We start from the raw sequence: 72,089 nt of genomic DNA, 5'->3' as shown, positions 1-72,089 counted from the left end.
AAATGAATTTAGATATTTTAAACCTCAATTTTATAAATTTGAAACTCCAAAACATTTTTTTTAAATGCTTTTGCAAAGGCCATGTATCATTTGTATTTATTTTTATTTTTTTCTTTATTTTTTTTGGCATAAAATGCTAATTTTAGATCTTTTCTTTAATTTTCCAATAATTAAAGAAAATCCATAAAATCCTACATTTATTTCTAACAAGTTTGCTCATTTTTCAGGCATTTTTATTTTTGTCTTTCAATTTATTGTAATTAATTCAAGGGTTATAATAGTTCAATTAATGAGAATTTTATTTTATGTTTCATTTAGAATGAATGAGCATATAGTTTAATTTTTCATAATTAATTATTGCATTTTTATCTTTCTATTTCAAATACACTAATGTGAAAAATGAATGACACATGCATCATTTAATAGAGGATGAATAAAACTACGTAAAGTTCATATTTATGGCCCTAGTCAGAATATGAATAATACTTAGAGTTATTATTCTTTAATAAATAAAATTTGACCTACACTTTTACGTCGTTTTTCAAAAATCATCAATTTTTCAAAGTCAATTTCTCTTTTCTTCCTTTATTAGAATTTAAACAAAGATTAATTCAAAATATATTTGTGGTCGTAGTCATGAATATCTGAAAATTAATCTTATTTTAATTCTATAAAGGCACAAAATTTATTTTCTTTCTTTATTAGAATTCAAATAAAGATTAATTCAAAGTATATTTATAGCCATAGTCATGAGTATATAGAAATTTAATCTTCTTTTAATTCTATAAAAGCTCGAAATTCTCTTTTAATATAAACTTTAAATAAATCTCAATCAAATTCCTTCAAAACTTTTTATAAAATAATTCATTCATCATTTAGGATAGAATTGCATCATTATTTTCTATTTTCAAAGTCATTCAAAATATTTTAAATTTCAAAGTATTTTCCAAGTTATTTTCAAAATTTACTTTCCATTTTGTTTTATTTTCAAAAATAAAGTTCAAAACTATTTTCGAAAATGAATTTCAAATTCAAATTTAAAATCATTTGCAAATTCAAATTATTTTCAAAATCATTTTCAAAAATCCAAAACAATTTTAATTTTGACTTTAATATCCATTTCAAGTTCAAATTCAATTTTTAATTTGAAATTTCAAAACAAAGTCAAATTTCTAAATTTCAATTCTGATTCTGATTTTTAATTTCAACTTCAAAATTCCAGATTTAATTTCAAATCAATTCTGATTTCAAAATTCAATTCCAAATTTCAAAATCAATTTCAAATTTGATTTTGATTTTCAATTTCAAATTTTGAATCAATTTCCAATTCTAAATTTTAATTTTAAATTCCAACCTTTTCTTCTAATTCAACTTTAAATTTCAAATTCAATTCAAAATTCAATTCTAATTTCAATTTCAAGGTTTAATTTCAAATTCTGATTCAATTTCCAATTTAAATATCAATTCTAAACTTCAATTTGAACTTTCAATTCCAAATTCTAATTTCAAGTAAGATTTCAATTTTCAATTTTCGAATTTTAATTTAAACTCTTGATTTCAAAATTTGATTTCCACTTTCAATTTCATTTCTAATTTCAATATTTTTTTTCAAATTTTAAGTTCGAATTCCTAATTTCATTTTCAATCTCAAAATCAAATCAATTTCAAGTTTAATAATTCTAAGTGATTTTTGAAATCATTTCAAGTCTATTTTCAAACAATTTTTTCAAACATATTCTCAAATCAAGTTTCTAAATCACTTGGAAATTTAGTTCTTGAAATATCTCTAAGTATTGTTTTTCAAATCAAAGCAACTTATTCAAAAACATGCATCGTATCTTCCTCAAAAACCATAGCACAAGCATGATTGCCTGTGCATTTTAGGACTTAGAATAATTCCTTAGATGAATTTGAGCAAAGCAAAAGGTATAAATTTGATCCTTGGTTCAATTACCTATGGTAAAAGTGCTAGGAACGGTTGAACCTCATACCGACGAGCGAGCCTTGTCTTCCCATTTTCCCACATTTTAAAAAACAGAGGCGAGTTATTTCTAAAATCTCTTTTCAAAAAGTCAAGTGTACCTTATGAGAGTTTTTCTCTTCCTAAAAAAAAAGAAAAAAAATTTCAACGATCACAAGTTGTCATCTGGTAAGACAATGTTTTTAAGCTCATAAGGATATTGTATAATACATGATTGTATGGTAACATATGTGGCCCAAGTGGGAGATTGTTAGATATTTCATGTGGGTCTACATATGTAATTGATCACACATTATAAATTGTCTAAGGTGAAGGCCCATATAAAGTGATCTTATACGGTTGGGCCATATGACATCTTATAAAGTATAGTTACAATAATGTATAGATACCTTATGTGCCCTCATATGTCAAATTTTGATTTTATAATAGGTTAAATTAGAAAAAAGACTATAGGGTGGTTACAATTAAGTTATGGTCTCCAAAACCATATATAGTGGATGTTCTCTTTTGCCTCCCCATGAAGAAAGAAAATTGTCCCTCTCTCATTAGGTTTAGAGAATAAGGAAAGGCCACCTATAGAGGTTTCGGAAGATCTACCAGTGCAATAATAGATTTTGGTACGCTTCCACATTATATTTTATTTATTTGTTTCTGATCTTTTTAATGATTTAGCATAAATAAATTTAAGGATTAAGAAATATGATTTCCCTAATAAGAAATGCAACAAAAGCTAGTTTTGCCTCTCCTGCTCTCATGCTTGAACCTTTAGGTATCATCATAGGCTTTACGAGCAAAGCCATCATTGAGGACCTCATAAGAGGCCTGCATTGCCATGAACAGTAGTGTTGCTGTGATCGGGTCATCATGCCTCTTGTTTGGGTGGCATAGTAAGGCTTTCCCTAAATATGCTTTTCGAATTTCAGCGTCTGAATGCTTTGTTCCCTCAATGCCAGAGGATAGACACAAGGCCGCATAGTGATCAACCTCATACATCCCTGCAAATTCAGCCCCACAAAGAAACAAAAATAGTTACTAATCACAAAATCTCAAAATGCCAACTAGAACAACACTCTGAATCAATAGTTGCACCATTAATTATATCATAGTTTGTTGTTATCATTGCAAAATTTTACTTTTGCAAGTCAAATTGACCTTTGAAAAAGATTTTGAAAATAACTCGCCTCCCTTTTAAAATGTAGGATAGTTCTAAAGAATGAGACTCGTCTGTCGGTACTTGGTTCAATCGTTCCTGGCACCATAATCAGGGGTAATCGAACCAAGGATCAATCTGGTGCTTTGCTTTGCTCAACTTGTCTAAACCGATGTTCTATTTCCTAAATGCACAAAAAATCAGGCATGTGCTATGAATTTCAGAAAATACAGATTGAAATCATGATGTTTGCTTAGAATATTGAAAATATTTGGAAAAGGGGACTCCTTGAAAATCATGAACCATGGTAAGAGAACATTTCTGAAGAAAAGAAAATCGATTTCTAAAGAAATCCTGAGGTTTTTAAAAAATCGAGTTCTGAGGAAATACAAATGATTTTTGAGAAAATTGATTTTATGAGATGGAATTGGAAAATACATCAAAAAGATGGTCATGTGGCATTGTGAAAACTTTTCATGATGAAAACTAACCTAAATGAATGAATGCGATTTGCAAAAGTATTTTCTGAAGAATTTTAAGAAAAATCTTTGAAAAAAAGAATTTTTATGCCTTATAGAACTTAGATGAAATAAATTCTTTACATATCCCTGACTATGGACACGAATACGTATTGAATCTAGTTCATTTGATTCTAAAAGAAAAAAAATATTTAGAAAACTTTGAAATATACAATGGTTTTTGAAGATTGCCTAAGAGTGTAGGCTGATTATGGCTTAGAAAAGATGATAAATATGGGTTTCGTTCGTATTCTCACTATGGTCACAAATATAAAACCCACCAAGTTTATCAACTTCTTAGAAGCTAGTGCACGTGTTATTCGTGTAGACCATGGTGAATTCGAATATGCATGAATCATCATCCATCACACATTAACATTATTGAAAAATAAAACTATATGCAATGCAATCCTATTCTAAGCAGGAAAAATAAATTCTTATTCCAAATTTACAATTACAATTTATATAAAAAGGAAAAAAAATAAAATACAATACAGTCTTGAATGTCCCTGCAAAACTAGCAAACTTGTTAGTGAAGATATGTCGGCTTTTCTAGATTTATCTAATAATATCTAGAAATTACTGGATTTATTCGGATATAAGCCTTTTTCATGTTTTCTTGAGATAAACATAATAAAATATGATGTAAAATTGAATAAATAATAAAGATAAATAATTTTAAAATTCAGAATTTTGGGGAAAATAACAAAAATACCCCTAAAACAAGACTATGGCCATGAAATCAGGGTTTTCAGAAAAGATTTTTGTAAAACTTTGGATTTGGGGTTCAAATGAATTCAAATAAACACCAAATTGGGTGTGAAGCACACTAGCATGATTATAAATATAACCAAACATTAAAAACATGAAACATTTTATAAAAGAATTGAAATATCACAAAAACAGTGATTTTTGTCAATGTTTTACTCGAACCGAGACTCCGTGGGCACCCTGTTTTCATGATTTAATCAAATAATATATCAAATGAATTCAAAAAACTGTAAAAATTGACATGAATAGTTATGATAATCCTAAAATTATACTTCAATCAAAAAAATATATTTTTGACATAATTTTAATATGAAAATTGAATAAAACCCTAAAATACGCAATTTTGCCCATGGGCACATATCTGTCACAGTGTCAAACCCGAATTAGGTATCAAATCACTATTAAAATTTACAGAGAAATATTAGATAGAAAAATAGCGATTTCTCTTTTTACATATCAGAAAAATCATCTTTGGTTAGGGAGATATTTTTCTAGAAATATACGCTCGAATATGGCAAATATGTAACGAGTTGAAATAAATACATCTGATTTCGGTTACAGCGAAATATAATAAATCATATTAAAAAAATATAAAATTATATAAGATGATAGTAGATATATAGATAAAAACACTCCTTTTTATATATCATCGATCAAATCTTCAGTTAGAGAGATAAAATCTGCCCAAGTTTATCTAGGGTTTAAACAAGGTATAACAGCTCTGTAAAACCGATTCTACTTTCTGACAGAGGAAAAATAGAAAACAGATGCATAAAGATTCAAAAAATTTACAATAAATACTAGATAAAATAACGAAGACACTGCAACTTACGGATCATCGATCGGGTCTTTGAAGAGGGATATATTGCCTCGACAAGTCGTTCTCGAATCCACATAGTGTTTTCACGGTTAAAAAAATAGTGTTTGGTTTTCTATTTTTTTGACAGAGTTTCAGAACCCAAAATAATTCTATTTTTTTTATAAAAAATCACTGACATGTTTACAGTTTAACCCTGAACAAATCATATTTTTTTACAGAAACTTAAACAAAAAATAACGTGATTCTCACGTGCCCAAAATCAAAATATGTATATGACAATAAAGCACATGAATAAACCTAATTTAAATATACAAAAACCATAAAAAATATAAAATATGCAAAAAATCGTATTTTGATGCTTGAACATGTAAAATAAACATTAATATGATGAATAAAATAAAATAAAAAAATAAGGAAAGCATGGTTGGAATTTGATTTGGCCGCTAAAAGAGGGATTCAACCATCGAACGGTCGAATCTCGATCTTTTTCGGGCATTTGATATAATAAACTCATAACCAACGATTTCAATGGATTAGAAACATGCAATCAGCCATAGATGATCTGTAGATCATCATATTGAATCATTTTAGGGCACCCTAAACAAAAAAAATAAGGAAGAAACTCATGCATAGGGGCAACAATGGCTAAAAACCCTAAAAAAATAAGAAAAACTAATAAAATAGCAAAGAAATCTAGAACAACTCTTACCTTGGAGGCTGCTGCAATGGAGGAGAGCTTGGGAGGAGGAAGCCATGAATTTTAAGAGAGAGAAAGAGGTGAGAAAAGCCCCCTTGCCCCCCCCCCCCCTCTAGAGTCCCTATTTATAGGTTTTCAAGCATTAATTAGGGGGAGTCCTAATTGTTTTGAATTTTTCTTAATTAACTTAATTAGGGGTGCAGTTTTTTCAGCTGAGAATCCTATCCTAACTAACCTCTAATTAGTCAACCCTAACTAAGACTCCTAATCAAACCTTAAAACCAACCCAAATGTGGCGCCACCCCTATGGGCCTCACATTAGGGTTTTGAAAAATAAAAAATAATAAACTTATAACCAATGATTTCAATGGATTAGAAACATTAATATGATGAATAAAATAAAATAAAAAATCAGGGAAAGCATGGCTGAAATTTGATTTGGCCGCTAAAAGAGGGATCCGACCATCGAACGGTCGAATCTCGATCTTTTTTGGGCATTTGATATAAAAAACTCATAACCAACGATTTCAATGGATTAGAAACATGTAATCATCCATAGATGATCATCATATTGAATTGTTTTAGGGCTCTCAAAACAAAAAAAAATAAGGAAGAAACTCATGCATAGTGGCGACAATGGCTAAAAACCCTAAAAAAATAAGAAAAACTAATAAAATAGCAAAGAAAACTAGAAGAACTCTTACCTTGGAGGCTGCTGCAATGGAGGAGAGATTGGGAGGAGGAAGCCATGAATTTTAAGAGAGAGAAAGAGGTGAGAAAAGCCTCCTTGCCCCCCCCCCTCCCCTAGAGTCCCTATTTATAGGTTTTCAAGCATTAATTAGGGGGAGTCCTAATTGTTTTGAATTTTTCTTAATTAACTTAATTAGGGGTGCAGTTTTTTCAGTTGAGAATCCTATCCTAACTAACCTCTAATTAGTCAACCCTAATTAAGACTCCTAATCAAACCTTAAAACCAACCCAAATGTGGCGCCACCCTTATGGGCCCCACATTAGGGTTTTGAAAAATAAAAAATAATAAACTCATAACCAACGATTTCAATGGATTAGAAACATTAATATGATGAATAAAATAAAATAAAAAATCAGGGAAAGCATGGCTGAAATTTGATTTGGCCGCTAAAAGAGGGATCCGACCATCGAACGGTCGAATCTCGATCTTTTTTGGGCATTTGATATAAAAAACTCATAACCAACGATTTCAATGGATTAGAAACATGTAATCATCCATAGATGATCATCATATTGAATTGTTTTTGGGCTCTCAAAACAAAAAAAAATAAGGAAGAAACTCATGCATAGTGGCGACAATGGCTAAAAACCCTAAAAAATAAGAGAAACTAATAAAATAGCAAAGAAAACTAGAAGAACTCTTACCTTGGAGGCTGCTGCAATGGAGGAGAGCTTGGGAGAAGGAAGCCACAAATTTTGGGAGAGAGAAAGATGTGAGAAAAGCCCCCTTGACCCCCCCCCCTAGAGTCCCTATTTATAGGTTTTCAAGCATTAATTAGGGTGAGTCCTAATTGTTTTGAAATTTTCTTAATTAACTTAATTAGGGGGGCGGTTTTTCCAGCTGAGAATCCTATCCTAACTAACCTCTAATTAGTCAACCCTAACTAAGATTCCTAATCAGACCTTAAAACCAACCCAAATATGGTGCCACCCCTGTGGGTCCCACATTAGGGTTTTGAAAAAGTTAAAATAAAGACTGAAAATGGTTTTAAAACAGAGTCAAAATCACCGAATAAAAATCAGAAGTTTTAAAAATAGAGTCCTAAGTGAACTAAAACTCTAGACTAGAGTCCTAAACCAACTAAAACTCTAAAATTTAGGTTTTTGAAAACCAAATGAAGAGGTTTTTTGAAAGATTTTCTCAAAATAAGTAAAAAAAAGCAGTCAGGGTTAGAGTCCTAAATCAATCAAAACTCTGAAATAGAGTTCTGAACCAACTCAAACTCTGCAAATAGACTAATTTTTAAAGAACGAATGAAAAAAAATTCAAAACAAATGGAATTAAAAGTGGAAATAAGATTCAGAATGGAGTCCTGTCACAATTAGGACTCTGGGACAAAGTCCTGAGATTTTGAAACTCTTTATTTTTTTGGTTTTTTGAAAGAAAATGAAGAGGTTTTGAAAGATCTTTTCAGAAATTGGTAAAAATGAACAAAATACGAGACCGGGATTAGAGTCCTGATCCTAGTGACTCTCTAAAAATCTAGCAATTTTCAAAGATAAATAAAAGAATTTTAAAAGGTTTTCTCAGAATTTGATAAAATGAGCTGAAAAATGAAGTTAGGATCAGAGTCCTGATCAAACTAGGACCCTGGGACATAGTCTTAATTTGACTAAAACTCTCAGAATTTTGAACAAATAAGGAGGTTTTAGAAGTTTTTTCACAAAATAGATGAAAACAAGGTGAAAACTGAAATCAGAATTAGAGTCCTGATCCAACTTAGACTCTGGGACAGAGTCCTGATCCAACTAGGCCTCTGGGAAAGAGTCCTAATTCGACTAGAACTCGAAGAAATTTTGGTTTTCTAAGAAGCAAATGATGAGATTTTAAAATAGACTTTGAAAACAAGTAAAAATGAAATAAAAAAATGAAATCAGGATAGAGTTCTGATTCGATTAGGACTCTGGAGCAGAGTCCTAGTCTAACCAAAACTCTAAAATTTTGGCCAAAATGAAGAGTTTTGAAAGGTTTTCTCGAAAAGAGATAAAAATAGAGGTGAAAAGTAAAGTCCTGATCCGACTGAAACTCTGGAAAAGAGTCCTAGTCTGACTGAAACTCTGAGATTTTGGCCAAAATAATGGAAATATACAAGGGATAAGACTACCTCTGATTTAAAACCTAAAATGGAATTTTGAAAAAGGTTTAAAAAGTAAAAAGATAGAGTCCTGATCCGACTAAGACTCTGAAAATTTGATAAATTTGAGGAATGAAGGAATTCAGAAGCGACACCACCTTGATGGGTCTCATCTGATAACTGAGATCAGTTAAAAATTGATTTTAAAATGAATCCAGATCGTTTTGTAAAGAAAATATTTTGAAATAAAAGAATATAGGATCCTGAGGGTTAACAAATGGCAAAATATTGATTTAAAACCCAGGTTTTGAAATTGATTTTGAGAGAAAAGTTTTAAAACTCGAATCTGGATTGAATATTTTAAAAAACAGGAGTACTGAATCTCGAAAATGACATGCAATGCGATGCAATGACATGAAATGGTATGAAATCATACAAAATGATATGAAATGAGATGCAAAAGGCAAACCCTGGATGAGGAATTTGAAATCCCAGACCCTTGGCAAAGATTAGAATTTGAACATTTCTATTCGAAGGCAAGAATTGATGATTGAAATTGAGCCAAAATAGATATTAAATCTTGATTGCAAGATGAAGTATTGGAATTTAGTGCAATGTTTGGGCACTTAATAGCCCTGGCTCGGGTGTCAACCAGCTGGTTCTCTGAAGGCTGCAGAGAGTGGGTCTCAGTGGCAGGAGGAAAGGGTTTACGAGTGAAGGTTGAAAATTTGGAGTGATACAAAAAAGAAAAAACTGCTAAAAAAGAAGAATATCAACCTAAAATAAACCAAACGAGATTTCAAAATAAAAAGAGAAAGATAAACTAAAATAAAAATCAATACAACAAAGATAAATTTCTCCAGGAAAATAAAATAATGAATTAATCAACCAAAAAACAATATAAGGTTCTTTCCCGTTATAATAAAGGAACCAAAACACTAAATCTGCCCAACTGATTCTGCAACCAAAGCCGCTATAAACTTTGATGTTCAAGACTACATGAAATTGGCCAAGCAAAGCCCACAAAAGAACAACACGTTTCGCGTTGGCGCTATATGAATACGAACCTAATCTAACGAAAATCACCATCAAATTTTCACCAACTTTCCCAATGACAAATCAAATAACAAAAAGAGTATCAAATAACTCTGTAGAAAGACATTAAAGAGCAACGGTTAGCATGAAGCCTAATCACCCATTCGACAACTCCATCAAAAGAAACCCATAGATGGAAAGAATTTCAATAAAACAAAATGAAGATAGGAATCTTTTTCCAAGAAGACGTGAGACGAGAGAGAGAGAGAGAGGTGTCTGGGTTCAATACGTGAAAGAGAATTTTAACATTGTTAAAAAAAAGATCCTTAATATTATAATCTTTTTTTAAGGAAAACACTTTTTTTAGTTTTATAACCCAAAGAAACCGCGTTGGGTGTGGAGACATAGTGGTTGTTCTACTGGCGTAAAACTCAAGGCTGGAACCCCCACCCCTAAGGCCTATATTGAGCATCGGTTTACGCAAGAGGTAGCACTCATACGAATAGAACTCTGACCGGTCGTATGGCAGTAGAGGCTTGCACCAACTACGCTAACCCCTTTAGGGCCTTAGTACTTACTTTTAAGGTTTTCTTCTTATGAAATGCCTCATGCGTCTATTTTCTTATTCTACCCCCCATTTACCCTATTGTGGAATTGCTTTCTTAAAGTATGGATATCTGACCATGTTAATCGTGGGTAAGTATGGATTTTTCATGTTATACCATGCATCTAAAACACAGAATGGATCAGGTATTGGCAGATCTAATGGGAAACACCTTCCAGAATCAATGTGCACTTTTATTTATTTATTCATTTATTTATTTTTAAGAAACTACTCTTTTTTTTATTCTACTACATTGACCGTGACCCTTTTTTGGTCTTTGCGGTGTAAAACTTCATGCCTCCCCAGTTCACTGGGGATAGTTTTTTTTTCTTGCAACAAAAAATGAGTACCCCAGCCTATCAAACACTACAAGGACGAGGGTCAACAGCGTCATTTCTCATTGCTATTGGCCTATTCATCACAGCTATACGTCTATAACAACGACAAATAATGGCCATCAATTTTTGGTCTTAGTTGAGTAATAATGATAATATTTATAGGTCATTGTTAATGTGTGACCCAACACCAATGATAAATCTCATTGGAATTGGGAACACTACTAGCGGTGGCCAACCCTGTAATGTCGACTTATCTATAACAGTAATATTTTTGTGCTATTGTTATAGCCTGTAACAGAGAGCATTAACTCACTCTTATAGTTTATAATGGCGAGAAGTAAGTCACTGTTTTAAGATATGATGATGATAATTACGTCGCTGTTATAAGTTGTAACAATGACATAGTGTAAGGCCTATAACAATGACACAAAAATGTCACTATTATAGGTCTTAAACCTGTAAAAAGAAAAATTTTAAATTAGTTTTAATTTTTTTACATATATTAAATAAAATGGAAAATACAATTCAAGTATACATTTCAAACATACATCCATTCAAATATAAACATGCATTTCTCCAACCTCCTCAAGCATTCAACTTCAAATATACATTAAAAATAAATATATACTTCAAAAAACAAACTCATTTCTCCAGCCTTTTCAAACATTCATCCTCTCCAACCCGATCAAACATACATTCAAATATATACCTTTCAAAAAATAAACACACTTCTATAACCTTCTCAAATATTCATCATCTCCAACCCCCTCAAAGATTCAACTTTAAACATATATTCAAATATAAACATACAATTCAAAAAGCAAACACACTTCTCCAACCTCCTCAAACATTCATTCTCTCCAACCCCCTTAAACATTCAATTTCACACATACATTCAAATATAAACATAGACTTCAAAAAGCAAACACAGTTCTCCAACCTCCTTAAACCTTTATCCTCTCCAACCTCCTTAAACATTCAAATTCAAACATACATCCAAATATAAACATACACTTTAAAAAACAAGCATGCATCATCTTCAAATTCCTCTCTTATATCCTTTACGAACCTATAAGAAACACACTTCAAGAATGACCACGATCTGACAATTCAATTATGATAACGTTAATGATAATGATAGCAGTATAAGAATTTTGTTTGATAACTTACAAATATTTTAATTACATTATGATTGAAGGCTCAATAATGCTTTCGCCTTTTTCTTCACTTACATGAGAATCTGAAAAAGCATAAAACATATTTTCACATTCAAAAGGATATCAACTTCAATTCAATATATATATATATATATATATATATATATATATATATATATATATATATATATATATATATATATATATATATATATATATAATCAGTTTCACACTAACTATAACAAAAAAAGATTTAATACAGGCCAAATAGAAAAAAAACTATAAACAAACATGTGTCCTTAAAACATAATATAACATAAAAAACTATGACATGTTCGTCCAACAGATATATATCTGACAGTCTTATCTACGAGAAAATAAGAGAGATCTATGATTGGGGGTCCTGTCTGAGAGAATTTATAAAAGTTTGTATCTGGTTTATGAACTTTTTATTTTCTTCTCTGCCATGCCCCCTGTCTTCTTTCTCTCACTCCATTTATTCTCTTCATTATTGGAGCTCCGACTGTGTCTCCTTCAGTTGAGAAGATAGCTCTAAAATACAAAATGACAAATGTACCCATCCCTCTCATATGTCCAGACTGCTCCCCTAGGACTTTGGCAAAGACTCTTGCTGAAACATCGACAGACCTCCATATGAAGAACATGTTTCATCACGTTCAATCTTCATAGAGTGAAGCTTATTCTACACGACATTAATATTTGGTTATAAGTAACTAATGCTATTGTACACAATAGAATGAATAATTATAGATTCGGTTTCATTCCTACAAAGTGTGAGTTATTTACAAAAATGTTGCTTCACTGCAGATGGATGTCGTATGATCTGAATGAGTGTGTATCTCTTTGTAGAATGCACTTATCCTCAGTTTTTTCTCATCTATTTCAGTCTGCAAATAACAAATTTAGAATCTATTAAATCAAACATATTTAATATTGTACTACTATATAAAAAGAATAAAGTTAGAGAATAAAAAACTTACCCTTATATGAAACCTATGGATGTACGAAGACGATCCACTGGTATGTTGAACCGGTTGTTTTACTCTATTTGCAAAAAAAATCTCTGATATCCATTGTTAACCAAAAGAAGATCATTAGTTTATAAAAATCTAAAAAATTTAACATTTATTTACTTACAAATATATTTCCAATATTTATTGTCCAATAGTCTCTGATAAAAAAGTTGCAAATCCCTTTCTACACTTCAGAGTTGACTCCCCTGAGAGGATGTTTAGCTTCTTCATAATGGTTTTTAAACCTCTTGTAATGCATACAAAAACTTTATCACACCCTTGAGTATGATAGCTAAAGTTGTTTATCCATGCTAGCACGATGTTCAATTATATCATTGTCTAAATCAAACTATGTCGACACCAAATTATCATAATATAGTTAGTAACACTGTTTTTATGGATTAATTTATTTATCAAAACATAGTTACGCAATATAGTTACATAAATTGCATCATGTGACATAATCTTCTTGTCCTCTAGGACCTTTATCTATGACTTGTGAGTCATGTTAGCTTGTTTCTTAATGATGCATGAAAGTCTCATAGAGAATACAGAGGTGCCCTAGCCCATGACTCCTTGCATCCTAGGCTTAATACTTACTGAACTAAAGCCTTTTGTTGTTTGATTTGCTTTTGGTGTGTTACATATTTGTTCTTCCCGCGTTTGTGTTGAAAAGATAATATAGTTATTGATTTGTTGTGATAAACAAATATATATTTATAGGAATGAAAATAATAAAATTTTAATTATAAAAAAATACTGGATTAATATTTATCTAAGGTTGTCGTAGATGACTCTAGAGCTACAGTGGCCTATGGTGTTTGGGGGAGGCATCTCTTCCTCCCTTGAAGTATCACCCACATGTGATATGAGGTGGATCTGGTCTAGGTATTCACCTTGGCTAGCAGGTGGTAAACTGTTCTACAGGGAGGAAGAACATGCACGTCCTTATCGTAAATGACTATATCAACATATGTTAATTTTATGTAAACAATATTAGATCAGACTACACTGAACAAAATTGAAACATATAAAAATAGTTACTATCATCCAAGAACAACATTATATTTGATATGTATTACAAATAACCAAAATACATTTTTGATCTCATTTTCAATAGAAGAAATAACACAAAGGCATAAGACAGAGCAATAAGGCGTGCACTTACAATACACTTTCTTTATGACCCTAGATGCTTTGTCAACGCTTCAATAGGTAGATGTTCAACTGCACTTTTATCAAATTATGTGTCTAGCCATGAGTCCACCAACCAATTATGACTTTTTGGCAACACAAAGTCTTCTTTGTCTGCATGTAATGCAGACATGCTACAGTAACCAATATACATTTATGTGGTCAAAGTTTCATTCTTACATACATTTTATTTTTATTCAAATTTATTCTAAATTATAATTCTTCATGTTGTTCTTAACAACCATTTATCTTATATAAAGTTAAATTAATTACATAAAAAACATTAAAAATATGACAAATTAATATAATCATTGCATATATTTCATGTGATTAATTGATTTATTTTGAAAATAAAATACTTTTATTTAAATCTATCACTTTTACCTTTTATAAATTGATTTATGTTTATTGTGTGTTATTTTATTGATATTCATTATAATAGTACATATGACATATTCCACCTTGTGTAATTTATAATCGTATGACCTCAAATCACTTATAATTATATGACCTCAAAAGCAAGAGAGAGAGAGAAGGTTGGAGGATTGGTTGAATCTTTGTGTCTTCAACTCCCTTGCATGCAAAACACTTTAACATACTTTGTCTCTTTTTAACTTACATTTCATGTTTTCGTAGTCGCTTTATTTATAGAATTATTGTCATAGAATTTAGACCTTGTAATTTATATCACAAATTTAGACAGCTTTCTCCTTTTGGATAGTGATTGGGTTTTTTATGAACCAGTTCATATGAAACAACAAAATAAATTGATTTGATTGCTTAATATAATTTTATGAAAGAAAATTTTAATTATTGGATGACGAACTCCAGTACTTATCAAGAAAATTTAGCATGTGTTATTTAGTTATTTGTACATTATGACAATTTTAATTATACAGTTTCATATTATGATAAAGTTGGTTGTTGGATACTACTTTGAAAGACTTCTTTCTTTAATGTTTTCTATTTTTTAGTCTATGTTGCAATATTATGTTCACGCAAGTTGTGTAGCAATAAAAATTTGTTCTAACTAAGTTGATCACATTTGTAGGTACTATATTACGAGAGTATGGCCATGGAAGCATGAATACAAACACAAACATTTAAAATGAGAAAGCAACATCTCTTTGTTTCACAACATTCAATAACACTATATCACTATAAAGTGAAAGAAAAATACCACTATTAGTTTAAAAGCTCCAAATAAGTAAAACTAAATAGGTCTTATATCAGCAAGGTAGCATCATAATCAACATTCATATCATCAAATCTCATCTCATCTGATAACATGGAGCTATCATGGTGCCCTAAATTCACAAAAATGAAAATCTAACTAATAACTAACAAATCAACCATACCAATGCAATAAAAACTAGCTTACCTATAAGTAGATAATTTGAAACCTTGATCAAATCAACTAAGGATCAAAGAATTACAAAGAAATAAAAAAAAGAATGCTAATCGAGAAGAAGAGAAAAGAGAGATGTAATACACATCATTACCATACTAAATCCTAAAATATAAATATTCATGATCAAATCAAACTTAATTTTAAAAATATTTAGCAAAAATCTAGTTAAAAATCATAATGATATACCTCAGATGCATCAAACAACCTGCCAACTCCCTCTTACAAATCCGAACCTAGCTGGGGTTGGGTTTGACACATGTGACAATGAGAAGAAGAAGAAGAGAAGAGGAGGAGGAATAAGAAAAAGAGAGATACCTTCAAGAGGAAGAACTGGATTTGGCGGCATCACCCGAGCAGGGAGGAGGGAGGTCGGGGTCTGGCAGAATCACCCAAGCAGGGAGGAGGGAGGTTAGGGTCTGGTGGCATCACCCAAGCAGGGAGAAGGGAGGTCGGTGTCCGGCGGCATCACTCGAGCAGGGAGGAGGGAGGTCAGGGTCCGACGGCATCACCCAAGTAGGGAGGAGGGAGGTCGAGGTCCGACAGCATCACCCGAGCAGGGAGGAGGGGGGCCTGAGAGAGAAAAAGAACGAAAAAAAATCAAAAGGGCCCTAATTATAAAGTCAATAATGGTAACATTTATGTCGCCATTGTAGAGTAATCTATAATAATGACATAAATGTCACCATTATAGAGTCTATAAGTATACCATATAATGGTGATATACAAGGTCACTGTTATAGATTAAAACCTTATAATTGTGGCATTTATATGTTATCGTTATTGATCTTTAAGTGCAAGATTATCAGCCGTTAAATATCGCTGTTAAAGTTTTTTAATGGTAATATTTAATGACCAAATAATATCGCCATTAAAGACGAATCTTGAATGGGATATATAAAGTCATTGTCATAGGTATATTTATAATGGCTGCATGTGTACTATAGTTGATAAATCGTGGTGACTTTTATTATCGTTGTTAAAGCATCGCCGCTATTGACCCTCATCTTCGTAGTGGCTATATAATGTCGTCATTATAAACATACCTCTTACAACGATAGCTAAGGTCATCGGTATAAGTATGTTTATAACAATGACATAATTAACGACCATATAATATTGTCATTATAAACATACCTATAACGACAATATCTTAAGGTGTCATTATAGACATGTCCATAATGGCAACATTTGTTCAGGGCCAAGGTATTCATGGAGATATCTAAAGTCGCGGTTATTGCTTAGTCATTAGTGACGACTTTTTATGTCGTTGTTAAAGAGTCGCCACTATTGGCCCTCATCCTTGTAATGAAAAAAAAGAAAAAAAAGGGTGCACCTCAAGTATTGAACTCTTGAAGTCCTTCAATTTGAGTGTCTCAATTAAGTTGATCCAACTAGCCAAATGTGCAGAACTCTTGTGGATAGGGATGTTCATGAGGTCGGTCCGACCCATTTATTAATTGGTCGGGTTTTGGCCCGATTTTTATCGAGCTCGGGTCTGAAGAGCAGCCCATGACCTGACCCATTGGCCGCCAATGTTCATCGGATCAGTCTAGCCTGACCCAAACTCATTTATAGATTATTTTCAAATAGAGTTCATAAATTAATTCCAATAATACCAAAAACAATGAATTAAATAAGTGATTAATGCATTCAACTAATTATCTTTTTATTTCTCATATAATCGATGTAACTAATTAGGTAAATAGTAATAATTATCAATTATTATGCAACCAGATATTAAAAAAATAGTTAGGTAGCTTTGCTCCATTGGGTCAGCCTGATAATCCTGGGCCGACCTCAACCCGAACCATGTATATGACGGATCGGGTTTGGGCTGGATAGCTAACAGGTCAATGCCTAAAACCTTGCGTGAACATGGCCCACTGCCCACCTTTACTTGGGGGCAGATATCCAACCCTCTTATGTTATCCATATTCAAGCTCTACTCCATCTTTTTAGATATATGTTGATGAACAATCTTGACATGACTACACATACAAACCCCTTTTAACGTGTGATATTATAACCATAGTTGGCAAAACTCTTTTTCAAAACACCTTCCTTTCAACAAAACTTTGAAAATGAAAAAAAACTGAATATTTTTGTCTAAAAATCAGCAAAAAAGCATGTTCTTCTGAATGAAGCATTCAGAACACAAAAAATCATATGTAAACAAAATATTTAAAAAAAAAAATCAACTTTGGATATAATTGGTTCAAAACTTGGATTCAGATCAAAATGATTCTTGAACATAAATCTCACTATTCCAATATTCTCACATGTTTTTCATATAAAAATGTCATGTATGTGTTTGTTTGTTTTATCAAATTAAACTATCCTTATTGTTTGACTTTTTTTGTGACTTCGTTTTTTATGATGTTCTTTTCAGCCATCTTTTCGAGTATGAAACCTTTCAGACAATGTATTCAATATTTAATGATTTTTTGTCATTTCACGTATTATGGGTAATGATGTTTGTAAAGCTATTATTAAGTTTTTCAAAACTGGTAAATTATTGAGAGAGATTAATGCTACTCACATTATCCTTATTCTTAAAATTCCTGAGATGATGAAGTTGTAAGATTTTAAACCTATTAGTCTCTGTAATTTTGTATACAAGATTATTGCAAAAATAATTATTAATGGTATGAGACATTTTGCAGAGATTAATCTCTCGCAACCAAAGTGCTTTCATGAAAGGCATGAACATTCAATAGAGTATCATGATTTTTTTAATGGCAAGAGAGTTGCTCATGAGCTCGTCGATCGATACTATAAGAAAAAGTAAAAAAAAAAAAAAGTCATTTTCTCTTGAAAATTGATAAAATTATGATCTGTATTGAGATTGGGTTTATGACGGGGTAGATTGGGATTTTTTTTTTACGATCTCGTTGCATTGGTTTGGCTTCTGAATTGAGAAAATTATGAATTGTGTGACGTTTTCTATGCTCATCAATGGCAAACCAAAGCTGATTTTTTATAGCTCCAGGGTGACACTATGTCATCTTATCTATTTTTTTATTGTTATGAAGAGGCTCTAGACAACAATATTTGGCTGATTTTGTTGTGCAGGTCCAAAACATGGTCATCCAAGCCTCAAATTCATGGGGGAAAGCAAGTGAAGATCGGTGGTGAGTTCAACTCGAAGGTAGTGTGGGAGATCACTAGAGTGGAAGGTGAGGAATCTTATTTGCACAATTCAGTCACGGGCCAAGAGCAATAATCATGCTGAGGTTTGCTTTGGAGGAGCGGCTTCTCGTCCAAGACAGGATGCAACGAATCGGTTTTTACTAGGGGTGTCAACGGGTTGAATTTATCCAACCAAACTCTATCGGGTCCGGGTATGGTGATAAATATTATGACTCAGGTGTCTAATTAATACATAGATCCGGGCATAGTTTATGAAAATTTATGTCAGACCCGGGTCCGACCTGAGTTTCAATTAAGACTCACAATTTTTCAATGTAAAAATAATAAAAAATATTATTTTTATTAGATATGGTCCAGGTCTGGTTCATGTAATTCTTATCGGGTCCAAGTATGATTTATCTTATAGTGGACCTGATTAGACTTGGGTTCGAACCCGATACCAGACACAAAAATTGGTTCAAGTCTGGTTTCACCTGAGTTTGAACCAAACCCGACCCATTGATACCCCTAATCAGGGATCAAATCCCTCCTTCTCTAGGGATGGCAGTGGACCGGGGCGGGGGATAAGGTCTCCACCCCCGCCCCGTCTCTAAAATGTAACCTTCATCCCCAGTCCACACCCGTGGCGGGGGAGACTTTGGACCTACACCCCCGCCCCATCTCAAAATACTAATCCCCGTCCCCGTCCTCTTGAAAAGAATCCAGGTTGTGATAAATGCAGAATGGACATAGGGATTATGGAGTCCTTAAACACTTCCAAATTAAACCACAATGCAATCTTCAGATAGAAATGATTCAACCAAGCAACAGAACACACAAAAACAGCATCCAAAAAGCTGTTTTGTGATAAGCAGCGCTATTGTATATCTAATTTCCCTAGTTGATGTGAATCAATGAAAATGACAACAATCAATTAGAAAATCCAATTATCCAAAACAAAATATGCCTGTAATTGCTAACTGCTAGCAAAGGTTACTCATAACTATCCCTATAAAGAAACCAAATACAGATACTAGGCATCATGCTGCTAGGGCTGCCACAGGGTTGGAAGGCGCTTCATGATCCAAATAAAAAAGCATGCAACTTGTGTACAACAAACACAAAATCACTCTGTTACCACTAAACAGCCATAATTCAGAAATGCAACAAACACACAACCCCCCCCCCCCCCCCTCTTTCCTTGGGGAAAACCAGCCTCAGTGATCCAAAACCGTTGATACATGAAATCAGTTGCTAATAGCTATAAAGAAAATATTACAAGTTTCATTATAACTATGGTTGCATTTTGATTTAGCAGAGAGATCAACTAGCTAATTGTGAATTCTCACTAGAAATGACTGCATAAGAAAAGATAAAATTAATGACATCTGAAGCTTCAAAAAATACAAATGCCACATTTACAAATGGTAAATTAAATTATAATGGTGAAGGCTTACTTCTGCCCTTGGTTTGGGGAGTTCATGAGAAAATGGTGGAATTGGGATTCTTCTGAGTTCCCAAACAAAATAAAATTGTGGGGGCCAGTGAGATTCTCATTTACAAGAATTCTCATCTCAAAATCCAAATGCACCCGGCGAAAAATCCATATGAGGATTTCTTTCCCCAACAATTCATCAAGCAAAGCTCTGTTATCACAAACTTTTCAACATTAATTGGCAATCTCACCAGTGTCATTCATCATGTTCATTGAATTTACTAATCATTTACCATTCAAGTGCTCCTAAGTCTACGGCAACCTGCACTTCTTAACAAGAATAGTAAGTGTAAAGCCAATTATCACTTCTTGTTCAAACTCACAGGTTGTTGATATAGCCACATACAGGAATGAATAGGATTTCACTTAGTCGGAGCTAAGCCAATATCATTCCACAGCCAAAAGGTTTGGTCTGATAATATCCATGTCCAAACGCATTACAAAAGTTACACAAAGCAAGTTGAACATTCAGACACACACATTTTGTTGAGCTCTAAGCTTTCAACACAAATCACAGACCTAACCTGCCAATAAGGCCCAGCTTGCCAAGAGTACTGGGCTATCAATGCAAGTTTGACACCTCCTACAATGCAGAACAACAAAGACAGTAATTATAGTCAGTGATTACAGGTATTAGAATGAATATTCCATGACAACAAAGACAACCTACAGTCAGTCATCTCTGCTATCACCATAAAGGCCTTGGATAGAGGAGAGGGCTAAATCAGAACAAACCTCATCGAGCATCCTACCAAAGACCCGAGCTATGAATGACTCCTTGTTAATTAGTAAAAGAATCTCTATTTTCATACAATGGCATGTCTGAACTTTCCGGCAAAGATATAGACAAATTATCCCCATATTCAGGGCTAAGATCCAAATACCACTTTATAATGTCATTATAATACCCGTCCACATGCATATCCACAAGGTTTTCATCTTCCCCACTTATAGATAAATCATGCCTAACATCCAAATCTGGAACTTTACAAATCTTAACATCATCCCCAAGAAGAATAGCTTTGTCATCATTGAACTGTTCACCAGGCTCCCAATCCCTCAACTTCAGCCTACTGGTGCAATCAGCACCATTCACTTCCTCAACAATGGTTCTCGAGGGGCTACTCACCCCCTCAACAATTATTTAATGCACATATCACAATATAGAAGTAAAAAATGATGAATTTAATAATTTGCTAAATGAGCTTGCAAATAAAGAATTACCATTAGCTCATTAAACTCTAAATATTATCAGCATTGATAGCATTTGTATCTTCTACTTCACTTTCCTATGAACCAAACAAAATAAATTTTGTCAACAAGTAATAGTAGCAGATAAAAGAGCGAGTAAAAGAACAAAATTTACCACATCCATGTCTTCTAAGAATGTGTAACATTATGGATCCTTCGATGATGATGAACCTATAAATGAAAAAACAATGCATTAGTTATACATTATAACATAAGCATTCACTAATTATAAAAAATGAACTTTCATTACCTCGTGCTTCAACCCACAACCAATTTTGAGAGAACATCAAAGCCTCTACTGTAGTTGGAAGAAGTCTGCTACGATGTGGACTCACCACCCTTCCGCCTGTATTAAAAGCAGACTCTGAAGCAACTGAGGAGACAGGAATAACAAATATATCCTTTGCAATCATTTGTAAAAGAGGATACTTGGGACCACTTGATTTCCAAAAAGATAGTATATCAAAATCTAGAGTTCTTGGCATCATCCCATCTTCTAAGTAATGTTCTAATTCTGATCTCCCATATGCTTTTTCAATATCTTTAGATTGTATAAACTTATCGAAGTCAGAAAGATATTCAATTAGTGGATATTTGGATCCAATACTTGATTGAGGAGGAGAAGGAGGGAAAAGTTGAGGTTCATTGGAGTTGTTTTCTTGTTTTTCATATTCACTAATCAACTCCAAACAAAGATTCTTAATCCTCGTAATTTCATTTAAAGCCTCATTATCCCCATAAATCTTCTTGTAATAATATTCCAACATGCTCAACTTGTATCTTGGATCTAAAAGATGTGGCCACTCCCATAATACCATGGATCACACTCCAATACTTATTAAAATTTTCTAGCATTCTAAGCGCCATGTTTTTCACCACATCTTTTGGATCACTAAACCACTTAGTCATCTCAACTCTAATCCCACAAATAGTTGGAAAGTAGGCATTTGTTGCAGGATACTTTGTACCTAAAAATAATTTTGTTGCATGATAAAATAACTCTAATTTCTCACAATTATCTTGTGCCACCTCTCAATCTTCTTCTGTCGGACAACGCTTGTAGTGGAGATCTCGATATGTCAAACGAGTAAAAACATCTTTATAAAGCAAAGCAGTTTGAAGCATGAAAAAAAGTTGAGTTTCATCAAGTTTTAACATCAAGAGCAAGTTTTTTGGTAATTGAAATATGCATTTGATGAGCAGACTCTTCAAATCTTTGTATTTTCATGGGAGATGATGTTCAATAAGCAACATTGTTATGAATTCTTTCAATTCTTTCTCCAATCACAGTCAAACCATCTTGGACAATCAAGTTGAGAATATGTGCACAACAATGCATATGAAACAACCGTCCATGTAATATTAATGAACCAAATGAAAGTTTATCCAATAAAATGTCTACAACTGCATCATTAGTGGTGCAATTATCCATCGTCAAACTTATCAACTTTCTATCAAGGTTCCACTCAAACAAACAATCCATCAAACACTCAGCAAGAACTTCTTTGGTATATTGATAAAGTACATATAAAAACCTGAACATAATTTAATGAAGGTGATTAAATATTGATATTGAAAAAACATGTCAGTAAGAATTGAAAAAAAAAGATTGACATTTGACAAGTACATTATGATTCGACTTTGCAAGCTCCAAGAATTATCAATGAAGTGTGCAGTGATAGCCATGTATCCCTTCTTTTGATTGAAAGATGTCCACATGTCTGTACTGATGGCAACTCTACTCTTAGTTTTTTCCAACAACTTTATTGTCTTGTCTCGTTCCACATTATAAATTTTATGAATATTTTTCTTTACAGTGTTTCGAACAATCATTTTGAATAAGGGTTGAAGAATATTAGAATATTTTCTAAACCCATAATGATCAACCATACTAAGAGAATATTCATGTAGAATAATCATCATAGCAAGATCTCTTCTTCCACCATCTTGAACAAATTGCCAATTCTCTATTGTTTTTTCGGTATTCACTGTAGCTTTGTTTGTAGCCAAAATATATTGCTTAATATTATTATGCTTAAGCCTAGGACAAATCTTAATATGATCATGCAAATGAGTAGTTCTAGCCTTGGCACCACCAATAAGACATTTATGACAATGATTTCACTCCGACTTATTCTTTCCGCCAATCTTTTTCCTAGTGAAATATTTCCATACAACTGATTTATGCCTACTTGTCCGTTCAAGTGCAAATCTACCCAAATTAGTTGATTGATCTTCATTATCTTTCATTGAAACATGGTTGCTATCAACTGGTGTTACTAGAGCTTGAGACATGCTATGTGAACTTTAAGGTTGAGAAATTAATTTATTGGTTATTGGTTATTCCTCTTCCATATCAAATTACTGCTCACCAACTTATAGATCTACAAAACATTCATAAAAAAGGGACTACCAACAAATTTTCAGACTGCTTATTAGATGTGAACATTAATTAATTTCTCCACAAACATACACACAAATTTACATCCACCACAACACAATTATGCTGCAAAGGTGATAGAGAGATAGTCCAACAAATCCAGTTAGAGGTTGAAAAAATGTCTATCAGATGATGGTAGTTATGATTATGATGGTGATTGTAGACGAGGGCAAATTGGGCGCATGCACACACACATGTAATGCTAAAAGAAATTTCATATACAAAACCAACCCAAATCGAAATGCAGAAAACAAACGGAAACAGTAACAACTTGAACCAATATGACCAATATGGAAAATAAAATACTAATTTGATAAACCAATGTGGCACTGTTAGACATCACATATCAAGTTATTCCCCCTTAAAGGTTTGACTTCAGGGACCAACAAAACAAACAAGAGCAACCATGATTTCCCCTAAGGATTCAAAAGAATCGGCCCACATATTGGATATATGTTTAAACAATTAGTAGTTACCAGCATTTTCTAAAACCACCAAAGTATTCGTACTTTAAGGATAAGTTTTTCATGCCCAAATAACAGTTTGGCGACTACCACCCATATTCTATTCTAACAACATAGTTATGAAAAAATAGCATGCAACGTACAGTTACTAATTCTGGCTAACATTAAGATTCAAAAGCAAACTACTAATATTATGTCATTTATGTTTCACTGTGAAGTGTTCTAATCGCCACAGTGGAATATACACATACTTGTTAGTTGAATACTTTGGGTTTTACATTTGATTTAACATCATTGTACGATGTGCAAAGATCACACTGGAATGAATCACATCTTTTCAAACTTCAGGCTATGGTGCATGATCATAAAATCCCAAACAATAAAAATATCCAATTAACACAACAAAACTGAAGACATTCAGCTACTTAAACTACCTCCATTTAGTTAACCCTCAAGCATACTTAAACTGCCTCCATTTAGAAAAATTAAACGATTTGGTTTTACACCAGCTTTCTTTTGCACCCAAAGGAAAATATCTCCTGCTATTTTTGGCAGGAGATTATGGACCATACTTTTGCACCCAAAGCAATATTAGTCATTTTATTGCTTAATATAAGTCCATCACAAAGGACCATTCTTTCATTGGTGGCTTTATATTTTGATTTTTGTTTCGCTTGGGTGAGGACCTGCATTTTCTAATATTAATCGGAAGAGTAGTGCATCACATGTGTGCATACATGCACACAGATGGAAATGCAAGAAACGACATAAAAATAAATATGTTCTTCCTTTACTTCAAAATTCGATATCTTCCTTTTTACTTAGGTTTTAAATGAGCATAGAAGAGTCCAGAAGCAAAACATCAAATACATAAGATGAGCGCAACAGCCAATCCAGGCAATGTGTCAGTCCAAAATGCAGATTTCCTTTCAGATTGACATTTTCCCATATAATGACACTGGAAAGTATCCAAATAGTTTGCAGTTGTCAACAATGTTGCCAGTCTTGGAACTTCAAATATAAAGATAGGACCAATATGTGTGATGCACTATCAGCTCATCTAAGATTCCACAAAATTAGGGTTGATTCAACTAGATGAGATACAGGAAAATGGAATTAACTTCACAAAGCAGTTGTACGAGCACAAAAGTAACCACAGAAATCTATTCACACCAGAAAATTTTATTGGTTTATAAAGTGGTTCTGATCTATCAAGAGTAGATCTTTTACCCATGGAAGACTAAGTGCTTCTAAAAAATTAGATAGCATCAATTTCCACAACTACAACCATGCAATGCAAATTATCAATTATTTTTATTACACTCATGACTAGAATGAATAACACACGTCAATAGGATAGCTCATAGCAATGCTACACAAATTGCAAAGGAAAAATGACATAATAGTTGAAAGAAGAGAAATATTTCCATTGTATGTCTTTGAGATTTAGCAATGAAAACTAACACACCTTCCACCAATCAGAGCAGGGCCCAGTTTTGCTAAAGCGTGTTCCACTTCTTCACTAACCTGTTTCCATGCATAGAGAAAATAATAAGGCAAATAATGCTCAGGATGCATATCTTATGTTTTCATCATTTAATAAAGTTTGACTTTTGGGCTTTCAGAAGAAATAAATGAAGCAAACAGAAATTTGAAAATGAAATGCTTTAAAAACAAAAATTAGGTTGTAGTTCTTAGGTTCAAGAAAACATGAATTGGTAACAACTAACAAGGTGCATCAACGAGAGGTCGATGATAAGAGATTGAAACAAGTTTGGATAATTTCGTGAGGATCTGTTTGCAAACCATTTCCACCGAGCAATGGTTAGTGGCTTACCAAAATAGGGGCAGTTGGATAGGGGTAGTGGCTTACCAAAAATCCTGGCGTCTGTGGTGAATGGCAGGGGTGACCAACTGTAATGCTCTCCCCATCGTGGGGGGGTTACGGAAGGAGAAGGGGGCGACACCCCTTCGTCTCCCACGAATCAGATCATGGGAGAGGAAGCGGGCTGCCCCCATTTAATACAGAAGGTGGGAGAGGGTAACCGAGCAACCCCCATGGCTATAAAAGCCATGGGGGGGGCTCCTCTCATTTCCCCATTCGATCACCAGAGGAGCAGAGAGGGAGCGTGTAGGGAGAATCAGGAAGAGGTGCTGCAGCCATCGCCGGTAGCCGTCAGGTAAGTCTCCCTCTCTCGTGGGTTGTCTGAATGCAGGGGGTCAGTTGCCGGTGAGTTGCAGCAAAATAGAGACAGGAAGAACCCTGTCCCTGCCTTGCGATAGAAGAGAACGACAGAGGGGTTTCCCCTCTGTTGTTGCTCTCGTTTCGTTGTCTAAACACGATGGTCATCGACAACCTCACAGTTGCCGGCGAGTTACAGCAAAACAGGGACAGGGAGAACCCTGACCCTGCATTTTAATAGAAGAAGGAGAGTAATCGAGGGATTTTCCATCTGCTACTGTCACCACTGATGACGAAAATGGGGAAGGGAGGACCGCCTGCTGCAAGGAGGCAGGAGGTCTGGCCGCTGCCTTCATCATCGCAGGCACCGACCCATCGGCAGAGGTTGCAATAGTTCGACAATAATGATGTTGTCGGAACTGTTGCAGAGAAAAAAAAATAAAGTGGATAGGTGCATTGTGACAGCAGACCGTACTAGTCTATAACGGGCCGAGTCGGGTCCGAAGTAGTTAGCAGACCGAGTCGAGTTTGTAAGGGTGGACCGTTTCGGCCCAGACCGAAGGTGGACCCAATATGGGTCAGACCGACTAAGTCTAGACCGAGACAAACCGGATGCGTGTCAGATTGATTTATCGAGTGCGGTAGAAAAATCGAAGTAGCGAAGACTCGATTTTTCCATTACAAATTGGATTCGGGTTTGGATCTTAGTTTGGACCCAAAACTCAAGTTGGATTCAATTAGACGACCTGATTTAGATCCAGACAAACCCTTTTCAAGCAGGTTTGGATCAAGAATACTGAATCCAGGATCCAAATCATAGTTGAGTTGATGACCTAAGTGGTCAAATTCTATTATAAGTGTGGATCTTAAAGTAACATGAAGTAAAGATGACATAGAGGTCATTGAAAGAGCAAAAAGACCATTTTGCCCTTGATATGCCTACAAAATATACAAGGCATAGCTAAGTGCCCGAAGTCAGATCTATGTGATTCTTGAATCCATGGATTCTACTGCTTGGGTAGAATCTATTAGTAGGGGATTTGTGAACAAAATGGATTCAGAGTCTGACAATTAAGTTTAAGGGTGTTTTGGTAATTTTGATAATATGAGGTATTCATTGTTTTCAGATCAAGGGTTGCAATTGGAATTTAAGCGTTTCAGGTAAGTGAACATTTGAAAATTCCTCCTTAGTTGATTAAAACACATGCTAATTAGTTTAGGCATCTTTATATATGATTCCATGTGCTTCAAATATGTTAGTTTTGTTTATTATAAAGAGACACTGTTTTGCATGCCTAGGAATCTATAAAGCTCAAGTGTGATGCTTCAACCTGATCATGCATAATTTCTGAGTTATAAAATAAAAGTGGCATGACATGATTGCATGTATGAGATTGATGTGTTATGTGAAAATTGGGGGTAGAGTTTCAGAGTCTCAAGGTAAGTATTACCTTGGGAAATGTCACGCTTATGCCTTAGGAGGGGCATTGCAAGTGTCGTGAATTAATTTGTGCTGGGTTGCCATCCTTAACAGTTTAGACATGTAAACATGTGTTAAAAGTAATTAGTGGATATACATTGAAGATTGTATAACGCACTAAATTCAAGATGTGAATGTTGAGTAAAAATTGCCTATAGGATGACCACCCAGTGTGTGATGGGAACTCTACTAGGAGGCATGGTCTAGGGTAATGTTGAGGTGTGTACCTCATGAGTAACCTAGGAATATCTCAGATGTTTCTAGGTGACCCTTAGGGGTTAAAACATTGCCCACTAGACACATGTAGGACGTAGCATGAACCACAAAACCTTGGGGGCAGGTATAGCTCCTTGAGACACCTTGGGGGCGGGTATAGCCACCATGGCTCTTCGGCTAGCTACCGTTTGAGTCCCTTTTCTCCCGGCTTGCAACCGGCGAGCTGCTGCAGCACCTGTATCCGTAGTCTTGGCCGGTTTGGATTATGTTGTTTGTGAGTGGTTCATAAGTCTGGCCAACATTGTAGACTCTGAGTTGTCTACATGGGTTGCTACGCCTGAGAAGGCTATGTTCGGAATAGTCGATTAGAGTAGAAGAGTTGTTTGAAATGATAATAGAGATGCGGTAAAGGGGGTAAAACTCATAACTAACATGTGTGCATAAGTAGCAAAATAAACTAAGACTAGGAGCTTAGAGCTCACTACAGTTGCAACGGTCGTGTCTATTTGTAAATGAAATCTTACTGGGTTGTAGACTCACCCCCTTCTTTTGGTTGCAACTGTAGGTTCAGGGACTGCTGCCACCACTCACAGGACTTAGTACGACTCAGCCACATCAGAAGTATGATTTTTCTTTACTTTTTATTTTGCTTTTGTCTTTGGATGGTTATGATATTGTAAATGGATGTATGGACCTTCAAGTATTGAATAAAAAAATTTCTTGCATGATTTTGAGTTGTTTTTGAGATTATTGAGTAATTTCCCTCTGGGAACTAACGTCCACGAACCCGGGCTCGAGAGGCTCCGGATCGGGTCGTTACAAGTGGTATCAGAGCCAGGTTTCAATAAGAAAAATTGGATTGTAGAGGAAGATTTTGTTAGAATTTGAATTAAGTTGAAGGTCCTAAAAGAACGATAATTACAACCATCCAAAGGAATATGTGGCAAAAGAGTCATAGGATGGTCCTGAACTTATTATTGCCTCTTGTTAGCAGGGATGGATACTAACAACGATAGTGGCAACGAGAGCGACCGTAGAGGTAGTAGGAACTCTGGGAGGCAGAGGCATCCTGAAGTGATCCAAACAGATCAGATGGTTGTCGTTCTTTCACTCTTCGTGACAGCCATGATGGACATCACCAGGGCAATGGGGAGTATGACACCTCTCGTTCTTTCTCCAGCCCCAGTTTCAGTCATAATCAACAACTGGGGGTGCAATAATCGAAAGGAAGAGGCAACACCACCCCAACCATCCGTTGGAGAATCGCCAGGGTCACGAGGACGTCCTCCATATAGGCACGTCCGGAGAGGTTCACTGGCAAATCTAGGTGGTAGGGGAGCTGCAGTATGTTGCTCGGGCTGCGACAGGTCTCATTTCGACCAATTTAGGGCAGGACCGAGCAATGCTACCAGTAACGGGAGAAGTCAGGAGCAACCCAGTGCGTTCGGTCATGAGGGTGTTCAAGGATCGATTGTGCAACAAGGTAGGGGCACTAATGTCATAGAGAATAAACAAATAAGAGAATCAGTGCAACCTCTTCGAGGAATAACCTTACTGAGGAGTGGCAGGGGACATATGAATAGGCACACATACTTACGTGCTCTTAACAACATGGCAGTTCCAGCACCAGTTAGGGTTCCTTCAGACTCCGAGGAAGAAGAAGAACCTACTTACACCCCTCGTACCCCGACACCTTAGTGTTTGTTTTTGTTTAGATCATGTAATAAAGGCCTATGGTTGTCTAGTGATAGTAGTAACGGGTTGTATTACGGAAGAACCCGTGAAAAGCTGTAAAAACGTTGTTTTTATTAATAAATAGTAAGTACTTACGTCAAATGTGCAAACCTGTGTGGAAGCAAACGTAAATTTTAAGTAATCACTTTATTCATATTGCAGTATGAGGACTCGTCAGGGAACATCGTACCAGTCAAGAGGTTCCCAAGTAAGCAAGAGACAAGCAAGCCCTTCTCAAGCAAGGCATGTGAGTGAGGGCTCTGCAAGGAGAAGTGTGGCAAGCCCCATTGGTCCTGTGTCTCCACAAGCATCAGATAGTCTACCTCCAAGGAGCATGGAAGCAGAAGGTGGAGGTGCTTCACCAGTTTCACCTCGACACGGACGTGCTACAGTTGGTAGTGGTGTGCCTCTCGGTTATACCACAGAAAGAATTTTGTATGAGCTATTACAAAATTCACTGCATCAAAATCAAAACCAAGTAGCATCAGGAAGCAATTCTTGGGCTGAGAAGTTCAAGAATATGAGAGTGCCCACATTCGACGGAACTCCTGGAGAAGTAGCAGCAGAGAAATGGATGATGCAAGCGAAGAAAGCACTGGATGCGATACAGTGCCCAGAGGACCAGAAAGCATGGGTTGCGGCATCAAACTTAATTGGGGATGCTGAGTACTGGTGGCGATCCATCAGAGATGTTCTGGGAAGTGGAGAGTTTGTTTTCTGGATTACCTTTAGGAACAAGTTCTATAGACAATTCTTTCCCAGGATCGAGAGGATGGAGAAAGAAGAAGAATTTAGAAAGCTCAAACAGGGAAGTATAAGTGTAGCAGCCTACACCGCAAAGTTCAATTCATTATCCAGATTTGCGAAGGCTTTAGTATCTACTAAGAAGCAAAAATGCAAGCTATATGAGCGCGGATTAAAACCTGAAGTTATGAGGATGGTGGGACCTCTGCAAATTCGGAGGTTCGACAGGTTGGTGGAGATGGCATCTCGGTACGAGTTTTGGGATGCTCGAACAACAAAATCAGAGATACAAGCGAAACCAAAGCAAGTACAACAAGTACAAACTAGTTCGTCGTCCCGAAGGTTTTTCAAGAAGAGGCAAGGCAACGACAGATCTTCGAAGCCACAGGAGGGAAGCAATGCAGAAAACAACAATAAGCAGCAGGGGAAGAAGCCTGAACAACCAGAAGCTAAGAAACCTTGATACCGAGGAGCGCCTTCCAAGGGCAACAACTGTAGGACTTGCGGCTTCAAGCACGAAGGTCGTTGTGATGAAAAGAATATTAAATGCTACAATTGCGGTCAAATGGGACACATTGCAAGGAAATGTCCCCAGCTCGTACAGGGAGAAGGAGCAAAACCTAGGGAGAAACCAGTTGCTCCAGAACGAGTTTATGCAGCAACTCTGCAGGAAGCTTTGACTATCCCTCACGTGGTGGAAGGTACACTCCAAATTTCTGGTGTTAGTGCACATGTTCTAATTGATTCAGGTGCTACACATAGTTTCATCACCCCTATTTTTGCTGCACTATTACCTGTTTCACTAGTACCTCTAAAAATAAAGTATCAAGTAGAGACACCAGTAGGAAAGTCGGTGTATATAGATGAAGTCATCCAAGGATGCATGGTACAAGTCGAAGAACGTCTATTGTCGGTAGACCTTCTAATACTAGACTTTAAGGGAGTGGGCGTTATCTTGGGCATGAATTAGTTATCTAACCATCATGCAACGATTAATTGTCGAGGAAAAAGTGTCAGTTTTCAATACCCTGGAACTTCAACTATCACCTTTCAAGGCGTTAGAAAACTTGCAAAACCGACAATCATATCATGTCTTCAAGCCAACCGGTATCTACAGAAGGGCTGGATTGGATACTTGGCTTATATGAAGACTGAGGATGACCATAAACTTTCAGTCACAAAAGTAGAGATTGTACGGGAATTCGTGGATGTTTTTCTGGAAGAACTTCCAGGACTTCCACCGGATAGGGAAGTCAAATTTCAGATAGATCTAGCTCCAGGTACAACGCCCATTTCTATTCCTCCATATAGGATGGGACCTACTGAACTCAAAGAACTCAAGGATCAACTGCAGGAGTTGTTGGATATCGGATTTATCCGACCATCGGTATCACCTTGGGGCGCATCGATCTTGTTCGTGAAAAAGAAAGATGGGTCATTGCGTATGTGTATTGACTACAGGAAATTAAATGCGGTGAAAATAAAGAACAAGTATCCTCTGCCAAGGATAGATGATCTATTTGATCAACTTCAAGGTGCAGCCTGTTTTTCTAAGTTGGATTTACATTCTGGATATCATCAGCTAAAGATTCGAGAAGAAGATGTTGTCAAGACAGCGTTTCGTTCAAGATATGGTCATTATGAATTCCTAGTCATGCCTTTTGGACTGACGAATGCACCAGTTGCATTCATGGATTTAATGAACCGAGTATTCAAACCATTCTTGGATAAGTTCGTGGTGGTGTTCGTGGATGACATCCTCATATATTCGGCCAGTAAGGAACAACACGCAGAACATTTGAGAATCGTTTTGCAAATACTTAGAGATCAGAAGCTATATGCTAAGTTCTCTAAGTGCGCGTTCTGGCTTGATCAAGTGTCATTTTTGGGACATGTTATCAGTAAAGAGGGAGTGATGGTGGACCCAGTAAAAGTTGAAGTGGTAACCAACTGACCTACAGCCAAGAATGCCACAAAAATTTGAAGTTTTCTTGGGTTAGCTGGTTACTACATACGCTTTGTAGAAGGATTTTCTATATTGGCAGCTCCCATGACTAAGTTGACAAAGAAAGAAATGAAGTTTGAGTGGAATGAGAAGTGAGAGAAAAGCTTTCAAGAAATCAAGAAGCGATTGACCACTACACCAGTGTTAGTTTTGCCTTCTGGCACTGGAGGTTTTACCGTTTATAGCGATGCATCACATAAAGGATTGGGTTGCGTTCTGATGCAACATGGCAGGGTTATCACATATGCTTCAAGACAACTAAAGGTGCATGAGATAAATTATCCAACTCATGACCTAGAATTGACTGCAGTAGTATTCACACTCAAAATATGGCGACATTACTTATATGGAGAACAATTTGAGGTATTCACTGATCATCAAAGTTTAAAATATTTGTTCTCCCAAAAGGAACTGAATATGAGGCAACGACAATGGCTAGAATTATTAAAAAATTATGATTTTGAGCTGAAGTATCACCCAGGGAAAGCTAATGTAGTAGCCGACGCACTCAGTCGAAAAGCAAAATCAGTCACAAGACTATCCATATCAAGTCTGCTGGTGAGCATTGTAGAACAAAAAGCAAAAGTACAATGTCTTCCGGGTCGACTGATGTTTGTCCAGACAACCTTAGGGTCAGAAATTTGGGACAAAATCAAAGAAAAGCAACTCCTAGATCAAGAGTTAGAAAGAATCAGGTCAACAACAAATGATGGTGAAGATCCAAATTTCAAAGTAGACGACCAAGGTATGCTGAGATTTCAGGATCGAATATGTATTCCTAAGGATGAGGAACTTAGGAAACAATTGCTTGCAGAGGCACATCATTCAAAGTATTTCATTCACTCTGGAAGTACAAAGATGTACATGGATTTGAAGAATAATTTCTGGTGGAATGAAATGAAGAGAGATATTGCTGAGTATGTTAGTAAGTGTCTAATATGTCAGCAAGTAAAGATTGAACATTAGAGGCCGGGTGGCCTATTGCAACCACTACTTATTCCTCTATGGAAGTGGGCAGATATAACGATGGATTTTGTTGTAGGATTTCCTAAGACCAGAGAGGGAATGAATGCGATTTGGGTAATTGTTGATAGACTGACCAAGTCTGCACATTTTCTCGCATGCAAGACAATGTGTTCCTTTAAACAATTAGCTCATCTTTTCATTAAAGAGATAGTGAGATTGCACGGAGTGCCAGACTCCATTGTTTCTGATAGAGATTCGAAATTTACTTCCAAGTTTTGGCAAAACTTTCAAGAAGCAATGGGAACTCAGTTGAAAATAAGCACAGCTTTCCACCCGCCGACGGATGGGCAGTCAGAAAGAACCATCCAAACGCTGGAGGATATGTTGAGAGTCTGTACACTAGAGTATCGCAACTCATGGCACAATATTCTGCCGCTAATTGAATTTGCCTATAATAACAGCTTCCAAGCTAATATTGGGATGGCTCCCTATGAAGCCTTATATGGGAGACGTTGTAGGATGCCGCTATGCTGAAACCAAGTTGGTGAAAGAAAAACCTTAGGATCTGAATTGGTTTAGCAAATGGAGGAGCAAATCAGATTCATTCGTGAAAGACTCCAGGCAACTCAAAGTCGTCAGAAAAGTTATGCAGATAAGAGGCGATGTGAGTTGGAGTTTGAGTTAAGTGATCACGTCTTCTTAAAGATATCACCGTTTAAAGGGGTAATGAGGTTTGGAAAGAAGGGCAAACTAAGTCCAAGATATATCAGACCATTTGAGATTTTGAAAAGAATAGGTTCTACAACCTATCAGTTGGCATTACCTCCATCGCTTTCCAGAATACATAACGTATTTCATGTATCCATGTTAAGAAAGTACGTGCCAGATCCTTCACATATACTGGATACAGTGGAGTCGGTGTTAAACATCCAAGAAGATTTAAGCATTCAGGAAGAACCAATTGAGGTAATTGAATTTAAGAAGCACAAGCTCAGAAACAAGGTTGTCCCAATGGTCCTAGTGCGATGGAAGCATCACAGTAAAGATGAAGCTACATGGGAGAATGAGGCTGATATGCGCTTACAATTTCTCCATTTATTTTCGAGAAAGATTTGGGACGAATCTTTTTGTAAAGAGGGTGGAATTGTAACGCTATCCCCATCGTGGGGGGGTTACGGAAGGAGAAGGGGGCGACACCCCTTCGTCTCCCACGAATCAGATCGTGGGAGAGGAAGCGGGCTGCCCCCATTTACTACAGAAGGTGGGAGAGGGTAACCGAGCAACCCCCATGGCTATAAAAGCCATAGGGGGGGCCTCCTCTCATTTCTCCATTCGATCACCAGAGGAGCAGAGAGGGAGCGTGTTGGGAGAATCAGGAAGAGGTGCTGCAGCCATCGCCGGTCGCCGTCAGGTAAGTCTCCCTCTCTCGTGGGTTGTCTGAATGCAGGGGGGTCACCGGCAACCTCACAGTTGCCGGTGAGTTGCAGCAAAATAGGGACAGGGAGAACCCTGTCCCTGCCTTGCGATAGAAGAGAACAACAGAGGGGTTTCCCCTCTGTTGTTGCTCTCGTTTCGTTGTCTAAACACGGGGGTCGTCGGCAACCTCATAGTTGCCGGCGAGTTGCAGCAAAACAGGGACAGAGAGAACCCTGTCTCTGCATTTTAATAGAAGAAGGAGAGTAATCGAGGGATTTTCCCTCTGCTGCTGTCACCACTGATGACGAAAATGGGGAAGGGAGGACCGCCTGCTGCAAGGAGGGAGAAGGTCTGGCCGCTGCCCTCATCATCGCAGACACCGACCCATCGGCAGAGGTTGCAATAGTTCGACAACAATGATGTTGTCGGAACTGTTGCAGAGAAAAAAAAATGAAGTGGATAGGTGCGTTGTGACAGTAGACCGTATTAGTCTATAACGGACCGAGTCGGGTCTGAAGTAGTTAGCAGACCGAGTCGAGTTTGTAATGGTGGATCGTTTCGGCCCAGACCGAAGGTGGACCCAATATGGGTCAGACCGACTAAGTCTAGACCGAGACAAACTGGATGCGTGTGCGATTGATTTATCGAGTGCGATGGAAAAATCGAAGTAGCGAAGACTCGATTTTTCCATTACAAATTGGATTCGAGTTTGGATCTTAGTTTGGACCCAAAACTCAAGTTGGATTCAATTAGACGACCTGATTTAGATCCAGACAAACCCTTTTCAAGCAGGTTTGGATCAAGAATACCGAATCCATGATCCAAATCATAGTTGAGTTGATGACCTAAGTGGTCAAATTCTATTATAAGTGTAGATCTTAAAGTAACATGAAGTAAAGATGACATAGACGTCATTGAAAGAGCAAAAAGACCATTTTGCCCTTGATATGCCTACAAAATATACAAGGCATAGCTAAGTGCCCGAAGTCAAATCTATGTGATTCTTGAATTCATGGATTCTACTGCTTGGGTAGAATCTATTAGTAGGGGATTTGTGAACAAAATGAAGTCAGAGTCTGACAATTAAGTTTAAGGGTGTTTTGGTAATTTTGATAATATGAGGTATTCATTGTTTTCAGATCAAGGGTTGCAATTGGAATTTAAGCATTCCAGGTAAGTGAACATTTACAAATTCCTCCTTAGTTGATTAAAACACATGTTAATTAGTTTAGGCATATTTATATATGATTCGATGTGCTTCAAATATGTTAGTTTTGTTTATTATAAAGAGACACTGTTTTGCATGCCTAGGAATCTATAAAGCTCAAGTGTGATGCTTAAACCTGATCATGCATAATTTCTGAGTTATAAAATAAAAGTGGCATGACATGATTGCATGTATGAGATTGATGTGTTATGTGAAAATTGGGGGTAGAGTTTCAGAGTCTCAAGGTAAGTATTACATTGGGAAATGTCACGCTTATGCCTTAGGAGGGGTATTGTAAGTGTCGTGAATTAATCTGTGGTGGGTTGCCATCCTTAACAGTTTAGACATGTAAACATGTGTTAAAAGTAATTAGTGGATATACATTGAGGATTGTATAACACACTAAATTCAAGATGTGAATGTTGAGTAAAAATTGTCTATAGGATGACCACCCAGTGTGTGATGGGAACTCTACTAGGAGGCATGGTCTAGGGTAATGTTGAGGTGTGTACCTCATGAGTAACCTAGGAATATCTCAGATGTTTCTAGGTGACCCTTAGGGGTTAAAACATTGCCCACTAGACACATGTAGGACGTAGCATGAACCACAAAACCTTGGGGGCAGGTATAGCTCCTTGAGACACCTTGGGGGCAGGTATAACCACCATGGTTCTTCGGCTAGCTACCGTTTGAGTCCCTTTGCTCCCGGCTTGCAACCGGCGAGCTGCTGCAGCACCTGTATCCGTAGTCTTGGCCGGTTTGGATTATGTTGTTTGTGAGTGGTTCATAAGTCTGGCCAACATTGTAGACTCTGAGTTGTCTACATGGGTTGCTACGCCCGAGGAGGCTATGTCCGGAATAGCCGATTAGAGTAAAAGAGTTGTTTGAAATGATAATAGAGATGCGGTAAAGGGGGTAAAACTCATAACTAACATGTGTGCATAAGTAGCAAAATAAACTAAGACTAGGAGCTTAGAGCTCACTACAGTTGCAACGGTCGTGTCTATTTGTAAATGGAATCTTACTGGGTTGTAGACTCACCCCCTTCTTTTGGTTGCAAGTGTAGGTTCAGGGACTGATGCCACCACTCACAGGACTTAGTACGACTCAACCACATCAGAAGTATGATTTTTCTTTATTTTTATTTTGCTTTTGTCTTTGGATGGTTATGATATTGTAAATGGATGTATGAACCTTCAAGTATTGAATAAAAAAAAAAAATTTCATGCACGATTTTGTGTTGTTTTTGAGATTATTGAGTAATTTCCCTCTGGGAACTAACATCCACGAACCCGGGCTCGAGAGGCCCCGGATCGGGTCGTTACACCAACATAGTGACCGACCACAATGGGTGGTGGCTGCCTCCGGTCGACTCTCGGACAGAGGGGAATGCGGCGACAGATAAGAAAGGGGAGAAGAAGAAAGAAGGGGAAGAAGAAAAAAAAAGTGAGGAAGATGAGAAGAGGAAGGGTGTCGGCGATGGCCGGCGTTCAGACAAAAGGGAAAGAGAAGAAGGTGAGGAGAGAGGTCGTCTGGGGGTGTCAACGACGACGTTGCTCTGACGAGGCCACAGACAGGGAAAGGAAAAAGAGAAGAGGGAGGAGGTGGCACCGCAAACGAGGCTCACGACAGCGGCACATGGTGGCGACCGAGATGAAGTGAGGGAAGAAGGAAGGAAGGAGAGACGGCGTTGGCCAACGATGGTCGGCAATGGCTCGGCTCCAGCGAGAATGTAGATGGGAAAGGAAAAGAGGCGACAACGATGGCTCCGACTGATAAAATAGGGTTAGGGTTAATAAGAGAGATAAAATATGAAGGGGCGAGGGCGGGGAAAAGTGTCAGTCCATCCCCGCATGGGGATGAATTTTAACCTTCATCCCCGGTCCAAATGGGGGGAGGCGGGGCGGGCCCCCGCTTTCCCCAAGTCCACTGCCATCCCTATCCTTCTCCCTGTATATATCTTTTTAGAATGCTTTTCAAGCTCAATTTAGCTCGATTTCGAGCTCGGAACCGAGCCGAGTCTAAACAATGCCGTTGAAGCTCGGCTCCAAGCTCGAGCCAAGGGGCTTTTTGAAACGATCCTAGTTCTAACAGCTTAGGCTTGCTCGTGTGCAGCTCTTACACGGCTGGAGTTTGGATTGACCCTAATAACATTAGGACATTTCTCATACCCGGATATCCTTGTTCAGTTCGGATCGGGTAACCAAGACAAACCCGACCCATTTTCAGTCGAGACCATTTGTGCAGGCTGAAAGGAGAAGGTTCTCGACTCACCGAGCTTCTAAGGAGATAAAAAAGGAAACAACTAGGGATGGATGATTTTCCGATTGCGTTGTTATCCAAATGAAAAGGTAAAACTGAGTAGCAGCTCCGTTCTCTATTTGTTTCCCTCCAGTAAATCGTTTCTTGTTCAAAAGCAAGCAGAGGAGAAACTCCCTATGCGGATTTAGCCGCTTGATTCAGGAATATGGAGGAAGAAGGGTAGATTTAGATGCACTAAAGTTTCGAGAGAGAGTGAAACGAGTGACACCATGGATGCGGGTGTTGTAGCTCATACAACTCCATTCACTACAATCTCTGCCGCCCGTTTCAGGCACCGGGTATATTACTTCTTCCCCATTGTTCCATAAGTTGTTTTGGTTTCCCTCTTTCAACAGAAAGAATGGAACCCCAATGCTTTCCTATTACTCTTTTACTTGGTACTCCTCAGATTACGTCAATGTGGTGTTGGTAAATTGCCTTCTTTCATGTGGGTTTCCTCTGATTTTATGTTTTTGTTGAGTTCCCATGTGAGAATTTTGGGGTTTGGAGGTCAAACTTGAAACCAACTGCATCTTCCTTTTTATTCGTTGATTTTTATAGGTGCGAGAAATGGTTTTGTGAAATCCCTTGGTTAAAGACTATAGGGCAATCTTTTTAGTGTTATTTGACACGGAGATTTTTATTTTCAGTTGTTTCTGATACTTACGGGTGTTTGAATGCACCCAATTATCTAGAAAACTAGGATAAGTTGGGATGTTCTGAGATGAGCAGACTATGATGATCCCGCTTATCCCAGTTTTCTGGTTAGTTGGTGCGTTGAAAATCAATCTTACTGTACCGAGTCAGTCGTATGGTCTCCGGGCTCATGCATGCCGAACAACTGTCAAGAACTGGTGAGACCAACTTAGATAGGACATACATAGTGTTTTTGTTGCCAATTTGCATTTTTTCGTCTCTGAAACCAAATCTGGTTTCAACATACTTCCAACTGTGCTGCATGCTGTAGGGCTGACTATCAAGTTATTTGATTGCAAGTGGCCAGTGCACTCTAAATGATGTATAGTGCAACTAAATGCGTGCCTTCACTCATGAACCAAATGTCCACCAAGAAGCCAAATGGACAAATACAAATGTGTCACCAAGGACTCACTCACAAAACCCACAAAGGGATTCTTCACAAGAAGGCAACAAGAAGTAAAACAATATGTTTTTTATTGAATGTTCAAAATGCAAGAAGCATTACAAATGATAAGGGGGTGAACCCCTTTTTATATACAACAAGAGAGGTCTAAAGAGTAGTTGGAGCTAGTCCTACAGCTACAAATAGAGCCGTTGGACTAGCTCCAATGACTAGTCAAACTAGTATACCAAATAAACAAAAGAAAAGAAAGAAAAATATTTACAATGATTTACAATAAATTAAATTATATATACATATAATAATATATATACACTTGTATATAATACATATGTATACATAAATGTATATACAATTTAACAGTATAGATCCGGCCACTTATCCATATAAGTGGGATAAGCTGGTATTGCATTGTGTATTCTTCATTTATCTAGAGATGTAGGATAAATTGGAAGACTACATTATGTTGTAAGATGCATCACCCCATCTTATTCCCAATTTTTTTGGAGGAGGTACCCCCAACACTCTTTTAACATGGTCCTCCTGTCTCACTTTGATAGTTTGTAACTGTAAATAATTAAGAGGAAATAACATTGTGTCAACTATCGTGAATGTTAAGATTAGCTGCTTGTATAATTTGGAAAAGGTTATTGTTGTTCATTGAATGTGTGGCTTTCTCACCTTATTCACAATAACTCAGTTAAGGCATGTTGGGTTCAGATCTAGTGATTGTGTAACAAATTGAAAAAGAAAGGTGGTTGAGTCCAAATTTTCTGTTCCCACCTGATGTAAAGTAGGGATACCTTTATCCTGGCATATGAAAGGCTCTGTTTGCATCTAAGCTCATGTTATTTATATCATTGGCATCTTTCTGAATTCTACGTTTATACATGTTATCTGGATATCCTTTACGCAGATTGTGGCCAATAATGGTGTGGATCTGCTTTCCTCTTAATCTAGGTTTAGGACATAGAACCAAGGAAATTGTTATTGTCTAGAGGCTCCTTCCTTGTCACATTTTCATTTGAGTTTGTTTTCCTCTTTTCCCATATTTCCATTTTTGTTTTGCTCAAAACTTCTCCATGGTTTCCCCTATTTTGGAAGTAATTTTAATCGTCTTTGGCTAATTTTGAAGTTTTGCGTGCATCTCAATTCTCATCAGTACAAAAAGAATAGCTAAAACAATTTATCCCTTGTCAGATGATCATCTATCTTGTTAAACTTGCATTCTCGTTTGGTAATTTTATTTCTATTTTTATACATAATTTCCATTCTCTACATTTGAGTACTTCAAGTGCACATGCTTGAGCTAGTGCACGTGCATGTGCAATGTACTTGTGTTGGAGCAGGACAGGAGGATTCGTGGAACAGATCTAATCTTCAGTACTAATTAGAATTTCTAGGTCACTGTCTCCTTCTTAGCATATTTGTTGTTTTCTCAGATAATATTCTGTTCCTATTTCTTTGTTATCATGCTTACCTCAATGATACATATTGCAGCATTTTAATTTATGTGTTGGTTTGTACTGCCTGATATGAGTGGTCCTTATTTTCAACTTACGAGATTCATTAAGGCCTTAAAGTTTCTTATCCATTGATAATATACTACGAGCTTGGTTCAAGGGCTTGAGGTTATTCGTGTATGAACTGTTAAATCACTTTGATTGAATTCTTCATGTGCTTGGGATGGCTACAGATTATATTTAGCATTTCATGCAACCATTGACTACCTTTATACTTTTTAGTCCTCAACCAAGCATACTACTTGCCCAGCATTTATCTTTTAGTAGTACTAGATACGGTTCCACTTCTACTATTCCTATTTCACAACTTCTGTCTTTAGCCCATCTTCTATGTCTGGATGTAGGATCCAATAGTTGTGGCTTTCACAATAAATAGAGCTATCTTCTTGGTTTAATGATTTTGGAAATACTCAATTCTCACATTCTTTTTTTGACTAGATTGTTTTATTTACCACTGCAAACGTGTGAGGTCTTGGTCAGATCAGCATAGCGGCCTTGTACTAAGGTCACAGTTGAAAATGTACTGGGAATAACTGCCATTGGCATCATTTACGGAATCACACAGAGTTTCTGCATTCTGCACTACGTCTGATTTGTTTGATGAACTTTCCTGACTAGGTATACTTCCATGAAATGGCCTCCATCTTTTATATAGCTTTCTCAACCCCTTTTGTCAATTTGATTAAAGTCAGGGAGGATTATATTGCCTACTTCCCAAGCCCACATTTGATTGATCTTGTCTTGTAATCCAACAACGATTTTGCTGATACATTCCCTCAGAAGCTGGCATTGTCTGGCAATGCTAAACATAGTTTGTTAAAAGTTTTTTGTATTTTCTTAGGAGTAAGAACAACAATCCATATATCAACATGTTTCATATATACCTCTGTCTCTGCTATTCTTGCCTAAATGCGTGGACAGTTTCCCCCCCTTTTGGCCACTCACATTATTAGCCATCAGGATTTATTGTAACCTATGTAACATGGGTACTCCTATCAGGCCCCTGTACTGGTGTTGTATTCATATTGGTACTGGGTACTCTTGGGTAGAGGTGAATTGGGTTTCAAACTTTACTCAACCAATTTTATCCCTCTTATAATCCAATCAATGTGTATAGTATATGTTCAAACTTCAAAAGTGCCTGTGGCTTTCAGAGGTGAGCCATGTAAGACAGGGTGGTCATGGGGCCCCACCCAGGGTTTTCCCTCACTTCGCTGAGGGTTCCTCTTCATAAAAAAAATTACATATCTGTTGATTATTATTTGTTAGTTTACCATAGACATCTGGCATGCTTAGACTTTTAGTCTATGTAACATGAACACTCCATTTGGGGTGCAGTACCCGTGTCGACATGGGTACCGTCACCAGACACAGTGCCAGTGTGGGTACGCTGTGGATTGGGTCCCACACTCCGTCGGGTCGAGTCCAAAAAAAACCCAACCCGTGTTGTTTTTTTTTAAGAACCCCCACTCCCTCTCTCTCTGCTCTCTCTACCCTAACCCTCCGACTCTCTCTCTCTCTCTCTTGGCTCTCTCTGTCCTATACCCCGTCCCCCTGACTCTCTCTCTCTCTCTGCCCTAACCCCCGACTCCTTCTCTCTCTCTCTGCTCTCTCCGCCCCTTGCAGCGCTGCCTCTCTCAACCCCTTGCAGTGTCGCCTCTATCATTCCCTCACAGTGTCGCCCTCTTTGCGCAGCTCAGGTACTCCTCTCATCTCTGTCCCTCTCTGTCTTCCTCTCGATTTTCCTCTCGCCTCTCTCATCTCTGTCTCCCTCTCGACAGAGAACATATTCGTATCAATGAATTGTCCCTCATGTAGAGAATGATAATCATTTGTTGTAGTTGTAGCTTTACTTGTTATTGATTTTTGTTTCTTTGAATAAAAGTTGTTAGCCTATTCTGTTACTAGTTTAATTGGTTGTTAAATGTTAATTGTTTAAATGTTAAATTAATTTATGTTTTCTTGTTTGAATAATAGATTTTGATTTTTGAAATTTATTTTATATTTATGTAATATTATATATATATATATATACCACTGTGTCCCGTTACCCACATTTTTTATTGTTGCCATGTCGTACCTCCGTGCCTGCACCTGTACCTGTACCCATGTGACTTAGCTTTTAGTTCACAATTGATAGTCTATAACTTCATATCTAGAGCATTTAAATAGCATAATTGTGAAGTTTTGCATGTGTGTGTATGCGTGTTCCTTACCCATATACTCATTTTAAAAAAAAAATTCATGTTCTCTACCGTATCTGCACCCATACTTGTGACTTACATTCTAACAGACGATGGATATATGATCACTTCCTTGTTTGGTCATGCAACTCATTTGATGTTTCTTTCTTGAGGTTGTTCTTTGGAAGAAGCCACATTCACTTTACCTGATTTCACCTTTCAGGTGTGCTTCAGTTTAGTCCTTAACCCAACCTTTTCCTCACATAAGTTTGATTCCTCATTGTAATTTTTATGTATATAATTTCACGGTGTTCCACACAATCATCTTCTGGACAACCAACTGCTGAGCCACTGTTGTCCTGTCAATGCTTCATAGTTTTGTTTCCGAAGCTATGAAAGATTCTTCTATCCTATTTCTTGAATGATAACCATTGATCTAGCAGCTATTGATACTGATGAGGCTGATAATTTCATCGTGTTCCACACAATCATCTTCTGGACAACCAACTGCTGAGCCACTGTTGTCCCATCTATGAAAGGCTCCTATGCTGCTTCGTGAATGATAACCATTCATCTAGCAGCTATTGATGCTGAGTCAAAATGTGCTTTTTGTGCAGCCTCAGCTACAAAGGTTTATCCAATCTTTAATCTGCTTTGTGGCTCCATTTTGTTTCTTATATGTCTTTGCAGAGGAAGACATTTTCTGATTGCACCCCTTTCAGAAACGCTATACCTGCTAAGAGATGAATACATATTTTTTTGGGAACAGTATTCATATTTTTTCTGTAGGAAACCCCAATAGCAGCTGGTAGCTTCACATTAGTTCCTGCTTATAGGAATTCTACACATTAAAATTCCTTATTTTAAAAAGACTGGCCTCTTTTGAGAACATTTTAGGCTCTTGTTATTTTCATTATATATACTTGCCGTATTGAGATAAATATACAAAATTTTGATTAATGTTTTTCCAAAATAACTTTCTAAAAGGAACTCAATTTACTGTTTCTATCATCAAGTTAAGCGTGTGACTTTCTTCTTTTACCATTTCAAACGGAAGGTCTAAAATGTTAGTTCAATCTAAAAGGTTCCTGGAACAGGGCCAGGTTTTATTTAAACTAGATGTAGAGCTAAATTTTGCCTCTGATTATTTCAGTGACTTGTAAAGCTTTTGGAAACAAAAATGTAAGTCAGGCTTAAGCTGCTCTTTTTGCCCAAAATGGTGAAGTTTTTTATCAATATATTGTTGTATTATGCTAATCGAAAATATGTGCTGTCTTATCTGTAGGTAAAGCCTTTCAATCAGCACTGCCCATTACCTTGGTTGTCACCTACAATATCTCAGAATCTGCGAACTTCACCATGTTCTGTAAAAGTATCAATCTGGAAACAGTTTGATGAGTCTTGTAAGGCCAATGCTGAGATGAGTAACCTGTCGGAAAAGCTTTGGGAAATTCTACCTGAACATGCTAAAAATTTTCCGTGGAAGAAAGCAAGAACAATTCTGTTGGAGCGTGCTACTTCTCTTGGATTGAAGACGTTGAAATGGTCCCTAGTTATTTTCTTGGTGATCAGCTTTGTGTCAGATGTCTCCATCTCCATTTTCAGCAACAGAGAACTGATCATTCCATTTGGTCTATTTATTGGCTGCGCACTGGCCGAATTCTTGAAGGAAGTCTCTTTGGAGCTGGTGAAAACCAAACAGGTAAAATACTACTTTCTTGTTCATTCATGGCACCGGTTCTAATTCTGCCATGGCTCTCTGCATCTCTTAAGATTCCTATGCGGCTGGTAACACAGGATGGAGATATTTTCGCGCACCTTGCTGTTGTTGGTGGTTTTTTCATGCTGGTTAAGCTTGTTTTCGGAGGTCGCATGTTTCTCTCACATATTTGCAATGGTGCACTGATGCAAGTACTATGGTGGGGCAAGAAGTTGCAGGATGTAAATGGAGAAGAATCTGGGTCACAACTTTCAACCTCTGAAGATGGAGAAACTCTCCAGGGTTGAGAAAGCTGTTATGAAGACTCAGTAGCGTAGACTGAGATGTTTGAAAATTGAGTTTGATTTCATAATCATGAGATTGTTCCCTAAACGAGGGCTGATTCGTATGTGTGGGCTGATCTTGCTGTGGGTTACAATATATGGGTGAATTCTCACTTTTTTATATAAGGTCTTTGGCAAATTAGTCCCTTGTGCGGTATTTGTAAAATAGTCCCTGCCTTATGTAATTTTGCAAATCAGTCCCTTTCTTTTGTTTAACCCTTGCCAATTTGTCCTTAGAGTTAAGAGAGAGACATCCCACCCTCTGACTGCAGCCGTTAGATGCTAAGAAAGTTACCATTTTGCCCTAATTGAAGGACCTTTTTGCAAGACATTAACAAACAAGTTAGTGGACGGTTTTGCAAAAATAACCTAAAATTAATACTTTTGGCCCTCTCATAAGGATGATTTGTATAAAGAAAAGCATAAGAACATGGGATGAGTGGATATGCGAACAATCAAAATGTAAATAGTAAATATCCCAAAAATCTAACATAACTAAACAAAAAACAATAAACAGAACATTCAAAATTCAAAAGATTGAAATGGTGAAAAATAAAAAAAAATTAAAAATACAAGAATTAAAAACTGAAAAAAATCAACTACTCTGTTAGCTTCAAAATATGTAAGATTAAAAAATAAAGTATATAAAATAAAAAAGTCGAACACCCCTTGAAATTTGAAAAGCATGTCTCAAATTCATGTTTCAGTTGAAATTCAGGTATGTTTGCCAGCCGGTGAAGGAGAAGTCCGGGTCATATCTATCGGTGTCTCTAAGCCTTGGAATTTGAGATCCAAGCATCAAAAGCACCACCCTGGGCCTGGGTCTTGAAGACGAAGTCCAGATCCAAATAGACCCGGATCCGGTCCTTTAATACCACCTAGGGCCTGGGAGACTCGTGAGAGTAGAGAGACCGAGGAGGTTAAGAAGGATCGTTCACCATCTTATTCTTCTCCCCCGTTCCGTGGTATGAATCTTCTTGCTCTGCTCGCCTCTCCTTTCGATCGGCCACTCCAACCTCTTCGCAGAATGTATCATAATCATTCCAATCCTCCACTGAATCAGTTCTAGCGCAGCCCACAAAGCGTCTCTCACCACCATCACTAGCCACTGCTCTCACCATCACAAGGGGAAAGCAGAAATCTCCCCATTATGAGCTTGGCTTCTCGATTCGCCCACCGTCTCTCGAAAGGTTTGCGCATTTCGTCGAGACCCATCTTTCCCAAATTGGTCCGGAATCGTTCCGCCCTCCCCAATAAGGACGATGAGGAAGAAGAGGAAGTCTACGACCAGAGGAAGCTCCCCGCCGACTACGATCCCGCGACGTTCGACCCCACCGAACACCGGAGCCCTCCGACTGACCGAGTCTTCCGCCTCGTCGACGAGGTCTCCTCGCTTACCCTGCTCGAAGTCGCGGAGCTGTCGGGCATCATAAGGAAGAAGCTTGGAATGCAGGAGACTCCCTCCATTGCGGTTATGAAACCTGGGATGACGGCGTCCGTGATGGCGTCGGCCAAGGGCGGGGCCGCAACTTCGGAGGAGAAGAAGCCCGAGAAGACGGTGTTCGAAGTGAGGCTGGATGGGTACGATGCGGCCGCGAAGATTAAGATCATTAAGGAGGTTCGGAGTTTTACTGATTTGGGCCTGAAGGAAGCCAAGGATTTGGTGGAGAAGGCCCCGTCGGTGATCAAGAAGGGAGTCTCCAAGGAGGAAGGGGAACAGATTGTCGAGAAATTAAAGGCTTTGGGGGCAAAGGTTGTGATGGAATAAGCGCCCATCTCTTGTCTTGTAATTCAGGTTTGCTTTGGTTTTTTCCCTTTTCTGTTCTACTTTGTCTTCTCTTTCCTATGGATTGTTTTTTCACTTTGGAAAACTTTTTGAGAAAATTCACTTGGGAAATTAATGATATGGAGTTGCAACGATTTCGTTTGAGCATTTTCCGGGTGCCATCTTGATGGTTATGTTTTTCTTTTTCCTCCTTTAAATCTGAAGTTAAACTTGAGAGCTAAAGCAGATAGCCGGACACCATGTTCGGTAGGACAATTTCATTTTCATGTATTTGATGTCCTTGAACAGTGTAGTAGGAGATTTGAATATGCTTATGTGATTCCAGTAGCATCGTTGTTTGCTTCTGCTTCATGGAGATGAAACTCTACCATTTGGGTGTTGGCACCGATTTACTTTAGTATCTTGTAAATCTCTTTTATGGTTGTTTGTTAGTTCTAGTCTGAGTTCTTTTCATGCAATAGGACTCCCACTTGATGATGCTCATCTTTCTGAAATTTGTGTTCATCTTTTTTTTTTTTAATCTTCTGTTCCCAACATATCCGACTTTTTTTGTTTTCTTTCTCATTTGTTGAGTTCTCTTGGTCATCTCTTCATAATTTATATCCTTCCACACTGCATCTTTATTTCTTTTGGCCAAACAGCTATGAAGCAGAAAATCTCAATTTTAGGCTAGAATAACAGAAAATTGGGCTTAATTCTCTATGCCATTTGCTTCATCACATCTTGTTCTTGTGTCATCCCGTGGTTGTCAAATCCTATTAATTTTACACTAAAGTCTTGTAAGGGGACTTCTGTTTATAGTTTTGTTTGCTATCCTTCTCTGGTTATTAATCAGAATTTGAGGAATTATCTAGGTAAGGTAGATAATAGCTCTGCTTTCTACATTATTTTACTTGGTTGTTAAATAAGTATTGGAATATCAATGTGGATAATGGTTAGTTAATTGCTAGCTGCCTGAGTTCTTTTTAACAAGTAATTGTTGACCACGTGAGTATTTTGCTAGGGTTTATCTCAATGAGAAAAACAGTTTCTTGTGATATCAACATTTTGAAGTACTACAAATTTATAATTTATGAATGAATTACTAGGAAAATCCTACTTTGTTGCTTTAAAGGATGAGAAGGAGCTAAGATGGAGTTCTACTTGGATGTTTAGTAAAGTTCATTTTTGAATGGAAAAGAAACTAATCTAGATTCTAGGACTATTAGCAGGCATATACTATCTATTAGCAATCTAAACATATGTTGTGCCTCAACAAAGTGATCCTATGCCAAGAAATTAGAAGCTTAGTTGCTGTACAGGGTCTCTGTGTGTGCAAGGAGATGGGCTTTTGACTGTTTCATAAACAAGCAAACACTATGTCTAATGCATTAAAACCTATGTCACATGGGTGCGGGGGTGCGGCACTTTCAAAAACCTTGGGTGCGGGGGTGCGGCATGGGCAAAAATGTATATATATATATATATATATATATATATATATATATATATATATATATATATAGAAGGGGGATCCGGGGGTTCTCCCCGGAGAGGGAGATGACTAAGCTAAACATAAGATGGTTCTTCACTATCAATCCAAAGAGGGCCATAGAGAGACTATATACTCTTGTATACACAATTCCTACCTAAGGACTTGAGCCAACCATACAAAAACAAAAAACACAAAAAAACTTTGACTCAAAAGCCCCAAACATACAAACTTGGTCACATACCATAAGGCATGAACAGCCCAACATAGACCTATGCACCTAGCTAGCCTTAGGCGCACCAAGTAGGTTCCTAATAGGAACCAACCCTTCGGTTTGATTTTGATAACATTGGATAGAAGTAAATAGAGTTGTAATGGGTCAGGTACCCCCTTGATAGCCCTAGAAGTAGATCAAAGCACTTATTTGAGCAATTTGTAAATATGTTGGCAATTCATTGATAATTTTTTACCGTACAAGCAATTAAATTCAAAATCTATATAACTTAGGCCGCCATATGTAATTTTTTCCAAAAAAGGGGATTTTTTTATAATCTAAGGTCTAAAAATGAAGAGGACCAAAGAAGGAGATGGCTTTCACGGTTTCACCTAAGTGCGGTGCGGTCAGACGCTCTCCTTTGGAACCAACAAAAGGAGGTGAGAGCAGGATCAAGAGCAAGGTCAGGAGCAAGAGCAGCGGAAGCAGCAACACCATCTTTACAACAGGTTGAAGAGGAGGAAGGAGATGATCGATCAATCAAAGCAGGTGATGGAGGAAGACTTGGTGTTGGACACGGCCATCAGAGATTGGGTGCTCATCTCTCTCTCCCTTGTCATGGTCCTCATCGGCGTCCTCCGCCACTTCGTCTCCAAGCTCCTTCGCTCCTCCCAGCCCCCCAACCTCAAGATCGTCAAGGAAGGGTACGCCTTCTCCTCCAACCCTTCTTCGTTTTCGTCGATTCGATTTGATTCAATCATTTTTTCCTCCTTCGTTTTCGATCTTCCTCTCCTAACCCATCTGTTTGAAAAACGCTGCATACGACGGAAGCAAAACTCCTCGTATTTGCTTTTATCTTATACGAATTCCGACCCTTCTATGCTTGGGTGGTTTTTCCAGGCAGGTTGTTGTTAGAGCGAGGAATCTGAGAGCGGCCGTGAACTTCATCCCCGCGAGCTCATTTCGCGCTCGAAGGGCCTATTACACCAACGAGATGGGTAACCATTCCTTTTTTCCCTTTTGGGTTTCAGATCTTTCTGTCTATTTTGATGCGTATTCATGTAAATTCCGCATCCCATTTCATAGGGCAATTTTTAAACAAAAAAAAAAATCCAAAAAATGGACCGAAATGACCCTGGGTGCGGTCAACACACCCAGGGTCGGGTTGACCGCACCCGGTGCCACACCCGCATCCGCGTCGAGTCGCGTCGACGCGGGTGTGGCACCCTGCTAGCCGAATCCCTGTGACATAGATTAAAACTAATAGAAGGAAATGTTTGCTGGAAGTAGTCAAGTAGTAGTGAAGGAAGAAGTTGAATTTGACATTTTGCTTGGAAGCATCATCACTAGATGAACACTGGTAGTAGGGCTGTTGATAATGAAGCTGAGTACTGAATTTTGTAGCTTAGGCTGGTTGACTTAAGTATGAAGCTTCATTTGTGCTTTCATCCAACTTGGCAGACTACGTTCGAGCTCATCTCATTGGTAAGGCCAAGTTTTGATTGACTTTTCTTTTGTTGAGATCCTTAATTTCTTTTAGCTTTTCCCTAGCATTCATATACCATAGACATCTGTGAATGAAGATATAATGCACATGTAATATGACACAGTACGGAACATCTACCAAGAATCAAGCGGAGCTGAAAGTTGCCCAAGGGTTCTTTTTTTCTGAAATGTGAGAATTGGTAGCCATTGTTTTGCCCTTTCAAACATTTGTTGCTACGCTACCAAATATCAAGCAGTGGTGAAAGTTGCCAGTGTTGCTTCTTAAGAAACAGAGCTCCGAGCCTATGCTCAAGCTTGAATTGCTAAGTTCAAATAACTTCATAAGCAAACTAAATGTGATATATTGGAGTGCAGCTTGGTTTATTTACCAGCACTGCTTTGCATGTCTCAACAATTTCTTTAGCTGGAAACCTGTTATCTTAATAGACTGATTTTGGGAAGGATACCTATGTTAGTTGGATATGGAAGTTGTAGAATTACCATTGGAAGGACCAGAGTAAATGTGTTAGAGTTGATCATCTGATGCAGCAAGGGGATCGGCTTCGACGCACTTGGTTGCGGAAGATGATGGCACGACTCCCACGGTCGTATGATGTGCAGAAAATAAGAGGAATGTCCACCGAAAACGATGGCACTTGCTTTTATTTCAATATGAATCTCAATCGAACAATAGGATGGACATAAATAAAATAACGACAAACAATAGAAAAGGAGCAAAAGGAAAACTGTTGACAGAAAAATAGAAGAAGGCTGCTGCAATGTTAAAGATTTTGTGCCCCACGCAACCCTAGAAGAGGGTTTTTAAAGACTGCTAGTGGACTCGGGTCTCGGGTCCAGTCTTGGACCCGAGTCGTCTTCATGTTGCTGTTGGATCTGTGACGTCCGGACCTGTGCTCGTCTGAAGTAGGTACGCAGGGGTACATCATCCCTGCATCTTGGTACCGTGATCCAGGTCGGATCCGCGACTTGGGTCTGTTAAAATGTAAACTGTACATATATATAATATTATATTATTATTATATATATATAAATACATTTTTCATTTCTTTCTTTTTTGTAATTTTTTCCTTTATTTTTAGTCTTTATGTCATCTAGTTCAGTTTGAACTAGAATGACTGTTGCTAGTCAAGTCCTGTCCAGACTTTACTAGCAATAGAGCTGTTGGACTGACACAGTCCAACAGCTCTATTGAGTCCTCTTTCAGCTGTGTATATAAAGGGGTGCAACCCTCTTGTATTTTATTCCAATGCTTCTTAAGCAATTGGTTTTTCATATCAATAAAGAATACATTTTTATTTTTATTTTGTTTTCAGTTTTACCCTTTTTAAGGGTTATGCTTTAGTGTCATTCTTGACACTTGCCCTTGTGAATCTAAGCTCTTGTTTCGAAGATCCCCATTTCATTTCATGGTATCAGAGCCGCAGAAGTATTAAATCTTGAGGAAAAACTGTCTCGGTTTCCGTGCCCGTTTGTAAAAGTGTTCGCCACTTGAAGAGAAGTATTTTATCACTTCATTGGGGAAGATTTCACATCTTGTTGTATTGTTTTTTTTCTTCTTTCTTTTTCATTTTCTTTTTTGTTTCTCTTCTATCCCTATTCTTTCTCTCCTTGTAATCGATGAATGACAATGATAAAGTCACCATCATGCCTATGAAACTAAGCGATACGAACTATGTAACATGGGCTTCAATCATGAAGCACCATATATGGGGAAAAGGCCTATGGGGGATTGTGGATGGTTTTGATTCAGAACCTAAGCTATCTCTTACTAAAAAAGAGGGAGATAAATAGGTCCCTCTATCAGAAGAAGAGAAAATCAAGGCTATTGCCTCATACGAGAAGAAATGGAAAGAATGGAGAATATCTCATGCGAAAATAATGTCATGGCTTATCAATAGCGTTGACATTAAAAAATGCTCAAGTCTTGCCAAATTTGATCATTCTGATAAGGCATGGGAATACCTTAAGAATATGTATTCCCTTAAAGATATTGCACACGTGTGCAACCTCCAAGAAAAAGTTTGAATGATGACACAATGAGACAAAACTATTCGTGAATATTACAATGGGTTGTTGTGATCATCGCAAAATTTTTCCTCTCGTAATATTCTCTCTCTTCCTTCTCTTTTCCTTTCTAACCTCTTATTTTCCTCCTTTCTGACGGGAGAAAGATAAAAGACAGAAAGAAAGAGAGAAGAGAAGAGAGAAAAGAAAAGAAAAGAAGAGAGAAGAGGAATTCTTTTGCGGGTCTCACTTGACCTTAAATTTTGAAAATATTTGAAATAACTCGCCTCCGTTTTTGAAATATTTGCGGAAAAACTGAGAGACGGGATCCGCTCGTCGGTACGAGGTTCGACCGTTCCTGGCGCCTTTACCAGGGGTAATCGAACCAAGGGTCGAATTAATGCCTTTTGTTTTGCTAAGAAATTATCTAAGAAATTATTCTAAGTCTAAATGCACAAAGAATCATGCTTGTGCAAATGCAAAGATGTATGCTCTTTTTGAAAAAAATGTTTTGAAAAATTTCCAAGTGAATCTGATAAAGTGAAGAAATGATTTCTAACTTAGAACTTAAGATTAAAGTTCTAAGTCTTTAGAATAATCATGAGTTTGGGAAAATAAATTTGGATTTTGGAAAATGATTTTTGAAGTTTTGAGATAAAAGGAATTTTCAAAGTCATAAATGGACTTTGAATCAGAATAGAAATGGAAATGAAATTGAATCAGAATGAAAGACAGAATTGGGAAATTTGAATAAAATTGAGAAATGAAATTGATTTAAAAGTTGGATTTTCAAGATGAAATCCGAATCCAATATCTGGATTCTGAATAGAGTTCAAAGTTGAATTTTTGAATTTAGGATCTGAAATGGAAACTCGATTTGAAATCTGGAATGAAATGGAATTGGTTTTAAGAATTGGAATTAAAGTGGAATTTGGATTTGGAATTTTGAATGGAATTGGATTCAAGATTTGGAATCCAATAAGGTATTTAAATCTAAAATCTGGGATCCAAGATAGGGTTGGAAGATGGAAGTTGGATTTGAAGTCTGAAATCCAAAGTAGAATTGGATTCTGGATCCTAAAATGGATTTGGATCTAAAGTCTGAGATCCAAAGTGAATTGGGTTCTGGATTCTAGAATGGATTTGGATATGAAGTCTGAGATCCAAAGTAGCATTGGGTTTTGGATCCTAAATGAAATTTGAATCTGTAATCTGAGATCCAAAGTAAAAGTCTGGATTTTGGATCTTAAATGGAATTGGATCTGAAGTCTGAGATCCAAAATAGAATGGGGTTCTGGATCCTATATGGAATTTGGATCTGTAATCTGAGATCCAAAGTAGAATTGGATTCTGGATCCTAAAATAGAATTTGGATCTTGTAATCTGAGATCCAAAGTGGAATGAGGATCTGGATCCTAAATGGAATTTGGATCTGTAATTGGAGATCCAAAGTGGAATGAGGATCTGGATCCTAAATGGAATTCAGATCTGTAATCTGAGATCCTAAAAGGGGAATTGAGTTGATACTTGGAAATCTGGATCCAAGTTGAGACTAGGATTTAATTTTGGATTTGGGTTATGAAAAGTCCAAATAGGATGGATCTGGGTTTTAGAAACCTGGATTAAAATTTAAGTTTTGAGATTCAAATCCAAACCTTGATTGAAGATAAGGGGGTGAACTGGATTTTTGAGAATGAATCAAGAATTTCAAAGTTTAAATGGAACTTTGAAATTGAATTTTAAATTGAATTTTAAATTGAATTGGAATTTTGGAATTTCAAAAATTGATTCGAGAATGAATTTCAAAGTCAAATGCGACTTGAATTTGGGATTTGAATTTGGAATTTAAAAAATGAATCAAGAACCTCAAAGTTTAAATTGAATTTTGAGTTTGATTGGAGTTTTGAATATAAAAATGAACTTGGAATTTCAAAGCCAAATTGAACTTTGAAATCTGATTTGAATTTGAACATAAAAATGAATTGAAAAATCTCAAAGTTTAATTTGAACTTTGAGATTGGAAAATAGAACTTTGAAAAATGAAAGGATGAATTTGGATTTTACAAGAATTGAAGATTGATTGAAGAAGATATTAATATCACTTGGAGTTTTTGAAAAAGAAATTTTGAAAATATGATGCAGTTCTATCCTAAATGATGAATGCATTTAAAGAATTTTTGAAATTGAATTTTTGAAAAGCTATTCCATTTTTCAAATGAATTAAAACAAGATTGAAGATATAATACATCCTTGATTATGGTCATTGAATGTATTATATAATAATCCATATTTGAATTCAGGAGAAGAATGAAACCCATTTGGTGCTTTTATAGAATTTAAAATGAAATGAGCTCTCAATATACCCTGACTATGGCCATTGGTATATATTTTGAGTTAATTTTAAGTTAAATTCTGATAAAAGAAGAAAATATTTAAGGAAAATATGATGAATTTGGAAAGTGGATCTAGTGTGGATCCAGTGTTATTTTGTAAAAGATAAAAATGCTAAGTTTTGTCCACACCCTGACTATGGCCATTGATGTGGATCATCAACTTAGTATCAATTACCTCTTACGAAATGGTGCACGTGCCATTCGTGTTTCACCATTGTGCGAATTTGAGAAATAAAGGCAAAAATGCATGAGAACCAGGAAATGTAAATTCTCATTTTAAAATCTAACTATTACAACATGTAAGATCGAATTTACAACTCCAAGTAACGACATTTTTCACACATTCACTGCAAAACACTTTAGTTAGTATGAAAAATAGAAGAGAAATCGCCCAGATCATGTAAATGTTTAATGATGAAGTGCTCATGTACCGAGATACAAATGATGAGAAAGATGGAAAATGATATATATATGTATGCATACCTATGTATAGATACATGCCTATATATATAAGAGTTATATATATATATGTCACATATATACATTCAATATAGGTGGATGAAAGTGATAGGTGTGATTGTTGTGCATACATATATTGATGAAGTGGGTGGCGTGTCCATTACTGCGCAACAGTGGAGAGGCCGTGCAAACATAATGGATGAGTGCGCAGTTAAATCACATAAAGGAAGGGGATGTTGTATGCTAGGCAACAAGTATAATATATGGTGCAGCAGTAGTGTAAGTGTTATGAAGATTGAAAGGGTTATGTAAAAGGTGTGGTGGGTTGGATGAACACGCAACAAGTGATGACTTAGCTGTAATGGGAGGTGCATGGTGAGTGCACTGTTGGCTACTGCAAATAACAGCAAGTGTAATAGAAGTGGCAGACACATATACTTAGCCTATATGGACAAATGCAGCAAGGCTGCAGTGGTAATGAAAGTAAATGTATATAGGTGATGGTTTTATAAATGCAGTGTAGCTACTGTGAATGACACTGTAGCAGTGGGCTATAACAATACATCAAGTATACAGGAAGGGATGTGTAATGGTGCGAGATATTGTAAGCAAGTGAAGCATCAATGCAAAATGTGGATGGTGTTGTGCAGCGGATCTGGGTTACATCCTAACGAAATTCCTCCTTCTATTTCATCATTTTGGTTGCTCCTCAGAAGAGAATTAGCAGTAAGGTGATGAATCTTTAACTCAACTGCCACTTTTTGTATGCTCCAGGACATATGATAATTAGTTGTTGGATCTTATCCACAAAGCTTTTAAATCTTCCTCAACTAGGCTTCCAAGATCTGGGATACCACGATCAGATACCCAGAGAATCTGCTATGAATCATGCAATACCTTAGAAAAGAAAACACCGGTAGCAAACAGAAGGCAATAATGTTTGAAGTTTTTCAGTGGTACATGCGTGTATCCAGCCAGGAAGATCCATTCGCGCAGCAACTGGGATGATGCAGCTCATCGCTGCGTCCCAATCTTTGAAGCTACAAGCTGCCAGCCAAGAACTTGATATTGACTGATCTCATAAAATATTTAAACCTAACCCTACAACAAGATTAGTGTTCATGATAATCATTTGGCAGGCCTTTACAGAAAATGGAATGAGGTTTTCACAGCAGTTCATGATAAATGCTGATAGCAAGAAATAAGAATTCATAGCAAATGAGAGAACTTATATTAGAACAGATGCATACACAGATCCTTCAGACTTAATACAATACACTAATTATCAATTCAATTTTAGGTATGGGATTCGAGATTCAAAGCAATAAATTCATCTCTCTGTTACCTGGAGGTACAATGAGTCAATTTCTTGTTTGGTACATGCCGATTTCAACCTGCTGAACCATGATTTTAAAGGGGAATACAAATCAGCACAGAGCTCACCTCTGTAGAGAGTCCTGGTCATACGTTGGATGCTACTCCAACTCTGATCTGGATTTAAAAGCAATGACATTGGATCCGACCTCCATCATGGCAATTTCAGAAATCGATTTACCATCAAATGCCTTGTCGAGAAACTCAGTAAGAGCTGAATCAATACAGATTCATCTTCCTTTGAAAGCAAAACATCAGGCAAAGAGGGCAAAAGTGAAGTGACTTATGTGAATGTGCTGAATGCAAGTGTAAATGCAATGATGCTGAGATGGTATATGCCGTAACTAAAATACATTGATGCTTAGCATGTGCTAAAATACACTGAATCAACTTGGTGAAGTCAAACAATAGTGGGCAGTCCAGATTCAAACTCAATCTTTTGAGGAGGGGGCACTATTGACAGAAGAATTACCCAGCCAGGCATTTTCACTTTCATAAGTGCTGAATTCAAGATTGACTCAGCTGGGCTATCTCAAATCTAATCCAACTCCTGCAATCCAAAATCCATTTTCCTCTTGTTGCCAAAATAGCCATTCTGGCCATCCAACAAAATGTGAGTGGTAGATATATACAATAGCATATGGTTTTGATCCCAATAGAAAATTCAGAGTTCTCACTGTGAAATCATGTATACATAAAAAAAAAAGTAAAAAAAAAGAAAAAGAAAGAAAGAGATTTCTTATATATACCACAAAAGGGAATGAACATATGTAATCATCTCCTCATAAAGGCCTTTGATTCATAATGAGATCTGGACAAATCATGCACTGCCTTCACAGAAATGCTATACCCAAAATAGGATGTTAGTGACAAAGAAAGGTCGGGACAAGATGCTGTTAAAACCAAACCAATAGGATTGCAAAAATAAGGTAAGGTGGAAAGACTTTGGTGCACTGATTTCCAGAAATGCCTCTGTAACAACAAATCTCTACAACAGACTTTACTGTGAATTTGGATTGATTCATGGTGAAGTTGATACAATCCAATCACGGTGAAACTGATACAATCCAACGTGATATGATATGGAGTCAAAAAATGATACAATTACTGTGAAATCAAACTATAAAATCATGTAGAATAAAAGATGGAAATGAAAAATATGAACAAAAGACAACAATGAAACTCTTATCAATTTGTTAATCGATCCCATGGCATGGGATACACTCAAACCAAAATGAGAGGGATGATGAAAATCAAAATACAAAAGCAGAAAAAAGGAAAATCCATGTAACTTGAGAGATCAATGATGAACTAAAAGAAAGTTCTAAGTGTTGTCATGTGTAGAACATGATTGACGTAGGAGAATAATATATATACATATATATATATTTATTTTTTTAACAAAATGATACAGGATGTCTATGTACAACAAACCTTCCATTAAAATCGGGTTTGAGATCCCTTGCAGGGTAGCAAGTCGATACAGAGATAATGAGCCCATCCAGATATTCATAAAGAAAAGGAGATGGAAACCAGATTAGTAAAAAGAACAATGCCATTAACCGATAATGAATAAAAAATAACAAAAAAAAAAGGATGACAGTATGCCGATTACAGTGAGGGCTTAATCAGAGTATTTCTAAACGATTTTTCCCTTCTTTTTTTTTGCAACAAGCAATTATTCCTTAAAAAAAAAACGAATAAGAGAAACGAAATATAGCAGAAAATAATGCAACAAAACAGTTGAAACATAGCAAACAAGGGGAACATATAGAATCAATTGATAAAATTAATCAGCAAGAGAGAATGGATAACACGAATCTGCTTAAGCGTAAATTTTTTTTTTTTTGAACAAAATATTGGAATCAGATCATTCCGTTGATGTTGCTATTCTATAAGCCGGTTCTATTATAGGTAGATCGACATTATAGAGAGGCTTAAAAAAAAAGAATAACTCAGATATTCATAAAATCGAAAGAAGAGAAAGAGCGAATGAAATTCTTACCGAGGTTCTGTTGTTGGATTCGTCCCCTTTGGTTGATTTGGGTGGAAGATCGGAGAAGATACAGAAAAAAAAGGAAAATGGGGAAGGAAGAAGAGGCGTAAGAAATGAAGAGGATGCCGGGGGTCAAGGATGGGTGCTTCTCCTGTGTGATCTCCTTTTAAAGAGGAGAAGGGGAAGTTTCGAGAAGAAGGGTTGGTTAGAGATGGGAGGTGCCGTTAGGCATGGATGGCGGAGAAAAAAAAAGGGTTTGGAGATGGAGGGTGATGGGGAGAGGAAGCCATCTGAGAAGAGGGGTTTCAAGGGTTTCGGTGGAGAGAGAGAGTGAAGAGAGAGATGGAGGGGGCGACCCTCCATCCTTTTTTTCAAGGTCTCTCGAAGAGAAACCCTAAAAAGGGTTATTTTGTAAGAAATTTTGGTTTTTCCAAAAAGAGGCTCTGTGTTAAAGATTTTTCATAAAAACGGTTTTAAATTGATCTTTTTAGAAAGCTTGAATTCATTTATTTTTCTCATAATTTTCCTATTTTTTTTGGTTTTTTGCACTATCTTTCCATTTTTTGCATTTTTTTAGAATAAAGTCCTAAAGCTAAAGATTAAAACTATTTTTTTGGCGTTTTTGCAAAAATATTTACAAAAGGGAAATTTTCTGAGAATTTAAAAGCTATTTTGAGAAAATTTCTTCAGAAATGGGTTTTTTTTTTATCCGGATTTTTGGAGGAAATACGGTTTTAAAATGCTGGATTCGGATCCGAAATTAATTTTGAATATAGCTTTATGGAATTTTAATTCAGAGAATCTGAAGAAATGATTTGATTTTCTCAGAAAACAGGGTTAGGGGCAAAAGGGTCATTTTTATAAAATTTTGAAAAATTTGGGGTGTTCACAGTTGTCCGAACTTTGGGAAGAACTTTCTCTTTTAGAACCAAAGTGGCATTGCGTCGAAGACATCGAGCTTCGTCAGAAACAACTCGATGCTGAACATTTTTACCAGTTTATCACTAGATTAAGGCCGGAATTTGAAACCACTAAATCGGCCCTACTTTACTGGGGAAAAATTCCTTCTATTGTTGAAACTATTGAGGAGTTAACAATGGAAGAAAATCATCTCCGGAAAGGTTCTTTAAAAATTGAAGATGATTCCGTTTTAGCTGTGTCTAGACCAGGGAATCATGTTCGATCATATAGGCCTCCTCACTTTAACCGACAAAATGATGACTATGATAAGAAGAAAGTTATTTGTCATCACTGTCATGAACCGGGACACTACAGGCCACAATGTCCCAAACTTAAAGGAGCTGAGAGAAAAAAGAGTTGCAATTGCTGGATCGGAGCCTAAAGATCAGGATGCACCAGTTTCCTTGGCCCAACTAATGGAGATTCTTCAGCCTCTCATCAAAGGTGTCTCTTCCTCATCTGAAGCTTCAACCGACGTAGCAACCTCATCTTTTTCTGATCTAGGTAAAATTTCTTGGCTCATTGACTCTGATGCATCTTTTCATATGACCCCAAATAATCAAAGTCTATCCAAATGTGTTAAAAATAAAACAAGTGTGTCAAAGGTCTTTACTGCTGATGGGACTTCTCTTGAAATAGAAGGAATATGAAATTTTGAAAAAATTTATAAAACAAAGAAATTTTCTATTCCAGAAATTAGAGATGTTCCCAAATTAAATTTAAATCTTTTATCTGTATCTCAAATTTCTGATTATGAGTGTAATATTTCTTTTTCTTTTCATGGTTGTTGGGTACAGGATAGCCGGTCGGGCAAGCTGATTGGGAAAGGCTATAGAGAAGGAGGACTCTATTATATGGATTTTTTGGAAATGTCGAAGAAAGTTTTTTGTTATAATATTCAAAAAATAGAGTTGGAAATGTGGCATAAGACACTTGGTCACCCTCATATAGCCAAAATCCAACATTTTCCAAATCTAGGAAAATTTTGTAAGTCTTAATCATTTGATTGTAAAGATTGTATTCTCGGCAAAATGAAAAGATTACCATTTCAGAACAGAACCTTTTTCTCTTCAAGACCACTTGAATTAATACACTCGGATGTTTGGGGTCCTGCACCAGTCATTTCTAAAGGATGATTTGTTTACTATGTTATTTTTGTCGATGATTTCTCCCGACATATGTGGACGTACTTTCTCAAACATAAGTATGAAGTATTTTCATACTTTCAAACTTTTCATAATATGGTTAAAAACAAGTTTCAAAATGATATTACTATTTTTCGCACAGATTCAGGGGAAGAGTTTTTATCCACAGATTTTCAAAATTATCTTAAATTGCATGGCATCACACATCAAAGATCTTGTCCTTATACATCTTAACAAAATGAACTAGCAGAACAAAAACATTGCCATATTATAGAAACCATTAGGACTTTATTAATAGCAAATCAAGTTCCGAAAGACATTGCCATATTATAGAAAGTTTGGGCAGAAGCTGCCTTAACTGCCACCTATCTCATTAATAGGATGCCATCTTCTTCGTTACAAAATATCACTCCCATTGAAAAACTTATGAACATTTCTCCAGACTACTCTAGACTAAGAATATTTGGGTGCAAATGTTTCATATTTGTTGACAAAAATGATAAACTTTTCCCTCATGCGATTCTCTGTGCCTTTTTAGGATATGTTGAAAACCAGAAACGTTATAGATGTTTTGACTTCAAAAATAATAAACTATATGTGTCTAGAAATGTTTCCTTTCTTGAAAAGGAAAGCTTCTTTGATTTTAGAAAATTAAAAGACGTCACTGAGTACTCCTTTTTGCTAGATCTAACATCAACATCTGATGAATATGACCTTGACTGTAACTTTGATGATGATTAAAGAATTATTGATTTTAATGTTGAAAATGAAGAAGTTCATAGAGATACTAGTATTCAATATTCCAGGCGACAAGAGTCTAATCCTCCATGTGCACTTGAAAAATATTCTAACATTCCAACTAGACAATCATCCTGAGTCTCGAGGCCTCTAGGAAAGTTTGTATCATACGAGTCTTTCTCACCCACATATGAGGCAGTTATTGCATTAATTCACTCATATGAAGAACCATCCACATATTTTCAAGCAAAAAATGATATCAAATGGACATAAGCCATGAAAGCTGAATTAGATGCACTTGAAAAGGCTTCTATATGGAATATTCAAGATCTTCCTCCAGGGAAGAAAACTATAGGATGTCGATGGGTTTATAAAATTAAAACTAAGAGTGATGGTACTCTTGAAAGATATAAAGCCCGTTTAGTAGCCAAAGGTTATGGCCAAGAATATGAGATTGATTATGAAGAAACCTTTGCTCCGGTGGCTCGTATGACTACTGTCTGAACTTTAATTGCCTTAGCTTCTATCAAAAAATGGTCTATTTTTCAAATGGATGTCAAAATTATTTTTTTAAATAAAAAGCTAGTTGAAGAAGTATACATGGAACCCCCTCCTAGTCTAAGTATTCCTAAGGGTAAAGTCCCTCGCTTAGAAAAAGCTCTTTATGGACTTAAACAAGCACCGAAAGCTTGGTATGATAGGTTTAGTCGTGTTATGATTAATATTGGTTTTCAATTCTGTTTAACTGACACTGCTTTGTTTATTAAGAATTCTGATGCAGGGATCATTGTGCTTCTTCTCTATGTAGATGATATGATGATCATCACCGGAAGCGATAAACAGGGAGTTGAAAGAATCAAAACACTTCTTAAATCTCATTTTGAAATGATTGATTTGGGCTTGTTGAGATATTTTTTAGGCATTGAAGTTGCTTATTCTCCTAGAAGATATTTATTATCTCAGACTAAATTTGCTTTTGATATTGTTTTCAGGTCTGGTATTACTGATGATAAGAAAGTTGACACTTCAGAAGTTGTTAATGTTAAAATGAAGATTGATGATGGAGAACTTCTTGCAGACCCTACTCTTTACAGACAACTTGTCGGGGTACTTTCCTATCTATCCATTATCAGACCAGATATAGCGCATGTTGTTCACACAACAAGTCAATTTCAACATGCTCCTACTTCTGTTCATATGGGAGCAGTCATGCGTATTATCAGATACATCAAGTCCTCTCTTTCACGAGGACTTTTCTTGTCTTCCTCCTCTTCTCTTGATTTAATTGCATATATTGATGCTGATTGGGGAGGTGATCCCAGTAACAGACACTCAACCACTGGCTTTTGTGTCTTTTTAGGGGAATCATTGATCTCGTGGAGGTGTAAAAAGCAGCAGAAGGTATCTCTCTCATCCACCGAAGCTGAATACCATGACAACCACGACCATGGAAGTAGTTTGGCTCCGACGACTGCTTGCTGACATGGGAGCTGAAGCAACAAAGGCTTCACAAATGTGTTGTGACAACAAAAATGCGATCTACATTGCCAGTAACAAAACATTTCACAAACGCACCAAACACATCGAAATTGATTGTCACTACGTCAGAGAAGAATATCTACACGGGATAATTGATCTGCCATATGTCACTTGAGAATATCAGTTAGCAGACTTCTTTACAAAGCCTCTCGTTGCTCCCCGATTTCACTTTCTCTTAGACAAACTTTCGCTCATTGTACCGTAAGTTTGAGGGGGAGTGTTAAAATATAAAACTGTACACATATATATAATAATATTATATTATTATATATATATATATAAATACATTTTTCATTTCTGTAATTTTTTCCTTTATTTTTATTTTTTGTATTTATGTCATCTAGTTCAGTTTGAACTAGAATGACGGTTGCTAGTCAAGTCCTGTCCAGACTTGACTAGCAATAGAGTTGTTGGATTGACACAGTCCAACAACTCTTAATAGAGCTGTTGGACTGTGTCCGACAACTCTATTGAGTCCTCTTTCAGCTGTGTATATAAAGGGGTGCAACCCTTCTTGTATTTTATTCCAATGCTTCTTAAGCAATTGGTTTTTCATATCAATAAAGAATACATTTTTATTTTTATTTTGTTTCCAGTTATACCCTTTTTAAGGGTTATGCTTTAGTGTCATTCTTGACACTTGCCCTTGTGAATCTAAGCTCGTGTTTCGAAGATCCCCATTTCATTTCAGGGTCCGATCCTCTATCCCATTATGCAGGTCCGGTCCCCTGCCTGGGTCAGGCTGTATGGATCTGGGTCGATCCTGCTTTACATCATTCTCCCCTAGTTGGGAAGAAGTCGGCACTGACGACTTGGTGTCTCTACAGTAATCATATAGATCATACACATTGAAGATAGGCGAAATGTGCCAATCTTCGGGCAGTTCAAGGAGGTAGGCATTCAGACCCAATCGCCGATGAATCTTGAGAGGGCCATATTTCTTAGGACTCAACTTGCCATAAGTACCCACTTAAAAACGCTAAGGGTGCGGGTAAACCCATACTAACTGACCAACTTGAAACTGGACATCTCAACGACCTTGGTCTACGAAAGCTTTGTAGGCTTCGTAGCTTTCAACAAGTTTGGCTCGGACCTGTATGTGAATATCATGCATGTACTCAACGACATCAAATGCGTCCGAGGCCGGGTCTGGGATACTGGACACATGTGCTAGATCTACTACATGGTTGGGTGACCGACCATAAGCCACTTGAAAAGGAGACTTAAACCACTTGAAAAGGATACTTGCCCGTGGACTGATTGATGAAACTGTTATAGGCGAACTCGGTTTGTGGGTGGTATGCACTGCTGAACTGGAGCTTGGTTTTCAATAAGGCCCATAACGATTTTCAAAAATGACTCATAAAGCGCAGGTCATGATCTGAGGTGATCGTGTGGGGCAATCCATGAAAGCGAGCCACATCCTTGAAGTAGTACGAAGCTACTAACGAGGCATCGGTGGTTCGCTTACACGGGACAAAGATAGCCATCTTGGAAAATCGGTCAACCACAACTAAGATGGAATCAAAATGACGCTAGGTTCTGGGAAGACCCACAATGAAATCCATGGACACATGTTCCCAGGGCCGCTCATGGATGGGCAATGAAGTATACAAACCACTATTCTGACGTCAACCCTTGGACACTTGACACACTCGACAACTTTGAATAAACTCGACAACATCTTTGCGCATTTTGGGCCAAAAGTAGCGTTCATCTAATAGAGCAAACGTCTTATCATGTTCAAAATGCCCAGCTAGTCCTCCTTCATGTAACTCGGAAATCAATTGAAGTCTAAGAGAGAAGGCCGACACACATAACTTATTACCTCGAAAGAGATAACCGTTATGTATACTGAACCGTGGGTCAGCTATGCTATCAGGGGAGAGACACCCTTCCCAGACCTGTTGGAAATCAGGGTTCGTTGGGTACAACTCCTTGCACTGCTCGAACCTAATGACCTGCACTGACATAGTCATCAAAAGTCTATTCTTCCTGCTAAGTGTGTCAGCTACCTTGTTCAGAGTATCTGATTGATGGCGAATAGTGAAGGTTTACTCTTACAAGAAGCTCACCCACTTGGCATTAGGGGTGGCAATTTCTGACACGACCCGCCAACCCGCCTCTTATGCGGGTTCGGGTTGGGCTTAAGCCAACCCGTTTAATAAACGGGTCGACCCGCGTAACCCGTTTATTAAACAGGTCGGGTTCGGGTTGGGGGTATGCCAACCCGCCAACCCGGCTGACCCGTTTAATAAACGGGTTAGGCGGGTGGGTCAACCCGCCAACCTGTCTGCCAACCCGCCAACCCGACCCGTCAACCCGCCAACCCGTCGACCCGCCAACCGACCCGTCAACCTGACCCGCGAACCTGAGAACCCGTTTACCCGACCCAACCCATTTATTAAATGGGTTGGCGGGTCGTGTCGGGTTACCCGTTTATTAAACGGGTCGGGTTCGTGTTTGCCACAGCCGACCCGTTTAATAAACGGGTCGGGTTCGGGTTGAGGTATGCTGACCCGCCAACCCGTCGGGTGGACCCGCCAACCCGACACGATTGCCACCCCTACTTGGCATGTCTAGCACTCAACTTCTTTTGACTATTCAAATACTTCAACGCCTCATGATCCGTGTACAAGACAAACTCCTTATAAATGAGATAATGCCTCCAATAACGAAGAGCTTGTACAACGGCATAGAACTCGACATCATAAGTGAAGTACTTGCACTTGGCTTGAGTCAGTTTTTCACTAAAAAAAGCAATGGGCCTGCGGTTCTTACTCAAGACTGCACCAATTCCCACTTTAGAGGCATTATACTCAACCTCAAAGACTGTGCTAAAATCAGGAAGGGCTAAGACGGGGCACTGGTCATTTTCTCTTTGATGAGCGTTAAGGCCTTTCCCGGGCCGGACGTCCAATGGAAACTAGTACCCTTTAGGCACTCTGTGATAAGGGCCATGAGGGTGCTGAAGTTTCTCACAAAACGATGGTAGAAAGTGGCTAACCCGTGGAAATTATGGATCTCTCCTATAGTCTTTGGGGTAGGCCATTCTACAATCGCATGGACTTTGGCGGGATCCACCTTAACTCCATCAGACGACACAATTAAACCCAAAAACACAACACTTGACGTCATAAACTCACACTTTTTGGCATTGACATACAACTTTTCCCTCCTTAAAATCTCTAAGACCTGACGCAAATGACTCAAATGATTAGACAAAGAAGAGCTATAAACCAAAATGTTATCAAAATATACAACAACTTCCCTATACAAATTCACGAAAGTACTCGATGCATTTGATAACCTAAATGGCATGACTAACCACTCATACAATCCATCACCTGTCTTGAATGTCGTCTTCCAATCATCCCCCTCCCGGATACGAATTTGGTGGTATCTACTTTTTAAATCAATTTTGGAGAAAATAGAGGCACCGGCCAACATATCAAACATATCATCCAACCGAAGAATGGGAAAACGGTATTTGATAGTGATGCGATTGATCGCTCTACTGTCGACACACATGCGCATGGACCCATCTTTCTTAGGAGTGAGCAAGGCGGGTACTCTGCAAGGGCTCACACTTTCATGAATAAAACCCTTTTGCAGTAACTCCTGAACGTGCCTCAATAACTCAACATGCTCGGAGGGGTTCATGTGATATGCGGGGAGGTTAGGTAGACTCGACCCCGGGACAAAATCAATGTCATGCTGCACCACACTCATCGAAGGTAGACCATCAGGAAGGTCGTCTGACATAATGTTGTGAAACTCCTCGACAAGGGGCGCAATGTCCGCGAGAACAGGCAACGACGTACTCATCGACGACTTAGCCACCAGAGCATAACCATCCTCCCGATAATGGCTCAAGAAAGACCGGTAGGTGACTGTATGATTTCTTGGAGATGCAAGAAGCAACACAAAGTATCCTTGTCCTCAACGGAAGCAGAATATCGTGCTATGGCCACTACAACCATGAGACTTGTATGACTAAGAAGTCTCCTCAGTGATATGGGCATTGTCATCTCTACTCCTTCGAAGATGTGTTGTGACAACAAAAACACAATTCATATTGCAAGCAATCACACCTTCCATGAACGTACTAAGCACATCGAGATGGACTGCCATTACGTATGTGATGAATACCTAAGAGGAACCATGGCAGTACCTTACGTCACATCCGAGTACCAGTTGACTGACTTCTTCACTAAAGCCCTTGCTGCTCCTCGTTTTTTGTTTTTCTTTAACAAGCTTTCGATTATATCCCCGTAAAGCTTGAGGGAGGGTGTTAAAATACATGTAATCTATATCTATATATATATAAATATATTGTGTAATATACCTAATAGGGGTATTTTAGTCATTTCACAAGTACCCGATAGGGGTACTTGTTATTTTCCCTTTTCTTTTCTTTCTTTTGTATTTATTTTTGCACTTTATTTTTTCTTTTTTATTTTTGGTTTTTTACTCTCATAAGGGCCCCCACCATGGAGTCGATGGGGCCCCCAACGACTCTATGGGGAGCCCCCTATGTGGCTCTTCTTTTAAGGCCATAAGGCCACCCCTCATTCTCCTTTTTTTTTGTATATATAGGGGTGAACCCCTCTTGTATTCTTAACTTCTTGAGAGCTTTCTCTCTTTTCAATAAGAGATTTATATTTTTATGTTGTGTTGTCTCTTTGTGGATCTGTGTGTTATCCCTTTTGTTTGTCCACAGGTGGATGTTGTAAGTGCTTATCGCACTCTTTGTTTTTCCGCATATCTCATTACATGCAAGACCACTCACGATGGCCGTAGGAACACACTCATTTATTTTTAAGGGTCATAAAATAGTCCTTCTCCCTATGAAGGAGACTGGTTTTCCCACTGTGGATAAGCCTGAGAGAGTTTCCCGGCGCGCAGGCCTAATGTCCAAGTCTTTGATGCCAAATTTCAATATTTTTATCTTGGACATGGTTACAAAAAGAGTTAGTAGGAAGTTTCAAGTTGCTCATGTAATAGAGATCTCCCCTCCTATAGCCTTGCCCAATCTGCTTCCCGGACCGGAGATCCTGTATAGGGCAATCCTTAGTTGATAAGGGGATTTCACATCCATGATCATATATTTGAGCAACAGAGAGGAGATTTAAATTAAGTTGAGGTACCACTGTAACGACCCAAAATTTCGAACCTTATAAATTCCTTGAAATAGTTGGAAAATTCCTTTTCTTTACAGAGTTTGTTTCTAAATCAGCGGAAACGATTTCTTTTAAAAGAAAAAGGACAGGTTTGACAACCTTGGGCACGTTAGCGAGAAAACAAAGATTTACCATGGACGATCTGCAATAATACTTAGGAAACCTTTCCTTCTATTTGAAGAGAGTATCAAGTTTGTACAAAATTTGGGTTTCCTCAAGGGAAAACCGTATCAAAAACCAAAAATGTCCAGGAGAAGCACTACGAGCAGAAACAGTGGATCCTTAAATCATCTCGCCGTCGCGCCATCGCCTGTTGCACCTAATCGTCACCTGTACCCATGAGATGGGTTAGTTTTGTGAAAAACTAGCAGGAGTGTACAAAGACAGAAAGAACTAAATTAGGCATAGATAATTTATGCAGCAGGTAGTAACGAGCGAACTAAGCAGATAGACTGGAGGAATAAGCTAAGTACAACAAACTGAAAAGGGTGTGCATGCTCAATTTAGTTATTACTTGATAACCGACCATGCGGGTACATACATGGCACGTGAGTCGAAACAGTCGAGTCCAAGCCGAGTGTTCATTATGTTAAGTATTTTAATATACCTCGGTTGTCTGACTGAATCCTATTCCTATGGAGACGACCGATGGTCGAGAGAGTAAGTCCCCAAGGCCTGATAGGGATGCATCCAACTTCTGCAGAAGTGTTAGGCTAACTTATGTAGCCCCTATCCCTCCCCCTAACCTCCGATGACTGGGGAAAAACGGGTCTTTTGCCCTTTTTTGAAAGCCATAAATGGACTGTTAATCGGAGTTGGTACCCTTCGTCCTCTCTCTTGACGAAGCAAGGTTGAAGTAAGCGCGACGGGGTTTCTTAGCCGTTGCCTCATTCTTCATGCTCTGGTCCATTAGACCGAAACGAGCATCTTGCCTATGAAGGCGATCCCACTCTTATATGTGTTTTCAACAACCTGCACTAAGCATTAATCGAGGTCATAAGACTCTCTCATCCAATCGCCGTAGTACTAACATGTCTCGCATGTTTAAGAAGTACACTTACGAGAAAAGGGATACAGGTCCTTAATAGGAGCCTCGGGAGTGTGTTTCGCAAAGATATAATGTTTTTAAAAACTATTTTAACATATCAAATCTTTCGAAACGACACACAATCTTGCCAACATAAGGCATGTGATTTTCTCGAATCTGACATCCGATGACGCAGTGTCTGGGTGCTATGTAAGTCACGACACTGGTTTTGGTAAATGGGTTTCACAAAGGAACCTATCACCCAACAACTTGGTCTTGCCCCAGATCAAGGGTTTTCCCAAAACATATCGGGTGGAAAGAGGAATAGGTATTCCTCTCGAATACACTGAGTCTATGGAAAGGAAAAGAAACAAAAGATAATAATGCGAAAAGGAAGTGCCTGGGCACGAAGCGCGACGGCAAACAGGAACTGCGAAAGCAAGGGACAAGGATCGCGAAACCGCGTCCTTGAATTAAAAGACAGTAAGTAGTAACTATGAAAGCAAAAGCCTGGGCGCAAAGCGCGACGGCAACAGAAACAGAAAGTGCGTAAGCAAAGGACAAGGACCGCGAAACCGCGTCCTTGAATTAAAAGACAATAAGCAATAAATACGAAAGTAAAAGCCTGGGCGCAAAGCGCGACGGCAAACTGAAATGCAAAAGCAAAGGACAAGGATCGCGAAACCGCGTCCTTGATTTAAAAGTGTACTTATATACATATAAGTATATAAATATATCATTAAGTCCTTTCGATTATCAATTATTTAAGCTTGATTTAATTATTTAAGTCCTTGTGCAACTTCTCCTACCTTGGAGTATTGCGAGAATGAAACCGTCTACGAACGTAAGTGATCGTCGGTTTAGTTCGCGGGGCGCGAACGGGCTCCGTTGCGTAACACTGCAAAAGTATGAAGTTTAGCATGCATAAAATAAATATAGATAGGGAGAAAACTCAGTTTCTCCGTAATCCAATGCAGGGGTCATTGGCTCCTACCGTTGCGAAAGAGAACGGGGTAGGGTCCAATGACCCATGTCGCTAAAAGGAGATGGGTGCAGGGGCCGCCCCCTGCCGGATATCTAAAGGAGGGCAGGGGCCATCGGCCCCTGCCGTGATAATAGTAAGAGGGGCAGGGGCCTTTGGCCCCTGCTAAGTCTTCAAAAGGAGGGGCAAGGACCTTCGAGGCCCTTGCTGGGTTTTTAAAAGGAGGGGCAGGAGCCTTCGGCTCCTGCCAGCCTTCTTAAAAGAAAGGGGCAGGGGCCGAAGGCCCCTGCCAAGGGAATGCATAGGGGGAGAGTGCAGGGGCCAAAGGCCCCTGCCGAGCCCTTGCTCGCCAGAAAAAGAGACAAGGGCCTTTGGCCCTTGTCGGTTAAAAGAGGGGCAGGGGCCAAAATGGCCCCTGCTGGGTTTTTTTCCCAAAAGAAGGGAGGCAGGAGCCAAAGTGGCTCCTGCTTCTCTTTTAAGGAGAAGAGTAGGGGCCATCGGCCCCCTACCAAAAAGAGAAGGGCAGGGGCCTATCGGCCCCTGCCAGAAGAGAAGGGAGAGAGCGCAGGGGCCAAAGGCCCCCTGCGGCTATCTAAGAGGCGGCAGGGGCCAATGGCCCCTGTCGTTCGTGGAGAAAAAAGGGGGGGCAGGGGCCATTGGCCCCTGCGGGACTGAAAAAAAAAGGGGGCAGGGGCCGATGGCCCCTGCTGGAAGGTGAACAGAAAGAGGGGGGGGGGGGGTAGTCGCTGGGGCCTTTGGCCCCTGCCTGCCGTAACAGGAGAGGAGACAGTGAGGGAGGGGGCTCACCTGCGGCTGCCGGAGAGAAGGGAGGACGCCGGGGAGGTGGTTGAACAGGAGGGAGCTCGCCGGAGAGGGTGGCCCCTCTCCCCTCTCGTCTTTTAATAGGGAGGGGGCGCACACAGGGCCCACCCCCTGTGTCGCCGGAGAGGCCCCCTGCCGTGGGCTGCCAGTTCCCTCGAAAAGGGTTTTCGAGGGGCTGGCACAGGTTGGATCCGGTTCGGGTCTGGACCCGACCTGGGTCCGATCTTTTTTATTTTCATTTTTTTTTAACTGTTTTTTACATCCAACCCTCCTTAAAATAATTTCGTCCTCGAAATTAAATTGAACTTAACGATCAAGGTACAAGTCAGGGTATTTCTCCCTAATAGCAGAGTCAGGCTCCCAAGTACATTCCTCTATTCCATGGTGCTTCCAACGGACCTTTACAAGAGATATTGTCTTAGATCGAAGCACTTGATCTCGACGATCAACGATCTCGACGATCAACGATCTCGACGATCAACGATCTCGACTGGTCTTTCCTCAAAAGACAAATCCTTCTGAATGTCTACATCATCATAATGGATGATGTGTGATGGGTCGTGAACGTATTTCCGAAGCATGGATACGTAAAAAACGTTATGGATCTGAGCGTACTGAGGAGGTAAAGCCACACGATTAGCTGCTTCACCAATCCGTTCCAGGATCTCGAACGGTCCGACAAATCTAGGGTTTAGCTTTCCCTTTTTCCCAAAACGAAAAACGCTCTTTGTGGGAGATACCTTAACAAAAACCATATCTCCTATCGAGAAGGTGAGCTCTCGACGACGACGATCCGCGTAACTTTTCTGCCGACTCTGTGCAGTACGGAGTCGCTCTCGTATCATTTGCACCTGCTGAGTGTAGTGTTGTAGTACTACAGGAGATTCCATCCTTCGCTCGCCAACCTCGTCCCAGTAGAGAGGCGAACGACAAGGCTTTCCATACAAAGCCTCGTAAGGGGCCATCCCGATGCTAGCGTGATAACTGTTGTTGTACGCGAATTCGGCCAGACTGGTATGAGAATCCCATTCTCTCTTCCAGTCCATCATGCACGCACGCAGCATGTCCTCCAAAGTC

General features: G+C 37.8%; 2 protein-coding genes across 2 annotated transcripts; both read left to right on the top strand.

Moving 5' to 3' along the window:
• The first annotated feature begins 31,235 nt into the window (after nucleotides 1–31,235).
• Nucleotides 31,236–31,640, top strand: LOC149834817 (uncharacterized). Its single transcript, XM_090009459.1, has one exon. It carries the CDS (start codon nucleotides 31,236–31,238, stop codon nucleotides 31,638–31,640), a length of 405 nt encoding a protein of 134 aa, XP_089865585.1.
• Nucleotides 31,641–38,559: 6,919 nt separating this feature from the next.
• LOC149834816 (uncharacterized) lies at nucleotides 38,560–45,574 on the top strand. The gene is made up of 3 exons (XM_090011572.1): nucleotides 38,560–38,864; nucleotides 44,656–45,072; nucleotides 45,168–45,574. The coding sequence occupies exons 1-3, from the start codon at nucleotides 38,796–38,798 to the stop codon at nucleotides 45,375–45,377; spliced, it is 696 nt and encodes a 231-aa protein (XP_089867698.1). The 5' UTR covers nucleotides 38,560–38,795; the 3' UTR covers nucleotides 45,378–45,574.
• Nucleotides 45,575–72,089: the final 26,515 nt, after the last annotated feature.

This window comes from Nuphar pumila, chromosome 6 (genome assembly GCF_984573655.1).
Source record: "Nuphar pumila chromosome 6, dmNupPumi1.hap1.1, whole genome shotgun sequence".
Lineage (NCBI taxonomy): Eukaryota > Viridiplantae > Streptophyta > Magnoliopsida > Nymphaeales > Nymphaeaceae > Nuphar > Nuphar pumila.
The sequence above is the reverse complement of the archived record's forward strand: the minus strand, read 5'-3'. Positions and strand labels throughout refer to the sequence as shown.

Excerpts from the sequence above, each read along its gene's own strand:
- LOC149834817 (XM_090009459.1), top strand. The coding sequence starts at position 31,236 with ATGGGACACATTGCAAGGAAATGTCCCCAGCTCGTACAGGGAGAAGGA.
- LOC149834816 (XM_090011572.1), top strand. The coding sequence starts at position 38,796 with ATGGATGCGGGTGTTGTAGCTCATACAACTCCATTCACTACAATCTCT. Across the intron at positions 38,865-44,655 it reads CCGCCCGTTTCAGGCACCGG|GTAAAGCCTTTCAATCAGCA; the intron begins GTATATTACTTC and ends TCTTATCTGTAG. Across the intron at positions 45,073-45,167 it reads AGCTGGTGAAAACCAAACAG|GATGGAGATATTTTCGCGCA; the intron begins GTAAAATACTAC and ends CTGGTAACACAG.